At 41.1% G+C, this 72,089-nt stretch overlaps 2 protein-coding genes across 6 annotated transcripts; both read left to right on the top strand.

Annotated features, from left to right (window-relative positions):
- Nucleotides 1-28,528: 28,528 nt before the first annotated feature.
- LOC120544885 (leukemia inhibitory factor receptor-like) lies at nt 28,529-50,107 on the top strand. Of its 2 annotated transcripts, XM_039778737.1 has the most exons (18): nt 28,529-28,690; nt 28,806-29,009; nt 33,738-33,889; nt 34,000-34,150; nt 34,278-34,550; nt 34,655-34,778; nt 38,477-38,619; nt 38,731-38,876; nt 38,986-39,139; nt 39,236-39,297; nt 44,241-44,463; nt 45,473-45,652; nt 45,734-45,835; nt 46,156-46,320; nt 47,435-47,563; nt 47,714-47,807; nt 47,948-47,999; nt 49,459-50,107. In XM_039778737.1, exons 2-18 carry the CDS (start codon nt 28,916-28,918, stop codon nt 49,942-49,944), a joined length of 2,730 nt encoding a protein of 909 aa, XP_039634671.1. In that variant the 5' UTR covers nt 28,529-28,690; nt 28,806-28,915; the 3' UTR covers nt 49,945-50,107. The 2 variants fall into 2 exon arrangements, with proteins under 2 accessions (XP_039634671.1, XP_039634673.1); XM_039778739.1 differs by lacking the exon at nt 45,473-45,652.
- Nucleotides 50,108-58,589: 8,482 nt separating this feature from the next.
- june (JunE proto-oncogene, AP-1 transcription factor subunit) lies at nt 58,590-69,930 on the top strand. Of its 4 annotated transcripts, none has more exons than XM_039780844.1 (2): nt 58,590-58,650; nt 67,749-69,930. In XM_039780844.1, the coding sequence occupies exon 2, from the start codon at nt 67,881-67,883 to the stop codon at nt 68,922-68,924; it is 1,044 nt and encodes a 347-aa protein (XP_039636778.1). In that variant the 5' UTR covers nt 58,590-58,650; nt 67,749-67,880; the 3' UTR covers nt 68,925-69,930. The 4 variants fall into 4 exon arrangements, with proteins under 4 accessions (XP_039636778.1, XP_039636781.1, XP_039636779.1 ...); XM_039780847.1 differs by lacking the exon at nt 58,590-58,650 and adding an exon at nt 58,666-58,908; XM_039780845.1 differs by lacking the exon at nt 58,590-58,650 and adding an exon at nt 58,923-59,129.
- The last annotated feature ends 2,159 nt before the right edge of the window (nt 69,931-72,089 follow it).

Below are 72,089 nucleotides of genomic sequence, written 5' to 3'. Positions count from 1 at the left end.
AGGCGCAGATGATAATGCTGCGTTCATGCAACCACCACCGGGAATAACGGCACCGCTTCCACCTGCACGATCCGTTCTGCGCATGCGCAAGATGTTCACACGCTAGCCTCCAGCTAACGTTAGTTAGCTAATAGCTAATTCGGCGGACCGCTAGGTGATTATAGCGGTCTGCCGTTAGCCTCCACCGGGAAGCTAACGTTAGTTTAGCTAACGGTTAATTTGGCTAACCGCTAGCTGATTGCAGCGGTCTGCCGTTAGCCTCCACAGTTAAGCTAACGTTAGTTTAGCTAACAGCTAATTCGGCTAACCGCTAGCTGAGACAGCATGTAAACTTTAAAAGACCCTCAAATAAAACTTGAAAATAAACGTTAACATATATAACAGCTGTTACGTCAGTTCTACTTTACTTGTGCTCATTTAAAATACAATCAGTCAATACTTGTCTTTATTGTTATTACTGTAAAGTCTTAATTTAGCTGTAGCCTGCTTTTCCCATTATGTTTGACTTAACGTTATTTTAGACTGAATGGCATGAACGCAGCATTATCATCTGCGCCTACGTCATGGCATACGTGTCATCTTGCACATGCGCAGAACGGATTGTGCAGGTGGAACGGATCGGGTACTGACAACAACACAGCTGACAGGTTAGGCTCTCCCTGTCAATACACGTGCTAGAAAGAGGTTTGCTGATGTTTTAAAGACCACGCCGAAATATTCACACACACACACACACACACACACACACACACACACACACACACACACACACACACACACACACACACACACATACTGGTTTTTGGTAGTTAGGAGGACTATTTTTTCAAACCATTTTTTCCAACATTAAACAGTCACCCCTTTCCACTTGTGCTAGAAAGATGTAGTAAATCTTGAAAAATCCTATTTGAGCTATACAACACAAAACTCACTTCAAAATATGAATACACACATCAGAACTCAAAATACAAGAACCTGACACCATGGTGTATTAAGAGGACAAACGATAATGAGGTACTTAGCTCCGCCCATGACACAAATAGTAATTACCAGGGCCAACTTTATTTATCAGGACCATGGCCATACACATACACAAACATGTAAGCTCTGTGTATTAAAGGGTCAAATATGGATAAATGGGACCTTCAACAGACAAAAGTGGATTGTGTGATACAGTGCTAAAAGTGATGAATGGCAAAATGAAATTATGCATGTCGACACGTGTCTGGCTTTAAAATGTGCATTCATAAAGAACATGCATTAGTGGGACGCAATGGCTGCAGAATTGAGTATGTGGGTTGCATTGATGAAGATTAATTTCTGCCAATGCCAAAGAGACCTGTGTGTCTCAATACTACTTAATATCATTCTCATGAGTTCATACTTCTACAGTAAAGTCATTGGACAGTAACATTAACTGTGGTATGACTGCAAAGGAACTGCATTTGTCCATGTCAGCAGCCTGACACAGCATCTCTTTGGAAGTCTAAAATGAAGTGATGAACACTCAATGAGTTTGTTTCTAATGCACAAAACTAACAGACCTGCTAATGTCTGAACCTTACATGGTGAGGATTACACAGGACCTGTGTGTCTCAATACTACTTAATATCATTCTCATGAGTTCATAATTCTACAGTAAAGTCATTGGACTTCCAAAGAGATGCCGTGTCAGGCTGCTGACATGGACGAATGCAGTTCCTTTGCAGTCATACCAGAGGTAATTTTGATCTACAATGACTTTACTGTAGAAGTATGGACTCATTAGAATGATATTAAGTAATTATCGCAAATTCAGACATTAGCAGGTCTGTTAGATTTGTGCATTAGAAACAAACTCTCATTGAGTGTTCGTCCCTTCATTTTACATGTCTGAACCTTACATGGTGAGGATTACACAGGACCTCTGTGTCTCAATACTACTTAATATAATTCTCATGAGTTCATACTTCTACAGTAAAGTCATTGGACAGCAAAATTACCTCTGGTATGATGACTGCAAAGGACCTGCATTCGTCCACGTCAGCAGCCTGACACGGCATCTCTTTTGAAGTCTAAAATTAAGTGATGAACACTCAATGAGTTTGCGTCTAATGCACAAAACTAACAGACCTGCTAATGTCTGAACCTTACTTAGTGAGGATTACACAGGACCTGTGTGTCTCAATACTACTTAATATCATTATCATGAGTTCATATGTCCACAGTAAAGTCATTGGAGATCAAAATTACCTCTGGTATGATCACTGCAAAGGACCTGCATTCGTCCACATCAGCAGCCTGACACGGCATCTCTTTGGAAGTCTAAAATGAAGGGACTAACACTCAATGGGCCTCATTCACCAATATCTTCCTAAGTTTTCTCTTAAATATGTTCTTAAGAAAGTTTCTAAGAGAAGTCTACGTCGGATTCATGACGTGTTCTTAAACAGCAGAATTGTTCGCATCTGTGTTCTTACGATTAATGAATCCCACGTCTTCGTAACTGAAAGCGCGTGCCAGTTGTTCCTAATTAACATAAGAAAATGCCCCGAAAATTTCCATATAAGGACATGACACTTCCTGTGCACTTCCTGGGAAGCGGCAGACTGCGTTAGAGATTGTCAGAGCTGTGGTGGAGAAAGTACTGAATCTCAGTATTTAAATAAAAGTACAAATAACCAGAGACATATTTACTTGAGTAAAAGTAGAAGTTGTCCACTACCACAAACAAGGCCTGGCTTTTAACAGAAGTTTCTATCCTAACCAGCATAAAACGTAAATGTGTTGTTAGAATCGGAATGCGGTTGGTTTTATTCATGGATGTATTTTATTTTCTTTAACCGTGCAAGTAAGCAAATAAAGTGTGTGAAGCAGCGGGCATGGGGAGATGTGAAGAGGTCCAGCCAAATAAATAAGATATGAACGCGTCTTACGGAGCCTGGCGAGGAGTAAACGATGATGAGAGGCAACTATGATTTAAAAACGGGAATAATAAAAACAAACATTTTCATTTTCACTTTTACCGGAGGCTGTATTACCGAGGGTCAGCGGCGCTGCGCCCGGGCTCTGCAGCACCGGAGCCGGCTTGGATCAGCAGTGCCTCATATATACCAACCCGATCTCACTCAAAAGCGTACAAATAACACGGGTTTCTACCGTGCAATGTGTACGAGAAAGTGAAATTCTACGTGCATTACATACGCGGAGCGCTCCAATTGAAGTCATGGGGACCGGTGCATTTTATATGCACGCAGCTCGCGTTACCACGTTGTGTGTTATCGCGAGAACAGCATCACACACAAAAACATAGATATGGTTGGGTTTAGAGAAAGAATGCAGGGAAAGGCTTTAAACACAAGAAAATCACAAAAACACACTAATAAACGGTTGGGTTTAGGGGAAGAAACATTGGGAAAGGCTTAACAAAAAACACTACAAAGTCGCAAAAACCGCGCCACATAAACACGCTAATAAACGGCCTAAAATCGCCAAACCACGGAACGAACCCGGTCTCCTGGGTGAAAGTCCTGTGTTTTACCCATCCACCACCCAAACCAACCTCCTTACGCGGCCACACGTCCCTTCATACTATAAACGCAGTGGTTTCCATTACTGTAATTGGCCGCTCCGCGTATCTGCTGTACGCACAATTTCAATTTCGCGTACACATTGCACGTATTTCACAGGTGGAAAACCGTGGTATTTGTACGCTTTTCAGTGAGACTGGGCTGTATATACAGTATCTACGGCAACCAAACTTCACTGGTGAGACAAACGTGTGACGGTCAGGGAGACGTTTTGGCAGGGGGGAAACTGATCAGAAAATGTAACGGAACATTGTAGAAATGTAGTGGAGTAGAAAAAATAGATAATTGCTGCAAAATGTAACAAAGTAAAAGTCAAAAGTAGGCTATGCACTATTGAGTCTACTTAAGTAAAGTACAGATACGTGAAAAATATAATTAAGTACAGTTACGAAGAATTTGTACTTTGTTACTTTCTACCACTGCATTTTTGCCCTATAAATAGCGATCAATCACCAAATAATGCAGGATTTAATCAGTTTAATTGCTGATGTAAATTGCTTTTAGTGTTAGTGTGTTTTTGCATAATATGATTTGTTTTTCAACACATGATCAGAAATACATTACAGTGCAATACTATCATTGTAAATGACTGTAGAATTAAATAAAATGCAGTAACCAATCATTAGGAGCAAATTGTCATCACTCAAATGTGCGTAAGAGTGATTTTCAGTGTTCGTAGATTTTGTTCTTAGCTAAGAACCAATCCAAGTTAAGAAAACATTAGTGAATGCCTTCACAAAAAGTGCGTAAGAAGGGTTTAAGAACACATTTCTTCGTAAGAACAGTTGGTGAATGAGGCCCAATGAGTTTGTTTCTAATGCAGAAAACTAACAAACCTGCTAATGTCTGAACCTTACATGGTGAGGATTACACAGGACCTGTGTGTCTCAATACTACTTAATATCATTCTCATGAGTTCATAATTCTACAGTAAAGTCATTGGACTTCCAAAGAGATGCCGTGTCAGGCTGCTGACTTGGATGAATGCAGTTTCATGCTTAACCAGTTAATGTTGCTGTCCATTGGACAGCAACATTAACTGTGGTATGACTGCAAAGGAAGTGCGTTCGTCCATGTCAGCAGCCTGACACGTCATTGACCTTATGATCCAACTTAACGTCTAATATTCTGGGCAGCTGCTTTGGGATCAATAAGATGTTTTATAATAATGATCATAGAAATTGATCATGTTTCTAAAGTGCAGTTTAAAAAAAAAGAAACCTTTAAGCTTAAGCATCTTGTTTGGGATTTCTTTTAGCTCTCTGTGGCCTTGTTGCTGCCATCTCCTGCAAAGATCAGATGTTATTGACTTGAGGAACAGCACATTACTGTATACAATTTGATAGACAGATAAAACATGTATATTGGGGGAAAAAAATAATAAAAAAGATAAGGAATTTAACTGTAGTTATTCATATATCTATCTATGTATATTCTATTCTGGTAGTTATTTCATTAATGACTTAATGTTATTGTATGTGTACATGCTGTATGAATTAAGTCAACAGTATCACGTCTCTCACTTTCTATGTACAGCAGTGTTACGTTTAGGCAGTAACAGAGTAATATAACGTGTTACTAACTATATTTTGGTAATATTATTACAGTTACAGAGTCCGGTAATGCGTTACAATTCAGGCGGTCAGTGAAAGAATATCACACACTGATGATTTTTAAGCAGCACAAAAGTTTGGCATATTAAACAATTTCAATTTGGCATGGCCAATGATGGTGCCTTTAAACTTTGCTACACTGACGAGCATGCTTGCTAATAACAACGATACGGTGGCCCTGAAGTGCAAATCACGACAGCAAATAGGAAAACACGACAACAAATCACAAAACACAACGGCAAATATGAAAACACTTCAACAAATCACAAAACACAACGGCAAATAGGAAAACAAAACGGCAAATAGGAAAACAAAACGGCAAATATGAAAACACTTCAACAAATCATAAAGCACAACGGAAAATGTGAAAACACTTCAACAAATCATAAAGCACAATGGCAAATAGGAAAACAAAACGGCAAATAGGAAAACCCTTCAACAAATCATAAAGCACAACGGCAAATAGGAAAACAAAACGGCAAATATGAAAACACTTCAACAAATCATAAAGCACAATGGCAAATATGAAAACACTTCAACAAATCACAAAACACAACGGCAAATACGAAAACAAAACGGCAAATATGAAAACACTTCAACAAATCATAAAGCACAACGGCAAATAGGAAAACACTTCAACAAATCATAAAGCACAACGGCAAATAGGAAAACAAAACGGCAAATAGGAAAACACTTCAACAAATCATAAAGCACAACGGCAAATAGGAAAACAAAACGGCAAATAGGAAAACACTTCAACAAATCATAAAGCACAACGGCAAATAGGAAAACACTTAGCATAATAAGGGTCCCTACATGTTAACAGAAGCATTTGTAAGTGTACAGACAGTTTATTGAAGGAAGAGCTGCGGGAGCTCCATGAAAGGGCTACGAGAGAAAGAGTGAGCTACCAGTAGTAGCTAGTAGGTAAGTACAGCCCTGTTTATCAGAGGGGAAATCTTCAGACTGTACAAAACACTCTTGGGTGTTGCGACGCAACAGGTCCCACTCCATGCAACACAGACACTCCTGTCCATTGGCCATAGCTTCACAATGTCTGCAGGTACGCCACCAGTTCCCCAAAGTACGAGGCTGTGTTGCGGCATTGACTACTCTCGCTCTATCTTAGCCCTTTCACGGAGCTCCCGCAGCTCTTCGTTCAATAAACTGTCTGTACACTTACAAAAGTTCTCAATGCTTCTGTTAACATGTAGGGACCCTCATTATGCTACCGTTGAAGTTTGGTGATATTTTGAGCCTTTTTACTGGTACAAAATAGCGATTTATTTTTACTTTCCCTGTGCCCCGAATAACACTAGCCATCCTGCAGCTACAACTGATAAACACACCGATTTCTAAATCTCTGCTAACGTTACGCATATACAGTAACGGCTTATAAAAACAGATGAAAATGCCACCGGACATTAAACTTTACGAACACAAATGGCTTAAAGACAGCAACCCAGCTAGCTAACAGCCTAAATGTTAGCTAGTTGATAGGTTCAGTTAGCTCAGCGGTTCTCAAAGTGTGGGGCGCGCCCCACTGGTGGGGAATACAGACTTGACAGGTGGGGCGCGCCAAACGGGAGGGAATTTTCCTTTTTTTTTTTTTGCACAATGCATTTGTTCTAACTTCCGACTTTTAGAAGCTGGATATATCATTTGTTGCGTGTAAATATAAATGTGGATAACGTTAGTGATAGTGACATGCTCGCTACAGTCGCGTTTCTACAGATGAATCGGCGAAAACACGTTTTATTTCTCTGATTCACGGCTTTGTTCTAGCGCCGCTGGGCGCTCCCTCTCTTCAGTCTCTCTCTATGTCTCTCCACCATATAACGCTCTCTATCTTCAGTCTCTCTATCTCTCTCTCCACCATATAACGCTCTCTCTCTTCAGTCTCTCTCTATGTCTCTCCACCATATAACGCTTTCTCTCTCCAGTCTCTCTCTCTATCTCTCCACCATATAACGCTCTCTCTCTCCAGTCTCTCTCTATCTCTCTCCACCATATAAGGCTCTCTCTCTCCAGTCTCTCTCTATCTTTCTCCACCATATAACGCTCTCTCTCTCCAGTCTCTCTCTCTATCTCTCTCCACCATATAAGGCTCTCTCTCTCCAGTCTCTCTCTATCTCTCTCCACCATATAACGCTCTCTCTCTCCAGTCTCTCTCTATCTCTCTCCACCATATAACGCTTTCTCTCTTCAGTCTCTCTCTATCTCTCTCCACCATATAACGCTCTCTCTCTTCAGTCTCTCTCTATCTCTCTCCACCATATAACGCCACCATGCTTTCGGGCAGTTGTTGAGGCTCCTCCGATGAGGATTTTAAAATGAATGTCAGACGCGATGGAGGAATCTACACATCTCAGTTTTCCAGCGGCAGCCACCTGATGTAAACAAATTCAACCCAAGCGTTCTTTGGTGACGTGATTGATTCTGTTACTGTTGATCATCTGTCCGACAATCTGATTGGTCCTAACAGATCCTGTTCTCGAATTTTGTGGGCGGGGCTAAGTTCGGCTGGCATCCAGGCTACATAACTACTGAAAACTGTCAAAAAATCTAACCAGAAATGTGGTGATTGATCGTTGTTTTGGTACATTTATAAAGCCCATGAGAACCGTTGGGAGTCAACCCACAGTCGCTCCGCTGCCCTGCTGAAAATGTGAAGCAGAAACGCCTCAGATGTCAGATAACGTCCATAATAATTGGACTTTGGGTTCGATTTTCTGACAGTTTTCAGTGGTTATGAGGAGCAATATGAGAGAGAAATTTGGTAATCATTGATCATTGTTTACATACATTAAACCACGTTTTTCTTCATTAGTAAGCTACAGGATAGTGTCTTTCAAACATGACCTGCGCGAAAGAGAAAAAAATAATAATGAATGCGTCATTGTACCCAGCACTTCTAGAAATGTACTTCCAAATACGTCTCTGTCCAGCACATTTCAAACCAAACTGACGCCCATGGATTTACCCGTGACTCAATCTGGAAAATAATTCGATTTCGTATTTTTGACCCTCTGAATTTACCGTTGGATACGCCTAGGCATGATACAGGACAGCTTAGGACGCTCCAGGCTGCAGCTATACCCGCCTCCACTAGACTAGAGAGTGACTGCACGTGTGTGTATGTGTGACTATAAATGCTGCGCGTGTGAGAGCAAACCGTCCTTATAGCTGTAACGGGTTCCGTCGGGTTCGGTCTTAATTTCTATTATTTTTCACGGGCTCGGGCCGGGCTCGGGCTTGCGCTTCGGGCTGCATGGTATATGAGCGGTCAGCTGATGCGTTTCGATTAGCGTGAAAATGGATCCTGAGGAGGTGAAACGGAGGCTGGTCTCTGGAGGACTTAATTCATTTCTTTGTTCCAACTTCCAAGTGGCCTATAGCCTCCGTTATTCATGAATAAATGATGTTAAAACATGTATAAATGACTCATTTTTTACGAAAGACAAGCGGTGGCGCGTGCGCGGCGCAGTCTCTTTTTCTATCTCTCCCTTTTCCGCCGAGTGGTGCGTGTGCCCGCTCGCGGTGCGAAGCGCGTGTCCGACACTCTAATGATGCTGATAGACGGCCTTTTTTTTTTTTGGCTTTCAAAAAGCTGTCAATCAAAATGTACGGGTCGGGCTCGGGCGTTTTCGGGCCGTACTTTTAAGGCCCGATTACAGCTCTAGTTGCCGCTTATTAGACCGATCACCCCCGAAATTGTGCATGCAAAACAGGCTCATTGCAGCCACTAATGCAGGGATAAATAGACCTGTCTTGCCAAATGGATTTCTGTTCTTTTCTTTATTTAACAGATTGCAAAGTGGCACTTTTATTTCTTTTCTATTTTTGAACTTGATACAAATTTTGACACAGCTGCACTTTTATTTTCTTTATTTTTGAACTTGCTGTTATTTGATGTAGATAGTTAGTTGTATTTCGATACAACTGGTTACTTCAATAAATTGGAACATTTTAAGCTTGTTGCGTATTTCATTAACATTGTGTTGGGGCGATGGGGGCAGGTGGGGCTTGAAAATTCCCCCTTGTCCAAAGTGGGGAATGACCGAAAAAGTTTGAGAACCACTGAGTTAGCTTAACGTTAGCTCGGGGTGTATCTACCTAATTATAACAGCAATTTGTACCAGCATTAAAGCATTAAGCTTTACATTGATGTAACACATTTCCGGTAGAAGTTAATGTCGTTGTGTTTTGGGATTTGTTAAAGTGTTTTCCTATTTGCCGTTTTGTTTTCCTATTTACCGTTGTGCTTTATGATTTGTTGAAGTGTTTTCACATTTGCCGTTGTGCTTTATGATTTGTTGAAGTGTTTTCCTATTTGCCATTGTACTTTATGATTTGTTGAAGTGTTTTCATATTTGCCAATTTGTTTTCCTATTTGCCGTTGTGTTTTGTGATTTGTTGAAGTGTTTTCATATTTGCCATTGTGCTTTATGATTTGTTGAAGTGTTTTCATATTTGCCGTTTTGTTTTCCTATTTGCCGTTGTGCTTTATGATTTGTTGAAGTGTTTTCCTATTTGCCGTTTTGTTTTCCTATTTGCCGTTTTGTTTTCCTATTTTCCGTTTTGTTTTCCTATTTGCCGTTGTGTTTTGTGATTTGTTGTCGTGTTTTCCTATTTGCTGTCGTGATTTGCACTTCAGGGCCACCGTACAACGAGCTAAGCTGTCGCAAATTAGATGCTTCGGTGTATCCGAACGTCATCAAGTAGCCTATACCATTTTGCTTAATTACAGTACATGAATATATTTATATAAATGCTATGTGTAAGGGGTTTTGTATGAGTCTTACCGTATGCTCCACACGGGCAGCAGGATGAAGCGTGTTAAACTAACACACACACCTGAATTTACAGGACTGTGCCAAGTTGATGGAAGAGGAGGGTGTATGAGAAAAGGACAAGAATTCCTTATTTTTCTAAAGAGCAAATTGATTTATTCAAGAACAAGAAAAAAATGCATTTGAGGGATATTTTGTTACTGTCAACTACAGTGACAGTCCCCTGCATTTACAAATGGCGGGGCTCGCCGTGCGAAACAGCGGAAATAGGATCCTATCAGGTAATCCAATCACAGCGCTTCGCCTCGACATGTAGTTACAACGGCGTAAGTGAAGACTGACGCCTATGGCGTAGAGCAGTGGTTCCCAACCTGGGGTCCGGGCACCCATCAAGGGGGCGGCAAAGATCACAGGGGGGGCGCAAGTCTTTATCTGGTTTGAGGTTGAGGTAAAAAAAAATATTTGCACATCTTAAACAAATTATGATAATACACTAGAATATATAATGTATACAAAAGTCTGTATAAAAACTATATATTTTTGTTCTCGCTTAAAATTGTAGGCAGGCTACTTAGTAGGCCAAACCTGTGACCCTGGCTGTCATCAGGTCAGCTGCTAGCTGCTATCATCCTTGTCTTTCCTGCCGCCACGACATCACTATTTTATGAATGAAACACAGCGGAGAAACATAAAAGTGCTGATAACTGCTCTGTATCAAAAAAGAAAGTAAGGCTCTATCTTTCCTCAAACAGCTGGATGCACGCAAAGAACTCCTCTGACGGCCTCATCAGGTTGGCGGCCGGTGTATACTTTTTGGCCGCCAGGAAAGGGTGCTCTTTGCTCGCAGCGTAGCTGTGGTCCTGATGTGTTGGACCCAACAGCAGTACCTCACAGTGAGGACATGCCCTCACTGTTTCCTACTGCTGAAGGATCCGGACTACCCAACCAGCAGCATAAAAGAGTCCCTCCTCCTGGATGCAATCACCAACAGTCTACAAAGTAAGAGAAATAGAATGTTACATTGCGTATGATAATGTGTTATGTGACTTATGACTGTAGATGTGTCTTTTTGTCATTTGTGTAATGCAGATAACCTTCGTCTTCCACAATGTCTGACACCAGTTCTACATCCATTGGTTCTATTGCAGTTGTAGGTGGAGGCAGGGCCAATGAGGTGGTCAGAAGCGTCAGCGGACCTGTTGTTGCTGAGGTCGAGGTCGAGGGAGTCGCCCCATCAGATGAGGTAGTGTGACTCCATCATCCACCTCAGGTAGGATGTTTGAGCAGCAGTGAACTCCCCCGCACTGGATTTGTACTTGTGCCCACCTTTGCCCCGGACCAAGGAGAAGAGATTCTACCCTAAAAAAGGGGGAGAAAGTAAGCTGTCTATGATTTTTAATATGTTAGGGATTTCCAACGCAACAGTTCACAGGGAGTAGGGAAAGTCCCTCGGAGGGCTTCCAGGAAAAACTACTGTGCCAGTACATGTTTTTTTGTTTGTCTGTTATAGTCTGTTGCATTACCTCAATACAATCTTGATTAAATTTTGAGGTGCACAAACACTTGATACCAGCATCTGTGCACCTCTTGTGGAACAGCAATATGCTCTTAATGGAGAGGCACATTCCGTTCTGGCATGGTGGTGTACACCCAGATCTGGAGGGGGGTTATTAAGAAATGCTATTAACAAATGTCATGTTAGTGTCATGTTAGTCTGTGCTTCATCTGTTTGTGAAGTTAAGTTTTAGAATTACCTAGAGTTCAGGACATCAAAAAGGCAATTTATTTTGGCAATCAATTCTGCAGTGTCTTTTGCCTCTGTTGGCAGCCTCTTCAATGACACCATTGCTGAAATGCCTGGGTCAAAACAAATGTGATAACAAAATGACCGATTTACACATTTCCTGTACCATAAATATGGCATTTTTCATCAGATTGCCTCAAGACCTTATGATATCCTTCACAAAAGGCACTTGAACACATACTATTCATTGTGACTAAATCCCAAAGCAGTTTAGTGTAAATCATGGGAACCCACTTCTTTCCCGTGCTTATGTGCCCTTCCCCCCACGAGAAGAACATTCCAAATCAATATCTACTTCTTTCTCGTGTTATGTGCCCCTCTCTTCACGAGAACATCGTATCTACTGACAGACACTATATAAGCAGTTTTCATGTTGTTTTGCCCTCATTTTACTCTGCAAACAACATGAAGACACATAGGCTACACACATGTACACCCACTCTCTCTCACTCACACACACACACACACACACACACACACACACACACATGTACACACATAGTGCGTCTCACCACACACACACACACACACACACACACACACACACACACAGTCACACACACACACACACACACACACACACACACAGTTCATATTGTCAGTTAATGTTGTCATGTTGCCATTTGTGCATGTGAACCACCAATGTTTGCATACACATGCATGCACGCACACACAGAAACACACACACACACACACATTTTTGAAAATGCAGGCAAAGATATGTGTCTCTCAGTGAGCTTCGGAGCCATGTGAACAGTGTGGAGCTTGTCGAGCTCATAAAAATTCAAGATATGGCGCCAAAGAACATCTAAGGATGTAAATAAATATGAGCTGGTATGAGAATTATTGTGATAATGTTGTATCTTAATCATGCCTTTCATCTTCATGAATCCATTTCATAGACAAATCATTACAAATGTATTTGCTGTGTTTACTGTGCTTACCTTTAGGCCATACTTAGTAACATAAAGAAGTTGTTCCTGGTGGACTTCAGTAGGGACATCAAACACCACAGGAACCCTCTGAACACCCACCAGAATGCAGTGGCAATCCTCGCCACCCAGAGGGTCTAGAGTGGCCCCAAGTAGTCGTTGCCTGGTCACATATTACTGCCTGCACCTTGGAAATAACCCTATGAGTGACCGAGGTAGAGATGGAGTGACCCTGCCCGGAGGAAGCCCGGGGCCCCCGTCTGGAGCCAGGCCCAGATGGCGGGCTCATCAGCGAGCATCTGGTGGCCGGGTTTGCCACGGAGCCCGGCCGGGCACAGCCCGAAAAAGCTACGTGGCTCCCATCTCTCCAGCCCATGGGCCCACCACCTGTGGGAGGAACCACTGGGGTTGGGTGTTCTCGCCACATGGGTGGCAGTGAAGGTCAGGGGCCTCGACGGACCAGACCCGGGCAGCAGACGCTGGCTCTGGGGACGTGGAACGTCACCTCTCTGTGGGGGAAGGAGCCGGAACTGGTGCGGGAGGTGGAGCGCTACCGGTTAGATCTGGTGGGGCTTACTTCTACGCACAGTCTCGGTTCTGGAACCATACACCTGGATAGGGATTGGACTCTTTTCTTCTCCGGAGTTGCCCAGGGTGTGAGGCGCCGGGCGGGTGTGGGGATACTCACAAGCCCCTGGCTGAGTGCCGCTACGTTGGAGTTTACCCCGGTGGACGTGAGGGTCGCCTCCCTACGCCTGCGGGTTGTGGGGGGGAAAACTCTGACTGTTGTTTGTGCATATGCACCAAACAAGAGTTCGGAGTATTCGGCCTTCTTGGAGACCTTGACTGGAGTCCTGCATGGGGCTCCAGTGGGGGACTCCATTGTTCTGCTGGGGGACTTCAAAACGCACGTGGGCAATGATGGAGACACATGGAGAGGCGTGATTGGGAGGAACGGCCTCCCTGATCTAAACCAGAGTGGTTGTTTGTTGTTGGACTTCTGTGCTAGTCATGGATTGTCTATAACAAACACCATGTTCGAACATAGGGATGCTCATAAGTGTACTTGGTACCAGAGCACCCTAGGCCAAAGGTCAATGATCGATTTTATAATCGTTTCATCTGATCTGAGGCCGTATGTTTTGGACACTCGGGTGAAGAGAGGGGCGGAGCTGTCAACCGATCACCATCTGGTGGTGAGTTGGGTCAGGTGGTGGGGGAAGACTCTGGACAGACCTGGTATCCCAAACGGTTAGTGCGGGTAAATTGGGAATCTGGAGGAGGCCTCTGTCCGACAGACTTTCAACTCACACCTCCGGCGGAGCTTTTCGTGCATCCCTGTGGAGGCTGGGGGCATTGAACCCGAGTGGACAATGTTCAAAGTTTCCATTGCTGAAGCTGCGGCAAGGAGCTGTGGTCTTAGGGTATTAGGTGCCTCAAGGGGCGGTAACCCACGAACACCATGGTGGACACCGGTGGTCAGGGAAGCCGTCCGACTGAAGAAGGAGTCTTTCCGGGATATGTTATCCCAGAGGACTCCGGAGGCAGTTGCAGGGTACCGAAGGGCCCAAAGGCTGCAGCCTCTGCCATGAAAGAGGCAAAGCAGCGGGTGTGGGAGAAGTTTGGAGAAGACATGGGGAAGGACTTTCGGTCGGCACCAAGGTGCTTCTGGAAAACTGTTCGCCACCTCAGGAGGGGGAAGCGGGGAACCATCCAAGCTGTGTACAGTAAGGATGGGACACTGTTGACCTCAACTGAGGAGGTAATAGGGCGGTGGAAGGAGCACTTTGAGGAACTCCTGAATCCGACTATGTTAGAGGCATAGCTGGAGGATGATGGTGGATCGTTGTTAATTTCCCAGGCGGAAGTCACTGATGTAGTCAAACAACTCCATAGTGGCAAAGCCCCTGGGATTGATGAGATCCGTCCAGAAATGCTCAAGGCTCTGGGTGTGGAGGGGCTGTCCTGGTTGACACTGTGTGCCAATTACAGGGGTATCACACTTCTCAGCCTCCCTGGTAAAGTCTACTCCAAGGTGCTGGAATGGAGGGTTCGGACGATAGTCGAACCTCGGGTTGAAGACAAACAATGCGGATTCCGTCCTGGTCGTGGAACAACGGACCAGCTCTTCACTCTCGCAAGGATCCTGGAGGGAGCCTGGGAGTATGCCCAACCGGTCTACATGTGTTTTGTGGATCTGGAAAAGGCGTATGACCGGGTCCCCCGGGAGATACTGTGGGAGGTGCTGAGTATGGGGTGAGAGGGTCTCTTCTCAGGGCCATCCAATCTCTGTACGACCAAAGTGAGAGCTGTGTCCGGGTTCTCGGCACTAAGTCAGGCTCGTTTCAGGTGAGGGTTGGCCTCCGCCAGGGCTGCGCTTTGTCACCAATCCTGTTTGTAATATTTATGGACAGGATATCAAGGCGTAATCGGGGTGGGGAGGGGTTGCAGTTCGGTGGGATAAGGATCTCATCGCTGCTCTTTGCAGATGATGTGGTCCTGATGGCATCACCATCGGCCTGTGACCTTCAGCACTCACTGGATCGGTTCGCAGCCGAGTGTGAAGCGGCTGGGATGAGGATCAGCACCTCTCAGCAGGAAACCGATGGAGTGCCTACTCCAGGTAGGGAATGAGTCCTTACCCCAAGTGAAGAAGTTTAAGTACCTTGGGGTTTTGTTTGCGAGTGAGGGGACAATGGAGCGGGAGATTGGTCGGAGAATCGGCGCAGCGGGTGCGGTATTACATTCAATTTATCGCACCGTTGTGATGAAAAGAGAGCTGAGCCAGAAGGCAAAGCTCTCGATCTACTGGTCAGTTTTCGTTCCTACCCTCACCTATGGTCATGAAGGCTGGGTCATGACCGAAAGAATGAGATTCAGGGTACAATCGGCCAAAATGGGTTTCCTCAGGAGGGTGGCTGGCATCTCCCTTAGAGATAGGGTGAGAAGCTCAGTTATCCGTGAGGAGCTCGGAGTAGAGATGCTGCTCCTTCGCGTCGAAAGGAGCCAGTTGAAGTGGTTCGGACATCTGGTAAGGATGCCCCCTGGGCGCCTCCCTAGGGAGGTGTTCCAGGCACGTCCAGCTGGGAGGAGGCCTCGGGGAAGACCCAGGACTAGGTGGAGGGATTATATCTCCAACCTGGCCTGGGAACGCCTCCTGGTTAATGTGGCTCGGGAAAGGTAAGTTTGGGGTCCCCTACTGGAGCTGCTCCCCCCGCGACCCGTCACCGGATAAGCTGACGAAGATGGATGGATGGACCTTGGAAATAGGTTAATACATTGTGTCAATACATGGTTTGAGTGTAATTGTACATTGTTAACCCTTGTGTTTTCTTCCCGTCGACCATGCAACTCTGTGTTTTTCCGGGTCGAAATTTCAACATTTTGTTGTTCTTTTTCTACACTTTTCTCAATGTTTTTGTTGATTTTATTTAAAAAAAAATTGATCACATTTTTCCAATTTTTTTTTCACTTTTTTGGCATTTTTTTTATTATGTTTTTGTTAATAAAAAAAAATAAAACATCTTTGGCGATGTTTTTGATGTTTTTTTTGTCACTTTTCCTGTTTGAAAAAAAAATGTTTTAGTCGATTTTTTTTCCTGAATGTTTTTAGCTTTTTCCAACATTTGTCACTTTTTTCAGCGTTCTTTTGTCATAGTTCTGATATAGAACATTTTTGTAAACGGGTCAAATTTGATCCGAGGACAACAGGAGGGTTAAACTGATGGTTCGGAGTAATTTACCCTAGGGTCCTTTGCACCATGACCTCGAGCCAAACACCCCCCCAGAAGCTTTTTTCACCTGGGTCTAACACTGGGCGAGTTAGCGTAGAGTAGCGTTAGCCGCTGAGTAGCTTAGCGCGGGGCTAATGGACCCACGTTTGTATCTCTTAAATGACCCTACTAATAATGCCTGAAATGATACCAAAGGTCTACACTAGTATATATAGGTTATGCTCTCATAAAAAGATGGATTGGAAAGTTTGTAAGTACACCAGAAGTTTATGAACACTTGCCTGCTCTCTTTTGCTCTCTGTTGCTGTTGCTGCTGCTGCTGCTACCTGCAGTTAGACGAGTGCTTAGGGCCGTCTATAAATTACTACACCGAAAAGAGATACAAGAAAAATATGTATTAATTTAATGATTAAATAAGGTAATGTCTCCAAACTTACCTCAATTATTACTTGTCTCCTGCTAGTTATATTACAGCACTTACTTTAAAAAATAAGGTAAAGGTGCAATATGTAATATTGTGTGTAATACTGGCAGCTAGCGGTTAAAATAGTTACTGCACTACCAATTCAAAATACTGGAGAGTCGTCTCCCCCGCCCCCTCCTGCCCAGACTCGAAGTTCACGGGGGTTGCCAGGCTTAGACCGCAGCATTCACAACAATGTTGCTAGACGCTTTTCTCACATAGCCAGACATTACTCCACAGCACAGCGGAGTAGCTAACGGTAGATGCTGGCTATATTGATAGTCATAAAAGCCCGTGCTTACGCGGAGCTCTGTAACCAACTGACAGACACACCTTTTCGGCTTAAAATTACAGTATGAACCGCTAAAAACACAACAACCTCACTGTCCTTTCCACACGCGAGTCAGGCACACTTCCTCGGCTTAGAATTACAATACGAACCGCTAAAAATACCACTACCTTACCGACGGAACACACTTCATTGGCTTAGAATTACGGCAACTATCGCTAAACACACTGCAAACTCACAGTCCTCTCTTTCCGATTTACAGCCCCCCTCTCGTGGTTTAAAATAACTCACCGTTGTCGGCTCCAGCCGCTGAAGAGGCTACACGTTGTAAACAGCCATGGGCTGCTTGCCTGGTCCTAACGTTAACAGGTAGCAGGGTTAGCATGGCTGCGTTAGCCAGGACCAGTCGGGACTTTACTGGCTATGTCTCAATTGTTTTTGCGAGTAACCAACTCAGGTACTCTAGCTATATAATTCAATGTGAGTACACAAATGTTGAAATAACAAAAAATGCCCATCCCTAGTAGCTGTGATAAATTAGCCTGAAGCTATGCTTACCTGTTCAGGAGAAAATAAGCCAATTCTGCGTCCTTTTGGGATCTAAGCTGTCTCCATCTTCCAAATACATCTCCAATATTTACCAGGGAGTTGTTACGTCTCTGGTCACGCAACTGTTAGAAACATGCTGTTTTCTTTTTTTTAATGTCATGTAGATTCTATCTCCGTTGATCCTGTTCGTTTGTTTGCTGCTTTCATGGCTGTACTACCGTTACAGCTGTAGCGTGCTGGGTTTACGTTTTTACAGGTAGATCTGGCAACCCGGCCTGGCTGTCAAACTGGGCCGTTGATAACAACACAGAGATCAAAACATAAACAGAAATTCCGTCACGGAATGTAAATTTCAAAAAGAAAAAATACTGAAATTAGCATTGTTGTCAGAAAAGATAGCATTTCAGTTTAACATGTTTCCTTAATATCTGATGAGGCATTGGTGTCATTTTTGGATTTATTACAGTACAAATATTACATATTGGACCTTTAAATTAAAAAATATTTTTGTTGCATCTCTTTTCGGTGTTGTAATTTGTAGATGTCCCTAAGCACTCGTCTCACAGCAGCAACAACAACAGCAGAGAGCAGAAGCCAGCAGGCAAGTGTTATTTACATAAACTTATGGTGTACTTACAAACTTTCAAAACAATCGTTTTATGAGTGCATAAGCTATATATACTAGTGTAGACCTTTGGTATCATTTTGGGCATTATTAGTGGGGTCATTTAAGAGATACAAACGTGGGTCCATTAGCCCCGCGCTAAGCTATTCAGTGGCTAACGCTACTCTACGCTAACTCGCCCAATGTTAGACCCAGGTGAAAAAAGCTTCTGGGAGGGTGTTTGGCTCGAGGTCATGGTGCAAAGGACCCTAGGGTGAATTACTCCGAACCATCACTTTAATGTTGCTGTTTAAAAGTCTGTGCAGTACATACTGTCAGCCCTATATGTTCTAGGTTCCGAATGGCATCCCTAATGATGCTGGAAATTTCCACGGCTGGCATGGAACTGGGGGGAGAAGAAATAACACATGGCCTGTTGAAGGACAAAGTTTTTGGTAAATGTTTTTAAAGGTCCCATGGCATGAAAATTTCACTTTATGAGGTTTTTTAACAGATGTTCCCCCAGCCTGCCTATGATCCCCCAGTGGCTAGAAATGGTGATAGGTGTAAACCGAGCCCTGGGTATCCTGCTCTGCCTTTGAGAAAATGAAACCTCAGATGGGCCGATCTGGAATCTTCTCCTTATGAGGTCATAAGGAGCAAGGTTACCTCCCCTTTCTCTGCTTTGACCGCCCAGAGAATTTGGCCAACCCATGAGAGAGAGACATCATGACTTTCAAACAAGCAAAGTGGCAGTTGGTCAAGGCCACACCCCAACCCCAACCCTCTACCTTGCCCCCCTCTCTCCTCCTCAAGGGCAGCATGGTGCCCCAGTGGTTAGCACTGTGGCTTCACAGCAAGAAGGTTCTGGGTTCAAATCCACGTCGTTCAGGGGCCTTTCTGTGTGGAGTTTGCATGTTCTTCCCATGTTTGCGTGGTTTCCTCCCGATGCTCCGGTTTCCCCCACCATCAAAAACATGTACTAGGTTCTCCAGGCAGTGCCCTTGATCAAGGCACTGGCTCAGATCTGGAGTTGATCCCTGGGCGCTGTCATTGGCTGCCCACTGCTCCCTTGAGGGATGGGTTAAATACAGAGAATGAATTTCGCTACATGTACGTGTATGTGACAAATAAAGTACCTTTACCTTTTTAATAGCTACAGACACAGAAATGGCACATACTAAGGAAAGCTCATTGTGGGACTGGCTCTAGTGGCTGTAATTCTGCACCAAGGCTGAATTTCGGGAAAGAGACTTCAGATACAGTATTAGGGGACCACTAAGGCCTATATAAAAGAGACTTCAGATACAGTATTAGGGGACCACTAAGGCCTATATAAAAGAGACTTCAGATACAGTATTAGGGGACCACTAAGGTCTATATAAAAGAGACTTCAGATACAGTATTAGGGACCACTAAGGTCTATATAAAAGAGACTTCAGATACAGTATTAGGGGACCACTAAGGTCTATATAAAAGAGACTTCAGATACAGTATTAGGGGACCACTAAGGCCTATATAAAAGAGCCTTCAGATACAGTATTAGGGGACCACTAAGGTCTATATAAAAGCATCCAAAGAGCACCATGTCATGTGACCTTTAATATACAGTACGCAGCAAAAAATAAATAAATGTTGTTGGTCTTAAAAACAGCAAAAAAATGTTGTTGCTCTTGGCTTGCCTGTTTCCACTTCCCCAAAATGCCCCTAACCATGATGACCATTGCCTGTTTTGCAGCACGGCCTTAGGGAGATATGCCATAAATGGCATCGTTTCTCTTGTCGTAGTCAAATTGCCTCTTTATGGCCATCTCATCTAAAACTAGAGTGCACATTCTTTCAGCAGGGGTCAATGTAGAGGCGATCACTCCCATTTGGGAAATGAACAGTTTTATGTACATTTTGAAACTGTGAAACTGGGTAAGTAAAGTCTATATTAGTCTATATTAAATTGGTATTTAATATAGATTAATATTGGTATCTTGTCATTCTTACATTCACTTCTTTTACGCCTTTTTCGAGGAGGAGAGGCAAGAGGTGGGGGGTGATGCAATCAACCAATGTAGGGATGGCATCGCTGGTAAGTGCATTTTTTTCCATTATGCTGTTTAAAAACATGACACAAAGAAAATGTATCAGTAATTGTATTTATTTTATTTGTATCAGTAATTGTATGTTATTTTATTTATTTTATTATATTTAATTGGATTGTCATTTCCTTCCAACTACACAACTCACTTTTACAAGGAAGCATTCCTCGAAATGCAGTTCACACACCACATATCCTCCCTGCATTAACTCCCCGTGTGACATGGTTAGTCTGAGGCCCCCCCTCCTCATATTTATGAGCCATCTCCTTCTCCTTAAATTGAAACCTGAATTAGATTGGTATTTTTCCTTCGCTCACAAATTCCTATTATCCTATTCTCACTTCTTTGCTAGCTTCACTAGCTGTTTTCACATTTGGTCTTCACTAGCTGGTTGCTCCTTTTTGTTTTTGAACCACCTTTGTGTTATGGTTTGTTTTATGGTTGTATTCTGCATAAACTGTATGTACACCAGTCATCAGGGTCCTAGAGTTCTGTTGTATTTCTCCTAACACCTCTTCCTTTCTTTATCTCTACAGTTGTGCCTTGATGCTGTGATGTCCTTCATCCTCCTCCTCCAACCCCCTACAAACACACCACCCTCATTCTGTAGCTGTAGTTGGTAGTGTAGTGTAATGATGATGTAATTGTAGTATAGTGGTATAGTATATTGTAGAAAAGGTTCATATTGTAGTATTGAAATGTTGATGTAATGTTGATGTAAATGTAATATTGTAGTATAGAAAATACACTGAGACACTCCCTCCCACTATCCCAACACACACACACACACACACACAAACACACACAGACACACACACACGCCCTCACACACACACACACACACCACACACACACACACACACACACACACACACACACACACACACACCTTCATTCTTTAGGTTAGTTGTGGTTAGTTAAAGTTTAATGTTCATATTTTAATTTTTAGTTACATCCCCCACTTCGTTCCCACCACCCTTATCCTATTGTTGTTGAAAAGTTCTTAAAGGTTCACACAGAAAAAGGTTCTTTTCTTTTTATAGGCCCATTTCCACTACTGGACCTGGAACTTGGTTTTACGGGGCCGGGGACGTCTTATTTCTTTGGTGCCCCCATGTACATTGCAGCACACCAGTGTCTGCATTCATTAACTTTTTTGTTGATTTTTAGGGGGTCTGGTCAGCAACACAGGATTGTGTTCGTACTGTGTAGCACCTGTGAATGTTCTTTCCTGTGTCTCTTCCTCAGTCCTGTCTCCTCCACAATTCCCTCCCTTGTCCCTGCACCCCTAGATCTCTCATGCTTTTCATATGCTGTTCTATTTTGGTGAAGAAATGTCACTAAATCATCCCCCCATTGTAATGTTCAACATCTGATGAAGAGAAATTAATTTTGTTCAGGATTAAATGATATGGTGTAGACTTCCATCTATGCAAGGTCATTAGGTCACATTATAGGGTAACTCCTAAGAAACCCATTCAGTCTGTAGAGGGTGATTCAGTGAAGTAGTTAACGTAGTTAAAATATTAACAACACCATTTGTATGCAGTAATCGAGTAGGGGAAGAGTCCCCCCTCCCAACACGTATCATTGTGATCCACATAACTTGGCTGAGTTGGACATTAGCCAACTTGGCATTTAGACAACATTCCCTCCCATGTGAACCCTGTAAATTCAAATTTATTTTATTTATTCTTTGGCAATTAACACTGGAGCACATGCCTTACCTTTTTTCGTCCTTGGGAAATGAGAAATAGGACAACCCTTTCCCATTATTTGAACAATTGATCATTGCACATCTGCGAGGCATTTTCTTCTTTTTCTAATTTGTATTGATATTTATCACTATTGAGCGGGACATTGGCTGTTTTTAAGGTGGCAATACTGTACCATGTATCCTGTATTCCTGAACACAACAATAACACAACAAGTACTCCAATTCAATTCATTGCCCATGTAAATTTCACAGTACATATGAAATGATAGGCAAATAAAAGTGCCAGCAACCAAAAAAAAAGTTGCTGAGGACAAAAAAAGAACTCGGGCGAAACATTCTCAGAGAACGCCCGTAGACGGGCTCTGGCATTCTGGTTCCGCTTCGGATGCCATCAAGCGGGATCTCTGGTCGTAATCAGTCCTTCGCTGACCAATCAGCATTCATTGGCAGAATGCTAGCGTGTTATGGGCAACAACGACTCAACCTGTAAGAAATTAAAAGGACATAAGTACTCATTACTTCAACTTTCGACCGATAAGCCATGTTGAACTTGCAAAAACTACAATCAAATCTGAGATTTCTCAACGGCAATCAGGCGAAAGAAATAACTTTAGCCGTCTAGCTCCATAGACTCCCGATCATTTTGCACTTGCCCGCGATCACCCCCAGTGGAACTGCAACCAAATTCGGTACAATGGGGCTTAATAGGGAGTGAACAGGCTCTCCGTAGACGGGCTCTGGTATTCCTCAGAGTCAGCGCTTTGAACATTGGAGTTGTTCTACTCCACAACACTAGCCTCACAAGACTCTTACTGTGGTCTTTAGTGCCAGCTGTGAAATAGGCTCCTGGCTCTCTGCTGTAAGCTCTGGCTCTACCAACTCAGAACATACAGTACTTAGCCTGTTCTTGGACTGCTTTCTTAGCCTGTGCATGAGTTCATGTTCTATCTAGGTCTTGGACTTCACTCCACTACTGGTCTCAGTTCTGCCTCATCTGCAACAACCCTTTTACCAGCTACATCATTTCCCATCACCAGGCCAATGCTCCAGAAAGGGAGCTTCTTCCTTTTGTCAGGTATATCAACATTTCATGACAAGTTCATATATTTGGTGGATTTTGTAGATGTGCGTTTTCTTAGTCTCGCATTTCCAGACCTTCCTCCACAGCGCTGCAGAGTGAGGTCTGGCTAGTCCACACAACATTCCGAGATATGACAAAAACGTGCTCTGGTTTATTGGCCTCTTTAAACCAATCCCGATTCTTCTTGGGATGGCGCAACGGTGCCTCTGCAAAATAGCCTCAGTAAGGAACTTGTTTTGGTGGAACGTGTATGTTTCAAAGTTGTTTTAGTTGTGCAAGAGAAAACTCAGAGTCGACAGATATTCTAGCTAGCTGTTTGGATGGAAGCAGTTAACCATAGTCCTCATAAATCCACCGGAGATTAGAATGCCAACACAAAGGAAGCAGAAGGTGAGGGACATCAGACCGAAAATGAGGAACATCCAGTGGAACTTCCAGCGGCACAGGAACTACCCCGTAAATTAACCGTGGTCGATATAGACTAGGGTTTTAATAACTTCTACAGTACCTATTCCTCTCACAGCTGAAACCCGTCAAATAAAATTAGTATTATTATTATTATTAAAAGTATTATGTTACCTAATACAATCAAACATCGGTAGTTTGAACAATTTATTCAAGTACAGTTAATTAAAGTACTCAAACACCCATTCGCTACTTGAAACATGGTATCTCCCGGAACCTTTAAAATGGGGCTCAATACGCTGGGGACCAGTGTTGCCAAATCTGATTATTATAAGCAACTTTGGGCCTGTTTTTCTGTAAAGTCGCTTACAAATATTGGTAGTTGCAGGTTGCATTTTTTTTGGGCTAGTGTAGTTGCTTATTTGGGCTCAATGATAAGTTGTCAAGCAGATATTTTCTATATGTTATTTAAACGTAGGAGTTTGTCTTGCCTGTTTCTTCTGTCCTTCCCCTTTCCCCATACACACAGGAGACAGCAAAGTTTTTTCCCACCCGCATCCTGCTTCTAATTGGCTCTGACCCAGATGGCAACGAGTACTAGCCAATCAGAGGCAGAGTAGGGCAATCTGTTTTTTCTGTTTAGGAAAACGTCAGGGAGTGATGAGAAAGATTATGGTGGTGTTATTCTTCTTATATATGAGGCTAAAGTGTTAAGGTCTTAAGAAAAATGTTTTAGGCCAAGCCTCATCCTCACCTGTTCAAATGTTTTTTTAACCAGTTTAGTTTATTTAAGTCTTTTCTAACTCCCTCATTTGTTTATCAGAGCAGGAGTCACTTTATTGCTGCACACTAAGATTATCAATAATTTCTTCTGTTTCCTAAAAATAGGATCTTTTGCAGTTCCTGCAATAATAAATAACAAATTTGTGAATTCAGGATGATATTTATTTGTGTGTGCAAATTTTAATTATCCAAGGTTTACTGTGTATATTATGTACTTGGTACATCAGTCTATATTTGATATACCATCAGTTTTCTATTGTTAAATAATGTTAAAAGGTGGTTTAACTAACTCTTGTGATCATTGTCCTGAAGCTCAGAGGGGATTAAAATAAATAAAGTACCGTGTGTACAGTTTTGCAAAACTGCGCACAGTTTACCAATCTGTCCACATGGATGTAAATTGACAATCTGTACTCACAGTTTAAAATCCGTCCCCACGGATTGTAAAACCGTGCACACAGTTTATTTATTTTTCTCTTCCCGGAACCTAGGGGGGCTCTGTAGAAAAAGTCGCTTGTTTTGGGCTTGTTTTCACAGGCCTGGTTGCTTATTTGTCTCGCAAGATCTGGCAACACTGCTGGGGACTCTTTTAGCCCGAATACTCTGGAGAGGCGACACAACAGAGGTGAGCTACTTGAACACAAACTTTACTATTGTACAAGCAGCAATTAAATTAAATTAAAAACAGCATTCAATTAATCAGGCAAAGACTATACCATACTGCACATGTTTAGGTAACCAAACTAGCACACTGAGTACATGTGTTTCTCTTGACAGGGCTGGCCTCCAATCAACACCAGCTCCACAAAACAGATAATGTTAATGTGTTAATATTTTCCAATAAACATTCAAAACTTGTGCCCCCCCCCCCCTCACCCCTCACATCCTGCTCTACTCTTCCAAGGTATTACACAGGAATCCATGTGACTCTGATGACTGTCTGGCACCTAACCAAGGCGTCCACAACAAAAGGTTCTTGGCTTAGTGCAGAAACCATTTGTAGACTAAAACAATACGCCCACTTCTCTTAAATTCCAGAGGAAATGGGTGAATTCAAATGGATGGTAATCAACTCCAAAGTACACCTTGTTGTTATACTTTATGAAACACATAAACGCATAGTTGGGCCTTTAACTGGAGGGACTACTGTTTGAGTTTGTATTCTTTTTTAAAAGCATCAGCCATAGAGATGTATAGAGACCCAACATTTTCAAAATGACATATCAAATGAGATAAAATAAATCATATGAATAAATACAAAGTATGACATATAAGTAAATTGTGCAATAATCCAATACATTTTCAAAACTCAGATATTATATATTTCTTACAAGTTGTTTTGTATTTCATTTTTAAATGTTTTTGTCCAAAGTATGTTTTATTTCACAATGCCGTTCTTCCCAATGACCCTCATTTTTTTTTTTTTTAATCAAGTTCAAGCATAAAGGTTTTGTCTGTCACTCGTGACAAAAAGGGAAGAGCCAGTTATGTGATTGACTGTTGCTCTCATTTCAATAAGTGAAGAGCCAGTCACATAGATGTATCCATCCTGCTTGTCTTGCAGGGCAGACATACTTTGTGATGGTGGCATTATAAAATTAAAACAGTCACTTTGGAAATAGTCTGGATCAACAGAAGTACGATTCCAGGATAATTGCCTTACATCGTGGCGTGGCTCACAGGGCAGATGTCCATAACCTTCCACTCACTGTGTTGCTGTTCTCAAACTCTCAATAACAAACTTCGAGCTAGCAAGCTACTCGCTGAAAATGGCAAGATTTGAAGAAAATTTGGATTGTGCAACAAGGCAGGCCTGCTTGGTTTTTTTCGGGGAATGATTGTAAAGATCTACAAAGAATATGATTACGGCATTTGGGACGTTTTGGGACTGATTGGCGGGAGTGCTGTGGACACACAGTACATACACCAGTAAGAGCTAATAACGTTTAACCATGTATCAGCTACTTAAAATAGCTCATGTTACTGTATTGTGTCAACAGTTAACTTTGTTTATTGTATGTGGCGTGTTCTTTTGCGGGGTGCAAATGTTCCTCCAAAACAAGTTCCTTCCAGAGACTATTTTGCAGAGCCACCGTCGCTGCGTCTGGAGCTTAGCGCTGCCAAAGACGATTGTGATTGTGAAATGCAAACAACCTAGTGCCTTTTTTTTTTTTTTTCTATCCCAGAATGTATCTGTGTTGAATCCAGACCTTACTCCACAGAGCTGTGGAGATAGAGCTGGCAATGCGAGACTACTTTGGAAAACAGACTAAAAAGGACACTTTAAAATAAAAACTGCTGTAATAAACAAAGTTGATCTGAAATGTTAAGGACGCTAGGAAATAACATTTCATATTAACGACCGGAGTTTAAAAGAAATGGTTTGATTATGTTTTATTCATATGATTATTCATTTCATAATTATTTTTTTAATATTGACCAATTTGGGACCTCCATAGTGGATTGTTATGACTATGCAATATGCTTGATTACATTTTTGGTGCAATGTGTGTTATATTTTTGCTTACTTTTGCGTTTTTTTTAAAGCAACAGCAAAACTGCTGTAATAAACAAAGTTGACCTGAAATGTTAAGGAAGCTATGAAATAACATTTCATATTAACGACCTGAGTTTAAAAGAAATGGTTTGATTATCTTTTACTACACATTTTGTCCAACTTTTATTTATATTATTAATTTCTATATATATATATATATATATATATATATATATATATATATATATATTTATTTATTTTATTTTTTTAATATTGACTAATTTGGGCCTCCATAGAGGATTGTTATGACATATTTAGTGCAATGTGTGTTATATTTTTGCTTACTTTTTGCAATTTTTTAAAGCAAAGACAAATGTGATGAATGCACAAAATTATATTTTATTATTCATACTTTATACTTTACTGAGGAATTTATTTATCCCGAGAGGGAAAATTCACAATTTTCACTCTGTTAGTACAGTTGCACACACTTTGAATACAGGCCTGAATTACAAACATGCTCAGGAACTATACATGCTAAACACACTAATAGAGAGATGTCAAATGTCATTCAGTTGGGGGTTCGGTGCCTTGCTCAGGAGCACCTTGGTAGTGCCCAGGAGGTGAGCTGGCTCCAGCTACCAGTCCACACACCATACTTCGGTCCATACAGGTACAGGGACTTGAACCAGCAACCCTCCAGTTCCTAACCCAACTCCCTATGGACTGAGCTACTGCCTCCCCCAGGAGTTAATGTAAATTGTTCCTGATCTCTGATTCTATAGGTCATTATTTCTATTTAAATAAAGCTGTTTATATTTCCCTTCCAGTTGTTAAATGAAGGTTGTTTAGGTTTTAACTAGTTCCTCGTTATCTCTTTCATAGCTCTAGACAGATACCTAATCTGTCTATTTCTAATGTGAGTTCAGATGGTGATATACAGTAACTAGGATAATACATATTGGTTCAAGTGCCTGTTTGATTTTAAATTACAAAACTGTGGATTTTAATGAAGTTTGGTAGAGCCCGTTACGAAAGAAGAATAATGAATATACTGTCTATTGTGAAATGTGGTTCTACTAATTCTGATAACTTTTCCTTGAAATGTAAACATCCTGTTGCTCTGTTGTAACTCAGTGACCTCAGCTTCCTATTCTATTCTTACTTTCTTTCCTCTTGTACTGCTGACCAGAATGACTATATATTAAGGAACATGTTTAAGTGCACTTGACAGAAAAGGTTCTGACTTTGGTATTTTCAAAAAAGAGCTTCAGTTCTCAGTGTGGACATGTGTTTTGCTTAGTCTGGATCACAAAGTTGTACAGTTCCTGATTTTCTCTCCAGAGTACAGCTGAAACTGTGACGTATGAGAAAAAATCCTAACTAATAAACTTTTCTTACTTGTCTTGATAAAGGCCTGCCACACTGAGATACTGAAACAATTGTTTAGTAAAGTAATTTCTTAAGAATACAAACATGTAATGTGCATGTAAGGCATATCTGATCTGGCCACCGTGACTCACGGTTAACATAAGGCAGCCTCTCCACTTCCTGCATTGAAGTCCACATGGATTTCACAATAACTATGAGCTCCAACAGCAAATGGATTTCCAAGGCATTGTATCATTGGCTACTTTTAAAGGGAGTGTTTACTGCAGGGCGTAACTTGACACTGTAACTCTTTCAGTTTTATTCTTACCCCTTATTTCCTTCACATTAAATTCATTCCGTGTGCAAGATCCTTGACAACCAGTCAGACATCCTCATGTAAGTATTTTAAATTAATCCTTATAAAAACGCCTCAGGAGTCAAGAATATTCCCGTTCTTTATTATTTTGGCAGTGAATGATAATTCTTTTTACTAATTCTTTTTTTTAAACAGGTATCAAGTGTAATAAGTGGACGTTTCTGATGTCTTGTCTATGATGACAGCACTAAATCAATGAGGGCTTGCTGACAAGTTTACATTAAAGGAATAACAGCTGATCCCAAATGGTCCTTGTAAAGGGGATTATGATGATCCCATGGTTATTACTGGTCTCACTGTTCTGCAAGAGCACACAGGATGGAAATGGCCAAGAAAGTGGTGAGTGCGTCGTCCTTTAACTTCTAGGAATAACAGCATTAGATATGCTTTACAGCTGAGGCTATACTGTATGAATAGTATAAGAATGTTGCCATATTTCCATGCAAATCTAAAATGCAAAACAACGGTCTCTATACATTTACTGTAGATTATGAATGTATTATGCAGCCTATTTACTGTGATTATAATTAGAATTGTTTAAACCCAATTTTTTTAATAGTACTTTTTCAAAATGTTTTCATAACATGTACTGGCATGCTATTGGCAATATGAATAGTTAGCCTGCGGTATATTTAAGACTAGCATGCAGTTTTGGTTAAATTGGTGAAGTTGCGGTCATAAACCCCCTCAGTTTAAACGTGACATACAGTTGAGGACCAGGAATCCATTTCTGTGGGTCCAATGGAGGGTAGATGCTAGATTGGACTCGCTAGACGTGTCAACGTCACCACAGGCATACTGCGACACCAGTCAACAGATGTTAATGCAGTGTTTATGCTTTACATACACATTGGTTGCTGATGTTGTTCAACGCATTCTCATGAACAGGTCCGTATGATATCGTACGAAAATGTATGCACACCAAAACGTATGATATCCTACGAAATTAGGAGGCCAGCGGGTGGTCACGGGTTGCCGGCTGGCTATGAGCTCCATGACACAAAGCGGCAATGCTAGTTGTCTAAGCTGCTACAGAGCTTTGTGACACCGGCTACAAATCTCCGTTGTATCAGCTATAGTTGGTGGTTCAATTACCCCAAAAAATAGGTGACTTTAAGCCGTGTACAGAGCACCACGAGCTGTCGGTCATTTCGCCGGACATTATGGTTAAATTTAGTCCACAAAATTGAGTATTTTGCCACGACGAAAATTAAGATTAGGCACCAAAACGACTAGTTAAGATTCAGTGATGGGAGTAACGTGTTACAAAAGTACCGCAATTACAGTAATGTATTCCTTTTTGCAGTAACGCAGTAATATAACACATTACTAATAAAATGTCGGTAATATTATACCCATTACAATCTCAGTAATGCGAGTTACAATGCATTTTAACCCGAGATTTAGTGGTGAAAACATTTCAGCACAGAAAAGAAAGTCCACAAGTGTTATTTCCTGTTGCTGGATTCGGTGGTTGAAATGACTGCAGAGACAGATACATTTGCGACATGGACATTATTTTCTGGAGTTTTTTACGCTGCATTGAAGTGAGCTGTCCCGTCACTGTTCCCGTGGTCAGAGCCAGAACCAGAGACGGTAGCCTAGGGACATCTGTGTCCTGTCAGTGCCGACAGCAGTGTGACCGAGCTGCTGACAGATAACATGTTGGGAGTTAATGTTGAGGCTTGCTACACGTAATGTCATTACATTTTATCAGTGGTGGAAAGTAACTATACTGTAGGCTACTTCAATTCAATTGTAAGGTGATTTAGTCATTTTCTCCTACTTATGAGGCTACTTCTTGTCCACCACAATTCAGAGTCAAGTAGGCTATTGTACAATTTACTTAACTATTTATTTTATAGCTTTAGTTACTTTACAGATCCAGATTAATAATACAAAATAATATGAATAAATTATGATGTATATAGTGGATTAAAAATGATACTTTATTGATCCGGTGGTGAAATTCACAAGCTGCCTGCCAAGTCATACTTCCGCTTTTATTTTGGTGAAAGTACCTCAAAAGTAATGCAATAGTGTAAAGCATTACAATTCAGTCAAATAATTAACTTTTTGTAGATTTTTGAATGAATGGTTCATGAGAACAGGCTGTGTTGTTAATAATTTCTCCCCAACTTCGTATCACATTCTATATGTCTTCGGCTGCAATGACGGCCGGTGTTATATTGAACTCCGTTTCCCGTTGAGATCTGTTCCCCTCTACCTAAACCCGAACCTAACCTTTAATAAAGGTGCATGTGTTTTTCCTCCAGAATATAAGGTAGATAATAGTAGATTTGTCCTCATCTCAATGTTAGCATGCTAACATTTGCCAATTAATGTTCAGGTTTATCAGTGAAGTGTATGGAAGTAAACTGCAGACTGTTGTCAATGCTAACAGTTAGAGGCAGTTGGACATCTGTTGTCTGAAAGGGATATAATGGAAATATAATTAGTTTTGCAAATCACACATCCATGCCTGTTTTTGTTATCTCACCAACAGAAGCTACTGGGACCTTGAATTTCCCCTTGGGGATCAATAAAGTATCTATCTATCTATCTATCTATCTATATACAGTATATATCTATATATCTAGAATTAGCTATGGCTTCTTCTGTTTCAACAAAGACAGAAAGTCTCCTGATCACACACTGGCCCTTATCTCACGTTTCCCCCATTCAGTATGGCTAAGGCAGACAGACAGCTTCTACTCTTTAGAGCAATGTCATTGTTTGTTTCATTGATTCTTAAGTGCTTCACCAGCACTTTCCTGTCAGCTAGCACCTTAAAATAGAGCAGTACTTTCCATTGTTACAGTGCCTTGCGAAAGTATTCGGCCCCCTTGAACTTTTCGACCTTTTGCCACATTTCAGGCCTCAAACATAAAGATATAAAACTGTAATTTTTTGTGAAGAATCAACAACAAGTGGGACACAATCATGAAGTGGAACGAAATTTATTGGATATTTCAAACCTTTTAAACAAATAAAAAACTGAAATATTGGGCGGCAAAATTATTCAGCCCCTTAAGTTAATACTTTGTAGCGCCACCTTTTGCCGCGATTACAGCTGTAAGTCGCTTGGGGTATGTCTCTATCAGTTTTGCACATCGAGAGACTGAAATTTTTGCCCATTCCTCCTTGCAAAACAGCTCGAGCTCAGTGAGGTTGGATGGAGAGCGTTTGTGAACAGCAGTTTTCAGTTCTTTCCACAGATTCTCGATTGGATTCAGGTCTGGACTTTGACTTGGCCATTCTAACACCTGGATATGTTTATTTGTGAACCATTCCATTGTAGATTTTGCTTTATGTTTTGGTTCATTGTCTTGTTGGAAGACAAATCTCCGTCCCAGTCTCAGGTCTTTTGCAGACTCCATCAGGTTTTCTTCCAGAATGGTCCTGTATTTGGCTCCATCCATCTTCCCATCAATTTTAACCATCTTCCCTGTCCCTGCTGAAGAAAAGCAGGCCCAAACCATGATGCTGCCACCACCATGTTTGACAGTGGGGATGGTGTGTTCAGGGTGATGAGCTGTGTTGCTTTTACGCCAAACATAACGTTTTGCATTGTTGCCAAAAAGTTCGATTTTGGTTTCATCTGACCACAGCACCTTCTTCCACATGTTTGGTGTGTCTCCCAGGTGGCTTTTGGCAAACTTTAAACGACACTTTTTATGGATATCTTTAAGAAATGGCTTTCTTCTTGCCACTCTTCCATAAAGGCCAGATTTGTGCAGTATACGCCGATTGTTGTCCTATGGACAGAGTCTCCCACCTCAGCTGTAGATCTCTGCAGTTCATCCAGAGTGATCATGGGCCTCTTGGCTGCATCTCTGATCAGTCTTCTCATTGTATGAGCTGAAAGTTTAGAGGGACGGCCGGGGTCTTCTAGATTTGTAGTGGTCTGATACTCCTTCCATTTCAATATTATCGCTTGCACAGTGCTCCTTGGGATGTTTAAAGCTTGGGAAATCTTTTTGTATCCAACCGGCTTTAAACTTCTCCACAACAGTATCTCGGACCTGCCTGGTGTGTTCCTTGTTCTTCATGATGCTCTCTGCGCGTTTACACGGACCTCTGAGACTATCACAGAGCAGGTGCATTTATACGGAGACTTGATTACACACAGCTGGATTCTATTTATCATCATTAGTCATTTAGGTCAACATTGGATCATTCAGAGATCCTCACTGAACTTCTGGAGAGAGTTTGCTGCACTGAAAGTAAAGGGGCTGAATAATTTTGCACCCCACTTTTTCAGTTTTTCATTTGTTAAAAAGTTTGAAATAGCCAATGAATTTCGTTCCCCACTTCATAATTGGGACCCACTTGTTGTTGATTCTTCACAAAAAATTACAGTTTTATATCTTTATGTTTGAGGCCTGAAATGTGGCAAAAGGTCGAAACGTTCAAGGGGGCCGAATACTTTCGCAAGGCACTGTATGGGCTGCATCTACAAGCTCAAGTTGTCTTGGATTCTCAGATCTCAAGTAATTTCTAAGTGTCCACAAACAGATGGTTTGTGGTATATATATATATTATATATATATATATATATATATATATATATACCACAGGAGGTCTGAGTACGGTTCACTTCAGAGGGGTCTGAGTCCCTTTTTAGTGTTCACATATATGCAAAAAATGCTGACTAATAGTACCCTTTAAGTTTACTTAACAAAAAGTTACCTTCATGCGGCAATGACCGTTAAGTTTAGGTACCAAAACGACTAGCTAAGATTAGAAAAAAGATCGTGGTTTGGGTTAAAACAACTGTCTCCAGTTGTACTCCCGCAACACAAACACCCTTGTTCCCCCGTTTGGTGGGTGAAAGTCATGTGTTTTCGTGAGGACATGAACTCCACTCCATCGCTTGAAAGCACTGCGTTTTATCACCCAGACGTCCATCCTAACCTAAATGGTGATACGTGGAATACATACAAATTACAGTGCATTACTTTTTGTAGCGATATGTAAAAATGCTTCATGACAACAACCTGCTTGCCTCTCTGCAGTTTATGATAAGGACGGTGCTGTAAAATGCACTATGATTATTTTCCTCAGGTGTCCTGCATTGTGGAGCTCAGAATCTGAAACTAACCAACTCCAGTCAGATGATCCTGTTAACATGGGAAGACACGCCTTCATGCTCTACAGTACAGGATGTGCTGATCTATGAGCTGGAGGTTCTCATAGCGGACAAGAAAGAACATTATGTAAGTGTTCATTTGCATTACACCAATGTTGCTGACTTCCGTGACAATAACCTCAGCTTCTGGAGTAGCCAAACAAACGCACCACTAATTTGGTTATGGAAATGTTTTAGGATGAAGTTGCTGTGACACCTGACCAGATAGGATCTACTCACTCCTGGAACTGGAAGTCATATTTGGCATTGGAGTGTGCTTCCCATTCAGTGAGGCTCAGGTCCCGATACAAAAACCACACAAGCCAATGGAATCAAGAGACTCTTCCTGGTTAATATTCATTTAACTTCCCTCCATGTTTTGATAATCAAAAACATTCGAGCTGTCATTATTACACGTTTGAAAGTCATGGCACTGCTTCAGATGCTTATAATGTCCTGTTATTATGCTTTTGCAGGGCTTGAAACATCAAAAGCTGAGGTTTATCCAAAGGGCAAACACTTCCAGGTTGGCAGTACAGCCACCTTCTGCTGCGTTCTGCCTGCGGGGGACGTTTTTGACAAAATGTCTCTGCCTGAGTATAGTAGTGCTGATATGAACACTACCAGGATCAGCAATCAGACCTATGCCTTGACCGTCCACCTGAACCAGGCATCAAAATACAGTTGCACTGATGTAAAATGTGAACTGAATCCTGATGTTGTATATGGGGCTTGTGCTTATATTGGCTGTAAGTATGACTTAGTATTGTGCTCAATTTTGGAGTCTTAAATTGGCCTACGTCTTGTTAATAATTGCTGGCTGTTCTTTTTTTTAATACCTGCCATCACTCAGACCCACCTAATGTCACGGACCTTCAATGTGAAACCCGAGATCTGCAATCAGTCGATTGCCACTGGACGGATAAAGACTCAAGCCTACCCTTTAAGAGTGTAACAGAGTATCATCTACTTGAAAGGTATAATAAAACTAAACAGGATGTAGTCACAGGTTGGAGAACGGAAGCAAACAAGGCTGTAAGGGATTTGAATCTTATTAACTATTATACCATGGTCTGGGTGAATACTCAATTCTGATTGGCTGCAGGGTGTCCATAAAAAAGTGTTAAATGACACCTACTAAAGGAGTTCCAGTCATAAATTAATGCACTACATTAAAACAAATAGAAACTGTGAATCTGTTATTTCCAACACTGTGCTGCTTCAGTGCCTCATCCTCTTAACACCACTGGATGGCGCTAACACACAAGCTACAGCGAATAACGTAATCTCACATCCTAGGTGGCTGCATTTATGAAAAAAAATACCTGGCCCTAATAAAATTCAAACAAAAGGTTTTCAGCTTTTTGTAGTACTAGGTGTCCTTAATAACACACTAAAAGTTTACCAAAGTTTGACCCTTAAAAGGTGTAATTTTCAAGATGGCAGGAAGCCCTTAAAATGTCCTAACTCCTTCATTACTTGACCTAGCCAAGTAATCTTGGTGTCAACCCCATGCTTTCTGGGTCTATGAATCCATTGGACTTGTCTAAATTGCACTGACATGATTACATACTTATGGAATACATGATTTTGTGAGATTACTGTAAGGTGTTATCTTTGTTTGAGGTGAACCAGAGATGTATACGATTTAGTAACTCCTATTCAGTACGTGGTTTTGGACACATACCCTTTTTTTTGCTAAAACACAGACTTGACATTCAATGTAAAAGTTATTGCACCCAAAAGTAACTTCAATTGTAGTTGTATAACTTTGATCATAAACAACTCTGAATTAGCCCGAACAGAGGCCTGTGTGTGAACCCTCTAAAATCATTTCAATTTGAATAAGGTAATACATATGTAATGCATCCTCTATAGATGTGGTGGCATTATACTAAACCCAACAAAACTACATTCACAATTTTCAGCAATTCAGAAGATGGTGGAAGAGAATACTGACATTTAATATTGCTTACCTCATTGAAATGTTGGCAGCACAATGTATACCATTTTGCTCAAACTAAATTCCTCCTTGACTACTTAAACGACTGCCTGCCAAACACAACGGTGCAGTTGCAGGGCATATGGACCACCATGCATGCCTGCTTGTGGACCGTGTCAAGTTGGGAATTGTGAGAATCAACCTCTATGGGAGTGTGACGACTAATGGTACATCTAGTGAAGGTCACAGTGCAAAAAAGTATAAAAAATAAACCAGAATAAGAGGAAACAACTGAATAAAATAGAAAAAGATATGTATAAATAAGAAAAGTATTAAAAAAAAAGAAGAAAAAACTGTCTGATTCTTTATTGGAATCAAAAGAATGGTTATGAACCACAGAAAAGTTTCTGTGAGACCGTCCTGATCTCGCGAGCTCACAGATCAGTCTGGCATTCTGAGATAGAGAAAATTAGGAGCCGTTCTCCAAACGACTGACCAATCAGCGTTGGTTTTGAGGCGGGTTTAGGTGTGACGCAACGAGAAGCGACTGTTAGTCTAAACAACATGGCAGCTTCCACAGATGAGATGAGTGTAGCTATAGCGCAAGTTTTATCCGAATTAGAAAGTATTCCTTCATTGAAAGAAGAGCAAAAAACGGAGTTTGATCTGATTGGTTGATTTGGCCCGTCTATCACCAACATAGTGGTGATAGACAGATGGTTTATCCAATCAGCTAACCAGTATTTTCGACCCTTCCCAAAAGTTCTCCAACGGAAAGTTCCCAGATGGATATGCCGAGCAAATGCGAAGCAATCCATCTGGTGGAGTCAGGTTAACAGAAACCACCAACACTAGGCAAAACGATATGAGAAAGGAGAAATATGCAATTACTTAAGGGAAATTGTTTTATTAAATTGTACGTAATTGTATTCACCCTTATTTTTCGCATGAATATGCTTGTAACCAGTTGCTTTAATACATAATTGTACTTGTAATCACTTATCTATCATGCAAATATGCTAATTAGCATATTACATGGTCGAAACATGTATCAGGCACCAGTATGCCTGGTCTAGGAGGAATACAAAGGAGTAAGGGTCATTTTAAGGACCTGACGGCCTTTCTTGGAGTCAAACTTTGGTAAACTTTTAGTATGTTTTTAAGTACATCTGATACTACTGTAAACTGGTGATGGTCAAATGAAGCTTCAAGAACCACTGTCTTTATTTTTTGAGCTCACTAGATGGCGCTCTCTGTTCAACAAACATATTTAACAAACATAATTAACATACTGTCATCGTTTTTTTTACTGATTGCCAACTGTACACAATGTTATTGACTTTGAATCTTGCTAGCATAGCGTTAGCTTTCTGGCTCGTAGCTGAGCTGAAGGGTTCTACAAGCTGAGCGGACTATATAAATATCTCCCGTTGCAAGTCGTATCTAAGGTCCTAAGAACCTTATGGGATGAGAATGATTTTTCCAGGTATTAGTCAGACCCTCAGGCACAACCAGGGAAACAGACTTATTGTTTGGAAAAACTTTAGATTTTGATTGTAAAACGTATTAATATGAATGAATGTTTAAGAAAATATATATTTGGCAAGTGACCATGGTATAAGCAGGTTAAGGGTTCGAGGTGTCCATTGTCAGTTATTAATGGACGACGGTGAGGTGTGAACCGTCCAACGCCTCCGCCGAAATTCATTAATAGCTGACAGTGGACACCTCGTCGGGCATTAACCTTTACTTATATTCTTCAAAGAGTACTACTCCGATTTATTGTTGGACTTTGAAAACATTGTCAGACTCATAATGGACAGTTTAATTGGAGATTCAGGTGTTATTGCTGTTGCTACTAATGTTATACTGTCCAATCACAATTTTCAGTTTGTCAGTCACATGATCCAAGAAAGAGAAGTTCTGATGAGAAAAACCTTGGAAACTCAGATTTTAGTTAGTAAGCTACAAAGAATAATTATAAATTGTACAACTTGAATTTACCCTCTGTAATGTTGCCCAATGTCATCAGGGTCTAATCTAGTCTCTAGCCACAACCTTCCACTTCCGGGAATTTCCCGTTGCCGCCGGAAATTATGCCGTATGTCCTTTTTTTTGACCAGATTTCCGTTACCTAACACGTCCTTCAAAATTCCAGTGGATTTGTGAGGACTATGGTTAACTGCTCCTCAGATCTCTGCAGGGTAAATCCAGATAGCTAGCTAGACTATCTGTCCAATTTGAGTATTCTGTTGCAAAACTATAACAACCCTTGAAGATACACACGTGCAAATGTTTCACCTAAACCAAGTTATTTGCAAGAATATTTTGCATATATATATATATATATATATATATATATATGGATAAAAATATTCTCTGCCACTGGAACTTAAGGTAGCCAAAGACGATTGTGATTGGTTTAAAAAATGCAATCAACCTAGAGCGTTTTTTTCTCCTATCCTAGAATTTATTTGTGGTATAGCCAGACAACAGGGCTGTGGAGTAAGGTCTACTGTCATGTCAAATGTCGGCGCTAGTTGTAGGAAGAACAACAGATTTTACAGCTACAAACTGCAGCTTTCTCCATCAATATAGAAATGTATTGTTTTAATCAACTACATTTATCATCATAACTGATTGGACATCCACATAAAAGGTGGCAAATGTTTTTTTGAGCATTTTATTATGTATCAAACAAAAAGTTAGACTCTCTTGACATTTGTATTTCAGTCCGACAATCTGTGCAAAGTGGCCTGAGACGACATGCTCTCAAGAAGTGCGAGTCGACGCTCGCGAGAGAAACTGGACATTAACAGCAAGTAATCCTTTGGGCGAGGTGAAGCTTTCCGACACTGCAGACCTGACTAAAAGAGGTATACCTTTTTAAAATATTAGCATTTCTGTGTGGCAAAATGCTTATTTGGTGATTGACATCACTTTTTAATCATTGAAATCAGCTGATTGTTGTTTGTCTTTTGTTTCAGTGCACATGTTCCCTCCTGAGGGAGTGACAGCTTTGAGTGTGAATGCCAGAAATGTCAGCCTGGAGTGGAAGTGGACGGTGCAACAGTACTATAATCTCAGTTTAATATGCCAAGTGAACATTAATAACCACGGTGAAAACACCATAGTGAGTTGACAAAAAAAAAACTCAGGAGGGAGATTATTAGCAAGACTTTTAAAGTTGGATCCTTTTCTGAACTATACTAACATCATCATTCTTGTACTTGTGTTCCCAGAGTGAATACTTTGGAGTTGGTCTTAAGTTTGCAGTTTTGAATGATCTGATACCAAATTGGACATATAATGTGGCAATACGATGCAGAACAGCACAACATTTCTGGAAATGGAGCAGCTGGAGCACAAATGTCAACTTCCATACAAAGGGTGATGGTAAGAAACAAAAATATAAACTTTTAGTCAGTAATGGCAATTGAACAGATACTGTTTCCATTTTTTCTGGGCACTGATTGTCTCTTTGTCCTATAGTTCCAGATGCTCTTGATGTGTGGATGCAGGTGATGGACAACCAAATTATAACCATCTGGAAGGTATGTCAGATGAATGGGCACCACTTTCTAATAAACTTCTTCATAAAGGCTTTATCAGTTGTAATTAATTGCTTTACTTGGTTGGTTGGTTGGTTGGTTGGTAGTAAAACATTGACTAATCCGTTAATGAGAAAACATTTTGGGTTGCCAGGATGTGAAAACTCTCTGGTTCTCTGCTTACCCTCCTCCAGCAGGACGCTTTTCTTTTTAGCTCCTCAGGTCATCAGGAGGACCACGCTAATTTGACCTCTGATGATATGACCTCTAAAACTCCAACTCTCTAGAAATAAGGCTATTAACGTTGCTGCTTGTTACAGACCCCCCCTTAGCCCCAAGCAGTGCCCTGGACACCATTTGCGAGCTAATCGCCCCCCATTTAACTGCAGAATTTTTACTGTTAGGAGATTTAAACCTGGATATGCTTAACACCCCAGCCACTCTACTTGCTAAGCTTGATGCCCTCAACCTTACACAAATTATAAATGAACCTACAAGATACAATCTCAAATCCGTAAACAGAGGCACCCTGATAGATATTATCCTGACCAACCTGCCCTCTAAATACTAGGGGTGGGGGAAAAAATCGATACAGCATAGTATCGCAATATCTTCCGTGGCAATACTGTATCGATACACAGACACCAAGTATTGATCTTTTATGATATATGTGTTGGTCAGTTTGTCTGCTTGACAATCCCATTTTGCAGCAATAAAAGTAAAGTGAGATAAACAAACAGAGAAATGTATCTTTTTAGATAAAACAGAGGTTGACAAAGTTTTCTTTTGGGGACATAATTTGAAATTGGGAAAAATTTGAAGTTGGAAAAAAGGTAATAAATTGCAATATATCGCAATAATATTGTATCGTGACATAAGTATTGTGATGATATCGTATCGTGAGGCCTCTGGTGATTCCCACCCATACTAAATACGCCCCAGCTGTGTTTAACCAGGATCTCAGTGATCACTGCCCGATCGCATGCATCTGTAATGGTTCCGCGGTCAAACGTCCACAACTCATTTCAGTCAGATGCTGTCTAAAACACTGACTAGAGGTTGAGGTAGTAACAAGTCTTTAATGAAAAGCTCAACTGAACACAAATCTTGCAACTATAGTAGGTGGTGATCCAAATGGGAGGAGGAGTGGAGGAAGAGGAGGCGGGCACGGAACACAGGGCTGGTGGAGTGGCAGGTAGCGTAGGTGACGTCGACTTCCAACGACCGCGCACGGAGAAACAACACAGTGTTAACACAAGGAAAACTTTGATAACAAAAGGTTCACTAAAGTACTCAAGAGTTTGGCCGAGAATAGTTACCACGTGAGTGACTGAAACAAACTGGCGCCGGCTGCCTGGATCTCAAGAGTACCTGGGCTGGAGCTTCAGTAGAAGATCACATGCAGCTGTGTTGGAGAGCCAGGTGCCCTGGAGAAAGCCACCCCTGCCCACACACTACCACACACACACACACACATACACACAGAACACCAAAAAAGGAAACACTACTACCTGAGTAGTAGTGTTTCCTATAGGCCGTGACACAAGCCTTTCTGACTGACCTGAACCTTGTAGCTTGGGAGAACATTAACCTCATTCCAACAGTGGAGGATGTCTGGATGTCATTCAAAACTGATTTCCTATCTGTCCTAAATAAGCATGCCCCATTTAAAAAGTTTAGAACCAAGAGTAGATACAGTCCCTGGTTCACTCCAGAGCTGACCAACATAAAAACATCCTGTGGCAAACTGCATTAGCCTCGAGCCACCCCCATAACATGCAAGTCTTTAAAGAAGCCAGGAACTGGTACACTCAGGCAGTCTGAGTAGCTAAGGCTCGCTACTTCAAACTGAAATTTGCTTCTTGCAGTGCCAATTCAAAAAAATTCTGGGACAATTTAAAAACGATGGAGAACAAGAACTCCTCCTCCCAGCTGCCCACAGCACTGAAATTAGGTAATAATAATAACAGCTTTATGATAATAGAGAACTTCAACAAGCATTTCGCTGAAGCTGGTCATGCTTTCCATCTGGCGGCCGGCCCTCCAGCAAACTGCTCTACAGCCTCCGCAGCTACATGTCCTCACCTGCCACCACGCTTCTCCTTTAGCCCTATCCTGACAGCTGATGTGCTGAGAGAGTTGCAAAATCTGGACCCATAGAAATCAGCTGGGCTAGACAACCTGGACCCCAATTTCCTAAATGTATCTGCAAATATCACTGCTTCCCCCATTACCAACCTGTTTAACCTGTCTCTCGCATCTTCAGAAATTCCCGGAGATTGGAAATCCGCCGCAGTCATATCTCTATTCAAATGGGGAGACACATATCTATCTTACCCTGTCTTTCGAAAGTCCTCGAAAGCTTGGTCAATAAACAGATTACCAACCATCTAGAATCCCACCGTATCCTTTCCACTATGCAATCTGACTTCCGTGACAGTCATGGGTGTACCACAGCCACCCTCAAGGTCATAAACGACATCACAGTCAGCATTGACAAAAGGCATTACTGTGCAGCAGTCTACATTGATCGGTCCAAGGCCTTTGACTCTGTTAACCATCGTATTCTTATCAACCGACTCAACAACCTTGGGTTCTCTCATGACTGCCTCGCATGGTTCAATAACAATTTTTCTAATAGGGTCCAGTGCATAAAATCTGAGGGCCTGCTGTCTGAACCTATGGATGGGTCTGGTTAGACAGTTCCCTCTCCTTCCAGCAAAACATAAACCATCTTCAATCTAAAGTTAAGTCTAGGATTGGTTTCCTATTCCACAACAGGGCCTCTTTCACTCATGCTGCCAAACTCACCTTGGTGAAAATGACAATTTTACCAATTCGCGATTTTAGTGATGTCATTTACAGAACTGCCTCAACTGTTATCCCTCCCACCTTTGTCGTCACACAATTTTTGTACACCACAATCTGCACTAACTGTACATTGACTCTTTACTACATTTCAGAATTTATATAGTCTGTCTATTCCGGTTTACTGTGTTATTACTGATCTACATCACCATCTAGACCACACTTTGCACCAACTGTACATTGACCCTTCACTACATTCAGCATTTATATAGATTGTCTATTCCGGTTAACTGTGTTATTACTGACCTACATCACTAACCAGACCACAATTTGCACTAACTGTATATTGACTCTTCACTACATTTCAGCATTCATATAGACTGTCTATTCATATATATATTGCGTTATAACTGATCAACATCACTTATAGATCATAATTTGCACTAACTGTTCTTTTGTTTAGTTTTTTGTTTGACTCTTCACAACATCTCAGCAGTGTTATAGACTGTCTACTCATGTATATTATTTTATTACCGTATTACTTTCGCATATCCATCGTCTTACTTACACCTCACTTTGCACCAGCTTTGTTTGTTGGGGTTTTGGAATTTATAGAGTGTAGTCTAGACCTACTCTATCTGTAAAGTGTCTTGAGATAACTCTTGTTATGATTTGATACTATAAATAAAATTGAATTGAATTGTAATGCTTACTTAATCTGCACTTTATGTAGCCTATTGTATTCTGTATTCTTTTATTATATTGAATGTGAAACTGTATGTTGTCCTGCACGCTTATGCTTTTCTTGGCCAGGTCGCCGTTGCAAATGAGAACCGGTTCTCAACGGCCTACCTGGTTAAATAAAGGTTAAATAAAAATAAAAAATCACTACTGCAGCGTAGTGGTACAAAAATCTATTTATTAACAACGTATTGATATTTACAGTTAAAGACTGAATGGATTGTTGTAAAAATGTCACTATTAACTCATTCACATTTTTTATTTTCAGAAGACTTACTGATTTTTGCTGTTGCTTATCAGAAAGTGATTATTAATGACTTACTAATACCTGCAGACGTGATGGCTTGTTAGAAAGTGAGACACATTACCCTTAATTAATGACTTCATTAATGACTCACTAACCCTTTCACACCATGGCAGCAAAAGTTATTCCAATGAACGGCTTATAACTAATCTTTAGAGCAGGGGTCTTCAACGTTTTTTAAGCCAAGGATTGCTTAACTGAGAGAGACAGATCAGGGACCCCCTACTACATATGTTGTATAAAATCAAGTTGCATATTAAACTGGGCCTACAATAACGTGCGGGCGGCCAAAAGCCTTTAAACATACCTTTTTAGTGCATAGAACACTAAGCTATTAATATAAAACTTGTTGGCATGATTTTATTAATCATGTTTTAATGTTAAACATACACAGTGAATCTTTGGACTGTATTTGTGGATGGCTACCTTAGTGACTACTTTCACAAATAGGCGGATTTATATTTGCTTATAATATGTTCGATTCATGTTAAGACATTTCAGATTTTGAAAAAAAAAAACTTGGAGGCACCCCTGCAGTAACTCTGAGGACCCCCTACGGGTCCTGGACCCTCTGTTGAAGATCTTTGCTGTAAAGCATTAGTCAATGATTTATTATAAAGATTATAAAGCTATTAGTTACTTAAGCAATAGCTCGCGACAGGCCTTGGTATGGTGTGATTACATCACAGCTAAGGGGCGTTGTTTCAGCCCGAAAAGTGGAGGTAAAGTGGTAAAAATATTCCAAATATAGCATCCACTTAAAGGGATACTTGGCTGATTTGAAACCAGCTGTGTGTCATGGCAGTGTGTGCAGATAAACAGCTTCCCTCCGTGGCACCAGCTTGTCACTCAGTTTGTTAGTTCAACGTTTTTTTTCTGCCGAGTGATACTTATCGTGTAAAAGAATTTGAATTATAGCTATTGTATGTGGTTATTATATAACGGCTATGAACCAATCAGATTGCTTGATCTGAGCTACTTGTATTATAAACTTTATAAAGGGTGCCTTCTTAGAAGTGGTGTTGATGAGGGCCTGATCTACATGCGTGTGCTTTGGCAGTGAAGCTAAAGTCCTGATGTTACTTCTCTGCAGATGCCACTGGCCAACCAGAGTCATGGACACATCGAAGACTATGAAGTGACCTGGACCAAGACCACGGAGAGAGAGCGACAAAATAGGACCAAAGTGGCTCCCAACAATTTCAGTCTTGCCCTCAGTCTGGACACCACTGTCGGGCATATCGTCACAGTTACAGCTAGGAATATAAACGGCAGTTCAGCCCCATCAACCATCACCATCCCCAGCTCCAATCCAGGTATGAAGCTAACTAGCTTCTTTTTTTTTTCGGATTCTGAAAATGGCGATATATTATTGAACAGTCTTTTAAAAACTCTGCAGACACAGAGCATTATAAGCATAATATGTGTCTGACTACCCAGCAAATGTAAATGTAATATTTAATCTCCTTTCTGCTCTGATTTGCTCTGTATCTGGCTCTTTAGCTGCTGATGCTCCGTTGTGTTCACCACCTAGTCTCTAACTGTGTCTGTGTCCTGTTAGACAGGTAGTGTACAGTGGGTTTAGGAGAGATTTTTGATGAGATAGAGCTCATCCATAGAGCTAATAATCCCAGCATATGTGTTTTAGAGGCATGAGACGTCCTTTCCTCTGATGAATTCGCACATGAATTAGTCAGCAGTTTGCAACCCTTTGAGCTGCACGGCTTCCGGGAAGGCTGCTCTCGTGTGACCTGGCTTATGGCTCCTCGTGATCCCTCCTCGGTGAGCCCTCCTCGGGCCTGAAATAAGAGCTTTGAGACGGCCTTCACGAAGGAGGGACAGAACAACTTCCGGTTCAGCCGAGGAGAGAGGAGATATCAAATAAGAGACATGAGATGCAGACGGGAAGAAATGGTTTTATGGCGTGAGGTTTTGGTCCTGAAGGTCCGCAGCCTCCTGCCAGAAGGGGAGGGGTTCAAAAAAGTTTGTGTCCGGGGTGAGAGGGATCAGCCACGATCTTTTCTGCCCGCCTCATGGTCCTGGAAGCGTACAGGTCCTGGAGGGACGGAAAATTGACAGCCAATCACTTTCTCAGCAGATAGACAACCATTCACGCTCCCATTCATTTGAGCAATTTAGAGTCACAATTGGATAATTTGGACTGTGGGACAAAACTCACACTAACATGCAAAGAGGGGGGACAAGCCAGCCAGTGGGTTCAAACTCTATTCCCTTATGCTGTGAAGCTACAGTGCTAACCACTGCACTACCTTAATTGCAGCTATATGTTTATTTAAATCCAACTTCCAAAGTCTTTATTTTCAGACGGAACCAGAGTGAACACTTCTTTGATCATTGGCAGCAGCGGTAGCTTCAACCTGTCCTGGTCTGCCAGTCCAACAGCCAGCTGTGGCTACATAGTGGACTGGTGTTCTACCTTAGGAAATTGCACTGTGGAGTGGCTGAAAGTGTCTCCCAATCAGACTAATGCCAGTATATTTTCAAGTAAGTATTATCATTAGCCCAGAAAACAGTTACATTAAATGTATTTGTCTTACAATACATCCTTTTATTTCTCCACTCTAGAAAACTTCAAAGATGGACTGAGATACACTTTGTCAGTATATGCCTGCACCCAGGGAGCTCCTGTGCTACTACAAAGAAGAGAGGGCTATGTTGGAGAGAAAAGTAAGATTGAAATGTTATATTTATATAAATCTGTCCGTGCAATAAAAAAGCACTTTGTCCAATAGTGTTTCACCTATGTTATGCTTTTTTTAGATTAGATGAGATTAGATTCAACTTTATTGTCATTGCACACGTCACAAGTACAGAGCAACAAAATGTAGTTAGTGTCTAACCAGAAGTGCTTAAACTGTGATTAAATAACAAATTAAATAACGTGCTACAGTATGAATAACTAACATATGCTACAGTATATACAGAGTGCAAGGTATGAATTATATATAAGTATAAAGATATTGACTTTCTTGAATTTCTATTGACAGAAATACAAGACGGCCTGTTTAAATCAGTCAAGGGGCAACAGCAGGATTGGGATTACGAGGTATCCTGGGAGCCTATATCTCGAAGAGAGCAGACTGCTTTTATCCAAGGCTATGTCCTGTATTGTTTGGACAACAACAACAACAAAGTCATCAACTTCAGCACAGGTATTATGACACCCTGTTATTTTCTGATGAAAGTCCACAGAGAACCAGGGTTACATACTATTATGCATTCTCAATCTGTACACATTTACAAATATAAGAACACATTTGCATGTCATGATACACCTTTACAAACCTTCATATCAATTACCTTAGTATTGCGGCAACACAAAACTTTATTTCACCCTATTTAGCATTTACAAGCAGTATATAAACATGTAATAGATGGTTTCTAATAACACACTGTAATATAGTTGTGAGCAGATGTAAGTGTTTATTTATGTCTATAACTATAACTCCTCAGCACCCAAATGGAGGCTGTTGTAAAAACAGATAATGAATGACAATAAAGTAAAACACAGTTATTAGAAGTTGACAAATCTGTACATTATTAAATACTTAAAATGTCCTTGTAGCTCACAGACTGGATGGAAGCAGCATCGGTGACGTCACCCATTGGTTTGTGGACTGTCGTTTTTACTGCACCAGTTTACATTTTGGCCGTTCACATCTTATTAGTATTTTTTTAGAGCCGGAGTTTAAGTTTAAGAAGAAAACATGGACAACACCCAAAAACAAGTTGAGGTCTATTTTAATGTCCACAGTGTTAGCATGATTAGCATTGCTAAGCCTCTGTCCTGATTGACAGGTCCTAAAGCATCCCCTGCTTTATCGTCTATTTTTAAATAAATGGGACCATAATTTACTAAATGAACATCATGCTGTATCGAAGAAGACTTGTAAAGAGACTGTAAACTGGTTCGTAAAGGTTTATTGAGGTATTAAATCAAGGCGGAAGTGGGTTTTTTTTCTCCATAGACTTCTATAGAAAAAGATTTCTTTTTGAAGCCAGTGGAGTCCCCCCTTGCTGGAAATGAGATAGAATGCAGGTTAAAGGCACTCCTGCATTGGCTTCACTTTTCAGGCGCGGAAGTTGCCGGTTGTTATAGCTGCTTATGTAGTAAATGTTAAATAGGGGGACCTGAAGCGTTACCTTTATATGTAATGCAGACCTTCTGACTTTACTAATTGGAAAGCACTCTATAGTGTTAAAGTGTGACCTTGATGGTTCTTCAGGATGTTTATTACTAATGACAATCTCTTTTGTTTGGTTTAGACAATCCTGAAGCCAATAGCCTGACAGCAAGAAACCTTAAAAATGGTTCCTACATATTCACAGTAAAGGCACGGACAGCAGTTGGAGAATGTGGCGCTACATCCATCACTGCCACCTTGAATTTACTGAGTATATTTCTTTTTTTTCCATTTCAGATCACTATTTTTACTACTTTTTTTTACTACTAAATTAATTGTCTTATGGAAACACAATCAAATCTTGAATTTATTACTTTATCTGATCAACTTCTGTTTCTCATCTGGGCTTTTAACTCTACAGCTGATAACTTGATAGGGACAGTCTTCATTTCCCTGGCTGCTGTTTTTGGTCTCCTTTCCCTCATCACTATTGTTTGCTACAGACACTGGACATGGTAAGCAAGTCAACACATTCATTTTCTGTGCAATTAGCTCAAGTGTTGTCTCTAATGGTACTCTGATGGTTGTATTTGAATGACTGCATGGTGTTGCCATACCTGTGTGACTTATTTCCATGCATTCTTACATCCAACAGTATCAAAGATACGGTCTATCCTCCTATCCCAAAGCCAGTGTTGACATCAACGGTAGGTCCTCACAACCATTAAAAGGGGCACTCCACTAATTTCACACATTAATATATCAGTTTACTTGTCATGAGGAGTATTACTCAAACTCAGAAAACTGTTGTCTTCTTGTCTCTTGTCAAGCCTGTTGATGTCATAGTGATGTCATCAGCATTAGCTCTAATCGGGCATAAGACTTCCACTTTTTTGACCAAGCCTGTATAACAAACTAAAGATGTGAAGTTTGGAAGATGTGGACATTTAAAAGGCAGTTTAATGACAGTTGCCATTGAGTGGCATTGTGAGTGGGATCCAGCGATTTTGGATATTAGAGACTTAAAGTCAGGATATCTCTCTTTCTGATTCCTTTATTTTAAACATTCTCTTTAGCCATGCTAGCGGTGTGGCTTTATGGATGGAAATGCCAGACTGTTGGTCAGCCACTTTGGCCCAGACTGAAATATCTCAACAAGTGTTGAATTGACAACTGTTGAATGGATTGTCTTGAGATTTTGTACAGCCATTCATGGTCCCCAGATGATGGATCCTAATGACTTTGGTGATCCTGATTTTACCTCTAGCACCATCATGAGGCAGTGTTAATTTCATTAATAATTTTGACGAAATATATCCATAGACTTTTTTTTCCATGACTAAGATGAGACAATGACGAGATGCTACCATCATTAAAACTGTGACGATATATACATGTAATATCAAAAAAAAAAAAAGACGTCTAAAATTTTGTTTGAAATTTTTTTCTTAATTTCCTCAACACACCTCCGGCTCAGTCTGGACAATTGTGCTACTATAATTGTAACCATTTTGGTGATCACTTAAAGTGCTCATATTATGCTTTTTGGCTTTTCCCTTTTCCTTTATTGTGTTAAAAGGTTTACAAAGTGAAAAAGCCCAAAGTCCACCCCAAAGGGACTTACCATCTCCAACAGAAAACACTGTTCACCAACTGCTCCAAACAGCTCTGTTGTAGTCCAGCCTTTACTTCAGAGACAAACGTGGTCACTTTGGAACACACGGTATAATGCTCGCCTAGCTGCTAGCGTGGCACGCCCTCATACTCTTCTGACAAGCTAGCAGTACTTACTGCGCATGTGCGACTCCCAACAAAGATGGTAAAGACGTAAGATGATGTCTCACTCTGTAGCTAAAACAGAGAGCTCAACACACAGGGTGAAAAGAGGAGCTGCAGCAATGTGCAGTATAACAAATATATGGTATTTTCTGAAAATTAAACCACATAAACCTATTCTGGTACAACCTCTAAATACAATTATGAACCTGAAAATGAGCATAACATGAGCACTTTAACCTTTCCTATAGTGCCGTCATCATGTCAAATTTTTACTTTGGTTTATGATCATGCCAAACTATTGTTGGTTCAGAGGTTATTTGCATTTTTGCACACCCAGCTACCACCCATCTTTAAATTAATGTGAGGTTATTTTGTTTGTTTTTCCAGGGTGAACATGGATGTCGTAATTTTCAGGTGGATCAGTGTCACTATAGTGAAGCCGATATCATGGATGTTCCGGAACTGTATTGTAGAGCAGGAACACCAATAAATGGTTTTGTCAGCCAGGAGAACATGCCATTTGTTTTTTCACAAACTCCAAAGGGTTACTACAACCAGCCCCTGAAAAAGTTCACCCCACCACCCCTCACTTTACCATCTACAGCCATCCCATCTCAGCCAGGGTTACCATCTTCTCCATTTAGAAGGGAATTTCCTAATGCGTCATACAACCTGATAATGCAGCCTGGGAATCAGCAGTCCAACTTCTGTCCTGAGCTTCAGGAGGGAATGTCTTTAGAGAGAAGCTCCGATGGATACCAGCCTCATGGTCACCCGGAAACCTTCACTACAAACCAGACAGAAGAAGATCCAGACACTCCTATGTCCTGTGTCTCCACTTACATATTGTTACCACAGTCATCTTCCAGATAGCTTCTGCATGCAATGCCGGTATGGTATGTTATAGGTAGGGTAGCCAGAAAACTGAAATTTAACATGGATTTAGTGAAACACTTATGCCTTAACGACCGTTATCTACCGGACCAAATAGCAACGCGGATTTCGGTGCCTTATTTAGGTGCCACTTAGATGCCTGCGCTACTTCCTGATGCTCCGAAAACAGATGTTAAAGGGAACTGAAACATTGCCGCACAGGAGGCCAGTCAACACTACACTTAGCAGCAGGTAACGTTAGCCTACCGTTAGCTAGCAGCTGGATTAAACCCGGTTAAAATGTTTACAGCTAAACGGTGTAAAGAGTGTCTGTATTTCACTGGAGAGGACTCCTAACACCGGACAGTAGCTACCGTCTGAAAAACACAGTCAGTCGCCAGCCTCGTGGTGCATTCACTGTAATTGTAAAATACCCTTTTCCCATCCAGTGGTTGTTTTCACCATTTTGTGCTCCTTTTTTTTTTAGATCAACTTTTTATTGTTTTATATTTTTGAACAACAAATACAATTGAACAAGGTGCTCCTTTTTTAAATATATATATCTTTCGGTTCAGGCACCGTTTTAAAAGTATCTTATCATGTTGATAAGAGCATTAAAATGAGAAAAAATAATGGGAGAAAGGTGATCTAAGCAACTTTGTCTCAAATAACCACTTGTTACAACCGAGGTATGCAGCAAAGCATTTGTGAAGCCACAACACGCACAACCTTGAGCAATTGGGCCCCACCGGGTACCACTCATCTCCTCTAAAAATAGGAAAATGAGGCTACAATTTGCACGAGCTCACCAAAATTGGACAGTTGAAGACTGTAAAAATGTTGCCTGGTCTGATGAGTCTCGATTTCTGTTGAGACATTCAGATGGTAGAGTCAGAATTTGGTGTAAACCGAATGAGAACATGGATCCGTCATGCCTTGTTACCACTGGGCAGGCTGCTGGTGGTGGTGGGGGTGTAATGGTGTGGGGAATCCCTTTCGCCTTCAGAACTGCCTTCATTTTTTGTGTCATTGATTCAACGAGGTGCTGGAAGCATTCTTTAGAAATGTTGGCCCATATTAATATGATAGGGTCAAACACGGTATTAGTATGGTGTTCCTAATAATCCTTTAGGTGAGTGTATATACACGGGTACATGTAAACAAACACTTTTCGGAAAACTGACAGCTGTGCGCGTTGTTATTTTTGAAAACGGAGAGGTTGAAATGTCCATTTATGAAAATAGCCGGCCACGTGTAAACGTAGCATAAAGCAAGTTCAGTTGCCCCTTGACTTAACTCTTCTGGGTAAAGCATGACCTTGATGGCTGAGAATCTTGTAACGTCTTGTTGTTAGTCTTGTTGTTTCATGTATGATCACTGATGAAGAAGTATACACTGTGAATTATATTGTATAATATAACTTGATTGTAATTTTTCCAATGCCGTTGGCAGTATATGTGTAAATTATATGTATAAATAAATTAGAAGAATGCATTTAACTTGTGAACTACTGTATGTACCTCAAAATATCTGTTTAAACTTTGGCATTCGGTCTTTTTTAATGTTGTAAAACAATAAAACATAAAAGCTGTCATGGAGGGTGAATACTTTTAATAGGCAAATCATTTTAGATGATATTGGGGTTTAAATTTAGGTTTAAAATAAGACATACCTTTCAATCATTCATTTGCTTTAGTAAAATCTCTGCCTTATTAAATCCTCCCAGTTTCCTCAGAGAGTCTTCACTGGATCATCAGTCTGTTGAAGCTTTCGCTGAGCTTCTTCAAGAAATGTTGTTACTGAACCAGTTTCACTTTATTCTGAGAGAAACAGAGAAAAGGGTACATTTTAACTGATATTTATTTCAATTATAATGATGAATATGTGGCAAACTGTGTTGTTAACAATTTTGTTAGGGAGCACAAGAGGGAGCTATAGCACTGCATTACTTATGAGAGGATTGTGTGGACCTAGACTGAACTGGTACACAGTATAGGTCAGTACATTTACTCAAGTACTGTACTTAAGGACAATTATGAGCAAGTATGGATAATTGAGCAGGCAATGACTCTTCAAACACACACATGGGTGTGTGAGTATTAAGATAGACTTGAAAAAAGCACAGCCTATCCTATACTGCAGGTTTATGTGATGTGTCTCCTTGTCAGACGTGTATAAAGTACTAGAGACCCAGACTTGAGTATAAGTACAAGTGCTCTATCAGTGAGTAGACGTAGAAGTTAAAGTGCTCTTTAAGCACCACACTTAAGTGGAAGTACTAAAGTATTCAACATTTTTTGTACTTAAGTATTGTAAGTAGTTTATTTTAAAATGTACTACTCAAGTACTGAAAGTAAAAGTACAAGTATTGTGTTATGTAAGTATTAAGGAAAGCAGTCCAAATTTTGAATATCATATTGTTTATATTATTTCAAATGTTTAGCCTAAAGGACACTCCCAATTCCTTTGGCTGTAGCAGCAGTGCAAGGACAGGAATGTACAACACCGCAGCATGCCATGAACCACGGCTAGTTAGCTAGTTAGCTAGTTAGCTAGTTAGCGAGCGCTTACTGATAGCTCAAGCTGGTGTGCAATGTGTGTATTATATTTGTATCTTACCTTGATATGTTTCTTCAAATTTGATGGTGAATTTTTGAAGGCCATTATTTCGCAAGTAGTAGAAGTAGGCACTTCATATGAATTGTCTTTCACTCCGACAAATGAAAACATGGACTCTAAGTAGGGCCAGGGGTGGTCTCCTTCCCTCACCGCCACGATCACTCCAAGTTGAAGGTGGTTGTTTCTTGTTCTTCCATCTCGAAACAAACTAACAAAGCTCCAGTGTTCTCAATGCAGGCAGGCAGCAGAGCGAAAGGCAGAACAGGAGCACAGCGGTCTTCTTATTTTTTTATTTATTTGATTAGGACAACATCAATCAACATTTCTGTAAATGCACCAGTCGGCTAATTTTCAACAGTAGTCCTAGTTGCATGCATGGGAAGAAAGCAGAGCACACGGAGGAAACCCACGCAAGCACGGGGACGGGCCTGGGACGACCTGGCCTCAAACCCAGAACCTTCTTCCTGTGAGGAATCAGACAGTTTGATCGCTTGATTTGCTCAGTGATGAGCCAGCTTCATCAAACCTGGTGACAATGTGGGTTTGGAATGATTCGTAACATTTTTATCATTTTAACGAGTAACGATGCAGCTCATACAAAATGTATCGGAGTAAAAGTATTACACTCATAGAAAATATGTACTGAAGTAGAGTGGATGTAGGAGAAAAAAATAATACTCCAGTAGAGTACTGATTCAGCCTTTTAGTACTTAAGTACAGTAGTGAAGTAGTTCTACTTCGTTGCTATACATCTCTGCTCCTTGTTCAGTCATTACTTCATTGTAGTCATAAAGCCTGAACAGTGTTCCTGTTATTATGTTGTTATGATTTTCTTATTTGGAACACATGTAGATTAAAATAACTTTCCGTTTGGATGTTTCAGATTTAAATATGAAGATTTAACTCTCTTTTTCTCTCTCTCTCTCTCTCTCTCTCTCTCTCTCTCTCTCTCTCTCTCTTTCTCTTGCACAGTATGATGTCATCACGCCTGTTTGTTCACATGATGTCATGGCAGCTGATAACTTTCAGATGTGAGAGAGAGATTTTTTCCATTACGCTCAGTGGACTCTCGCCCTGAACAGCCAAATAACCTCAGAGTGAAGTCAGCTTCAGTCTGGATACAAACAGCATTGGATATGTGAGACAGGCTGACGTTGTCCTGTGTTTTCATTTAATATTTAATTACATTTTTAATTGTACTATACAGATAGAGTAGGTCTAGACCACACTCTATAATTTACAATTCCATTCAAAAGCAAACTTTTGGTACGTCAGTGGTGAGGATAAACTTCCTTTTAACAGGCAAATACCTGGCTCTTAGTGTGCAGCCATCTGACCAGTTGGGGGACAGGGAGGAGAGAAAGATACAAATATGACTCATAATCATATCAGTTGGTATAATGGATTATACAACAAGTAGTCTATATCAACGACTAGGTGCTGCTGGAAATTCCGCAGGATGTCCCTGATATTCGGCCGGATGTCCATCACCTTCTGCTTTCTTTGTGTTGGCATTCTAAACTCCGGTGGATTTACGAGGACTATGGTTAACTGCTCCTCAGATCTCTGCAGGGTAAATCCAGACAGCTAGCTAGACTATCTGTCTAATCTGAGTTTTCTGTTGCACGACTAAAAAGAACCTTTGAACGTACACACTCCACCAAAACAAGTTCCTTTCCGAGGCTATTTTGCAGAGGCACCGTTGCTCCGTCCGGCACTGCACAAGAGCGATTGTGATTGGTTTGAAGAAATGCCAATAAACCAGAGCACGTTTTTCTCCCATCCCAGAATGCTGTGTGGACTAGTCAGACCTTCCTCCGGAGAGAAGAGAAAAAAATTAAACGAAAGATCTGACACACCTGAAGTACACTGACATCAACCATCTGTACAACATCAGTCTGAATAAAAAAAAAAAAAAAAAAAAAAAAAAAAACCTCTAAAAAAAAAAAAAGCAACATGCAATTGTGTCTTCAAATCAGGATAGCTAAACCACAGATATAATTTATTTTTTTTCAGCAGATATCCTAGTTACAACTAGATTGAGCTAGCAAAGCAGTTTTGTGTTTCTATGTGCGGTAGTTATTCAGTTTGGAAAATCCCATGATCTTTACAAAGCTAACGTTAGCTCCAGTTGACCGGCTGACTCACGTCAGAATCATCTCTGTTGTTTGAAGTTCACAGTCTATCTAGTGAGTATCTAAATCTATCCATGAAAAAAAAAATCAGCAGATATATTAGTTATAACAGGATTGAGCTAGCAAAGTATATATTTGCTATAATTATTCAGTTTGGGAAATCCCAAGATCTCTACAAAGCTAATGTTAGCTTAAGTTAGCTGGCTGACTAAACAGGGAGGGACTAGAAATCGTCTCTGTTGCAGTTTTTTATTTATTTTGAGAGTGAATTGCAGTGCAGGGCTTAGCAGGGCGTCGAGCAGGGCCACGAGTAAAGGGGGCGGTGTGGCTGTGTTCTTCTGGAAATCCACAACCATCTTCACTGTCTTCAGAGCGTTTAGCTCCAGGTTGTTCTGAGTGCACCAGACGGTTAATCTATCACTTTTAGGTGGACCATAGACATAAAATGAGTAGATGTAGTATCTGTGACGTTACCCATTGGTTTGTGGACTGCCGTTTTAAAGCCTTGAGTTTGGCGATCTTGGGTTTTTGCAACCGGATGTGACAATTTTTTGTTTTGACGAAAGGTTAGAGCTTGGGAGAATGATGCGATCAAGCCTGTGTATTTTATGGTTGCAATGGCTAAGCTAAACGCTAACAAGGGAAAGTTGCTAATTTTTAACTTCTGAAGCAAGTCAGAGAACCAGGGAGAAAAGCAGAGTGGAAAGGACGCAGCCTTAAAGGGAAACAGGTGCTCATGATCTGTTTATCAGATCAATCCCAGTTTGTTCATGTTAACGATGAATCCTCCATGCAGGCAAGTTAGTCATGGTGTTCCCCAAGGATTTGGTCTTGGACCAATTCAATTTACTTGATATATGCTTCCTCTAGGCAATATTATTCACTCAAGCCAAATGAAACCAATCAGTTAGTTAAACTTCAAGCATGCATTAAGGACATAAAATCCTGGAAGACCTACAATTTCCTGTTATTAAACAACAAAGTTATTGTACTTGGCCCCAAACACCTCCAAATCTCATTATCTGGCCCATCCAGTGGCATTGGCCATCCAGAGTAGCTATATTGGCATCCCGCACCACTGTCAGAAATATTAGTTAGTTTTGATTAGGATATCCTTTAATGCCCAAATAAAAAACATTTCAATAACTGTCTTTTTTCACCTGCGTAACATTGCCCAAATTAGGCACATTCTGTGTGAAAATGATGCTGAAAAAAGAATCCATGCATTTGTTACTTCGAGGCCGGACTATTGTAATTCCTGATTGTCAGGTTCCTCAAATAAGTCCCTTAAGACTCTCCAGTTGATCTAGAATGCTTCAGTGTGTGTACTGACAAGAACTAAGAAAATAGATCATATTTCTCCTGTATTAGCTCCTCTGCATTGGCTTCCTGTAAAATACAGGATTGAATTTAAAATCCTTCTACTGCGGTCAGGCACCATCATATCTTAAAGAGCTCATAGTACCCTATTGCCCCACTAGAGCACTGGCTTTCAGAATGCAGTTAGCAGGTTGTTCCCAGAGTCTCCAAAAGTATGTCAGTCCAGGTTTGCCTTGGACCAGCTCTTAGTTATGCTGCTATAGGTTTAGACTGCAGGGTGACTTCATTGGACAAATGGAACTCCTCTCTCCTCCTTTCTCTCTACATCTGTGTGCATTCATGTGCCATTAATCTAAATCGAGAGTGCCTGAGAAACATGTTGAAGAAGGGCGTCTTGCCCGAAACATCCGTGTGGCAATAAAAAATATTAATTTGAGTGCTGTTCAGATTACATATTTTGTTCCCAGACAACTCAATTTATTTTCCTCTGAAAATACAGTGAACACATCTGCTGTATTTGTGTGAGTGTGTGTTTGCCACACCTACTCTAAGAACTGTAATTACTTCGCCCAGCCAAAGTAAACACTGATTTGTGAGCTCTCTCTCTCTCTCTCTCTCTCACACACACACACACACACACACACACACACACACACACACACACACACACACACACACACACACACACACACACACACACGCAGGGGTTATTTGTTGGTTGGTCCTCAGGCTTTTAATATTTGGACTCTCATCAGGTCAGGTCTCTCAGCCAAATGACAGAAACAGATTTAAATCAGGATCTGATGTGATGAATTATCAATAATAATTATCCTAAACACGGACCCCCATTTGATAAGACTTTGTCCCAGGGTCCCCCATCTGATCGGATTCTTGCTTATAGATGTTTTATTACAGAAAGTGAATGAAACCCATTACCAAAATAGCCTTACAATGTCACTGTGTTACCTGGATGGAGTTTTAGTGAAAATTAATTATTTAGTTTTTTGCTGAGGACCCCCTGGAATCCCCTTAAATGTCCCATACCATGCTCATTTTTAGGTTCATAATTGTAAGTTGGGTTTCTACTAGAACATATTTGTCTAAAACACAATCTTCACTCTCACAGTCTCTGCACCGTCATTGCAGCCGAAGAATGACTGTAACGGCACTGTAGTGGCATTTTCTACCTATATAGTCAAACACAACTGCTTTATAACAGGGATGCACTGAATCCAGGATTCGGCTTCGGATTTGACTGAATATTGAGTTTTTTGATGGGGTTCGGTTTCTGCCGAACCTTAGAATGTTTTTCCACCGAACTGAACCCTACGCGCGCTACGCTGGTCGACGTAATGCCGTTGTTTACTGGAAGGTGTTTACGTAGGTGGAGCGCTTTCGTGAACAGAAAAAGTGTTGTTTGGCAGTACTTTCAGTCAAAAGAAGGCCATTCAAGTCCAGCTACATGTTCAATTTGCAATGTAGATTTGTCTCGTGGTGGCGAGGACCCTAAATAATACACATCATGGCCGCTGTTTTTTTGCATTTGCGTATGAAACACCCGAAAAAATACGACTTGTGCATGAAGGAATCTACAGACAGCAGCCAAAACGCAGAAACTTCAGGTAAATAAAATGAAAAATACACTGCTGTGGACGTTGTTTACTTCATTAATGTGTTAACTGTGTTAATGGACTGAGGATGGGAGGAGGATTCAAGATTTGGTTTTGGATTCGGCAGAATCTTAACCAGTGGATTCGGTATTCGGCCGAAAACCAAAAATCTGGATTCGGTGCATCCCTACTTTATAATAAAAAAAGACAAGGCAAATTTTACTTTTTACAATATGGGAGCTTTTAAGGACCCCTGGTGGTCCCCGGACCACACTTTGAAAACCACTGGACTATAGTATTATCTACCACTGAGGTTGTAGAGGTCATGCTCTCTGTACTGTTAATGTGAATTTAAGGATTTTCACTCTCAACAATTACACATATTACATTACATGGGTGTTTCATAATTAGGGCTGTGTCAAGGTTGAGTCAATACCTTTGAATGTGGCTGTTTTAAGGCAAAACTATGAACTAAATGACTTAATATTCCTAGCAATGTGGAGAATTCTTTAAAATTTCGTGTTTTTAAAGAAACTGTTTTTAGTGATCGGCCCTTATTTCAAACAATAAAGGAATTAAGACCTTTTTTCCTGGATTTTGTATCAGCATAGTCTGTATTTATAAATAGGACTAATTAGTATTATAAATGTCCACCAATTATATTATATTTACTAATAATAAATATAAATTCAGGAAATGGGATTCAAATGGAAAACATTTTTTTGGCAGAGGACCCCCAGAGCCCCTGCTTTGTCACTTCTCAAACCAAAGTTACACCCTTGCCCATGTGTGTGTTTAAAGAGTTATTGGCGGATCAATTATCCATGCTTGCTGTTTAATTCAAAAAAAGAAAAGTTGTTTGCTACAACAGTGCTGGTGCAATCCATCCCTAGTGCTATCAGTAAACGTCAGAGGTATGATGGAGAGGGAGAGAGAGAGAGAGAGAGAGAGAGAGAGAGAGAGAGAGAGTCTGACTCACTCTGTCTGTTCTCGGATCGTTCAGCAGCTCTCTGCTTCTCTCTGTGAGTATTAACCTTCGTCATACATTATTATTGTTCGTATGAACATCCAGCCGCGGTGTTATGTTTTATTACCCCAGTTGGAACAGATGAAACCATGGGAAAATGGGGTTTTGGATCGTTAGATGTATCTTGTGTGGATTTCCACCAGCCTCGCGGTGTGAAGTTAACGGCTGTACCGGGAACTTTAACGTGTTGGAAGCGCACTGACAGATCAGAGAGGAGAGGGCGATCACACTGTAACCGCTTCACTACTAGGAGGTTATCACACAGCATTTTAACGTTTTCGCTGTCTGACTAACTGAGCCTATGCAGGGACGCTATCACTAATTATTAAAATGTGTTTCAATCAGCAATAACAAGGACGTGACATAACCGATTAAACATTTTTTATTAATAATGAGCCCTGGCCTGATGTTAATAATATTTCACTGGCACTTTGTCATAAATTATTGGCTCATTATTATCGGATGGATCAACATGTAAGCAATATTTTGTAGTATGTTGTAGCTGGCTGATTTGAACTATGAACACACTCAATTCATAACAATTCATCATATTTTGATTTAGTAATCATTTATTTTTGTGTCAAATATTTATTTGCAAAGTGAAATGTATGTGAAATAAAAAGTATATATATTTTTTAGTGTAGTGAAGTAGAAGTAAAGCAGAAGAAAATGGAAATATTATAAGTAATAAGTAAGTAAAGTAGGCCCTACCTCAGATTTAGGTTATTATTGGATGTTTGATATTAACTATTGCACAAGGCTGTTTCAGAACTGTATGTGTTGGCTGATAGGTAAGAAATGTTGCTATGTTGGAGGTAATTTAGAAACTGTGCTGCCATTGCATCGTTTGCCCACCAGAGTGCACTGATTGGTGGGCAATATGGTTGTATATACACAGTGATGCTGATACTGCAATATGTTTTACAATTAGAATATGTATGCCAATGAGAGAAAATCTTAGTCCATTTGTTTTTCAGCTGGTGTGTTCAGGTGTATGCAGCCTGCTCCTGTATTGTGTCTGTGTTACATGGTGGACTCAGAGTAAGGAGAAGAGAGTGTCAGAGTTGTGGCTGTTCTTTCAAAGAATGTTCAAAGAAGGTAAAGTCCGCACAGCAGCTTAACGCTCAGGACAAATATTGTAATAGTGCAAATAAGGCCCACAACAATTCGGCCCACAATTTGGCCTTCCGAGGAAGGATCATTCACTTCCTTGTCATGCACCAGCAACTACATGGATGTGCACAACATAGTCTTTTCTGATCTTCTTTCAAAGAACCCACTGATCATTGATAGAAACAGACATAGGCTGTAGGGACATAGGGTCTTGCTGTAGCTACCCTTAGGATAGCCATAGCACCCTGCTAGCACAGACATTTCTGTGGTTTATGTATCATTTTTATAATTTTATAATTTGAAAAATTAATAAATACATTAATTAAACAAACACAATGTTTAGACCAGTGTTAGGCAAGTTACTCAGGAAGCAGTCTTGCATTGCTAGACCTTCCTCCACAGCTCTGCGGAGGACGGTCTGGCTGGTCCACACAGCATTCCAGGACGGGAGAAAAACGTGCTCTGGCTTATTGGCATCACTTTAAACCAATCACAATCGTCTTGGCCGGTGCTAAGTGCCGGACGGAGCAACAGCGCCTCTGCAAAATAGCCTCAGGAAGGAACTTGTTTTGGTGGAGCGTGTATGTTCAAAGGTTGTTTTAGTCGTGCAACAGAAAACTCAGATTGGACAGATAGTCTAGCTAGCTGTCTGGATTTACCCTGCAGAGATCTGAGGAGCAGTTAACCATAGTCCTCACAAATCCACCGGAGTTTAGAACGCCAACACAAAGAAAGTGGAAGGAAATGTACATATGGCAGAATTTCCAGTGGCACCGGAGCAATCCTGGAAGTGGAACGTCGTGGATATAGACAACCTCACAGTGACCGGTACCCGGCTCACATTATCCTTTTCTCGGCTAAATTTAACTGTAAAGACTGCTAAACTTAACTGTTGTGTGACCGGTCGTGACGTGACCGGCCGGCAGTCGTCTAATTTCGTAGGATATTATACGAATTGTTGTACTAAAGTAAGATATCATACGAACCATTCATGAGATAACCAGAGTTTAGAATGCCAACACAAAGAAAGTGGAAGGTGACAGACATCCAGCCGAACCTCCGACTGCACTAGAACAATCCCGGAAATGAGACAACGTGAATATAGACTACTAATAGTAATAGTAATACGTTACTTTTTAAAAAGTAACGTAAAAAAAAAGTTAGAATATTACTTAATTTATAACTGGCAATTATCAAAAGTAATTAGTAAAGTTACTCAATATATTACTATGTTACGCTTATAATGAGAATTCTTCCATCTGTTGAAATTATTTCTCTCTCCGTCATCCTTCATTTAGCTTTTTGGCTATTAGCCGACATGAACTGCCCTGACCTGCGCTAAATTACGATAAGCGTATACGTCATAATATAAGACAGCCTTCCTAGGACAAAAAACGAATCACATTCTGGTAATGCAGTAATGCAGCGTTACTTGGATTAGCTACTGTAATATCATTAATCAAAGCAAAATTGTAATCCCTGACACAGGCTCTGACACACCAACCCAACGGCCGACCATTGGCACAAAGGCAGTCGGACTGATCAGTCGGCTCCCGTCTCTCAAAAAATTGCCTCGGAACAAACCGAAGCGACGCCGACTTGAGCGTACATCCTTCGCGTGCGCGAGAATTAATACGTCACCATAACAGCAGGGGCCGCTAATCTGTATTGTCGCCCAAAAAAATAGACCTAGTAAACAGACGCTGTCGTCAGTCATTGTTTTCATCAGAGAGTGTTGATAGTAGTCAAGAAGGATCGTTGTTGTCATTACTCGCTGAACGGAAGAAAATACGATGGCTAGTAATACCAAGATACTGGTGTTGTCAGCTCTCAGGCTTCTTCTTGTGGAAGAAACACTGATTTGCTTGTCAAGGGCTAGCACTCCACCAATCAGATTGGTTATTGAGATTCAAGAAGTCGAATCGTCCAAAATGGATGCAGACGGCTTGGCACGGAACAAACCGAACAGACTCGAGTCACCGACCTCACCAGACTGTTCCGACGGCCGATAATCGAGTTGGTGTGTCAGAGCCTTTAGACCAATAGTTTTCTGTGAAAAGTAATAATAGTACAGTGCTATATATATATATATATATATATAAATATATATATATATATATATAGTAATGCGTTACTGCCCAACACTGTTTAAGACAAAAAAAAAACATAACACAGGTGATCTAATTTGGCAATGGGTGCAGCATACATTGAAGTTTTGAACTTACTCCCACTTCCTGTTAGCCAGACCACAATTTGGAAACTTACCATTAACCAAGCATGTGGAAACCATAGGTGGAGACTCATGTGTGTGTACACTTCGGGGGTGTTGCAGTAGAAATTAAAATGCTTCAACCAGCACATTAATGGGAAACCCACAATTTCATAGCACCCTCACTGAAAAGTCAAGCAAACCCCATAGCACCGGAAAAAGAAAATCTCAGCCGCCACCATCAGACTGACTTCAACATGGTGTTTGACTTAAAAGTAAAATATTTCTGATACATTCTCTTCTAAATATAAGAAATTAGCTATTTGTCTCTATTGGTCTATTAAAGCACAGAGGAGTTCCCTTTCTTCTCAGGAAACAAATATGCGAGGTGCCGATCGACCTGAGCAGAATCAGATCCTCATGTATCTCTTGGTCACTTTTGTTAGGCTACTAGATGCTGGACTGGCCTATGTTGTGTGCAACACTTTCTCATGAAGGGGTCCACATATGATTTGGTACGAAAATGTATGTACACCAAAACATATGATCCTACGGAATTAGGAGTCCACCGACTGGTCACGTGACGCCGGGTGATTACTTTGACGCCGACTGGCTACAAGCTCCATGACACCGAGCGGCAGTTGCTAGTTGTTTAAGCCGCTAAAGGGCTTTGTGAAGTCGGCTACAGACCTCCGTTGTATCAGCTATGGTTGGTGGTTCAGTTACCCAAAAATAGGTGACCTTGAGCCTGGTACAAAGCACCGAGAGCTGCCGGGCGTTTCGGCGGACATTACGGTTAAATTTAGTCCACCAAATTTGAGCGTTTTGCCTCGAAGAAAGTTAAGATTAGGCACCAAAACGACGAATTAAGATTAGGAAAAAGATTGTGGTTTGGATTAAAACACTCCTAAGGGACACACTTTTCCTGGGTGAAAGTCTTTAGTTTTCCCCAGGAAGCGAACTCCGCTGTCTGGGTTGAAAGTCCTGAATGCTTACGAATTACAGTGCTTAACTTTTTGTAGCTTTTTGAACGACTCATTCATGAGAACAGGCTGGTTGTGTGATGTATCTCTGCTTTTTTTTCTGGTCTGATCAAGTTTGTTTTAAAACAATACTGACATTCCCACATGTAATGAAACAGTTTTCGGTCACTAATTGGTAGGGATAGATTATCTGCCCTGGCCGATTATTGGGTCGTTTTTTGGCAGTTTGCAGTATGGCTGGGTGATATGGACCAATATTCATATCTTGGTATTTTTTGGCTCAATGCCGATACACAATATATATCTCGGTATTTTCTATAACGTGGGCTAAATGTGCAGATGTAAGTCAAAGCCACATGTGAGGTGTCGCAAGCACTTTTATTAAAACAGGCTGTGATTAAAATAACATACATGACATAATAACAAATGAAAAATTATATAAAATAGCTATATAAAACAAAAAAAGACCTATCTCTGAGAATGCTTCTTCAGTTGCTATCAACATCAACAACAATAATCAAAAGACTGATTAAAAGAGAGACAGAAAGAGAGCTCATAGACGTGAGGGGGGTAGCATGAGATGGACTGAAGTTACTAATACAAAAACTTTACTTGACCTTAAAGCTGATTGTTACTGTACAGTTCTCTGGTTTGTCAGTGAGATGTCTGAACTACACTGCAGAGTGGATTCTCTATTCACAGAGAGACGGCTGATTCATTATAAACGTGTCCAGCGCGGGTTAAAAATGGAACTACGATAATCTGGTCATGGGTCACATCTCTCGCCCGCATCTAGGCCCAGTAATCCAGTAAACTTACATCCAGTAACTACTGTTCTTTGGTGTTTTCCACCATTGCGGCCACCACAACTGAAAGTTACCAGTGGAAACACTGGTACAAATACAGATTTTCCTCTCATGCTCAACAAAATTAACAGCTGTGCAAATAACAATGAAACCATAGGCAAATAGAGAGAAAAAAGTGCCTCCCCTTCTGGTGGACCTCATGGGACCTTATTTTGAAAAAAATAGACCAAGGAGAGAGTATTTTTTGATTCCGTTTGAATTGAGCCATGAATTACACATATGATGTTCGTCAATTTAAAAGATATGTTGCAAGTTAAGAAAATAACAATTTGTCGTAGGTTTGTAGTAGTACCACTTAGTTTTGTATGAAACCGCTTAGTAAACTACATCTCTCATCTCCCATAATTTACAGCACCTTGCTTGATGGTCGGCTTACACAACACATGTCACGTTATCTTACCTGATTTGTAAAGTTTGTTTCAGCCGAGAAGCAAAAGAATGAGCAAGACCTGTTACTCATGTGAGTAACTTTACATCCTGATATGAAACAGAAACAGTGTAGCTTCAGCGAGACGTCACCCATACCACTTTGAAGTGTGTAGTCTTTCTAATTACATATTTATATAGGTGGAGTTTGATACAGGGGCAGGTGATGATCTTATAGTTATACGAACAAACTTTTCTGACTGACTGAAATGATCTTTTAAAATTGATGAACATCATATGTGTAATCCATGGCTCAAGTCAAATGGGGTCAAAAAGTAATTCGTCTCCGTTCACCACCATTCGTATTTTTTCCGAAATAAGGTCCCATGGTGATCCACCGGAAGGGGAGGGACTTCGCCTCTCTATGTGGCAATGTATCTCCCTCCATATATATATATATATATATATTATATATATTGATATAAACGGTATTGTCTAATCCCATATCATTGTCTTGAAAAAATTTTTTTTTTTTTTTCCCCCAACTCCAGGGAATAAGCTAAGTTAGTAACATGCTAATGCAATAGGGACATTATGCACACAGATGGAGAGAGAGAGGAGGAGAGAGGAGCTCAGTGTGTCATAGGAAGTCCCCCGGCAGTCTAAACCTATAGCAGAATACTGGGCTGGTCCAAGGCAAACCTGAGTCAGCTTTAACTATAAGCTTTATCAAAGAGGAGAGTTTTGAGCTTACTCTTAAATGTGGAGATGGTATATGCCTCCCAAACCAAAACTGGGAGCTGGTTCCATAGTAGAAGAGCCTGATAGCTGAAGGCTCTGGCTCCCATTTTACTTTTTGAGACTCTAGGAACCACAAGTAACTTTTTTTTCTAGTGGGGCAATAGGGTACTATGAGCTCTTTAAGATATGATGGTGCCTAACCATTAAGAGCTTTGTAGGTAAGAAGAAGGATTTTAAATTAAATTCTGGATTTTACAGATGGTAGAAATGGTATATTTTTTCCTAGTTCTTGAATGTACATGTGCTGCAGCATTTTGGATCAACTGAAGAGTCTTAAGGGACTTGTTTGAGCAACCTGACAATAAGGAATTACAATAGTCAGCTCGAAGTAACAAATGCATGGACTACTTTTTCTTCATCTTATTGAGACAGGATGTGCTCATTTTTGCAATGTTACGCAGGTGAAAAAAGGCGGTTCTTGAAATTTGTCTTATGTAGGCATTAAAGGATATAGCCTGTTCAAAGATAACTCTAAGATTCCTCACAGTGGTGCTGGAGGCTAGTGCAACGCCATCCAGAGTAGCTATATCCTTAGATCAGGGGCGTAGGACTGGGGGGTAAAGGGGACTGAGTACCCAGGGCCCTCATGTGAGGAGGGCCCAAAAAGATGCTAGAATGAATAGCTGTGAACGCGGGTAGGTACCCATAGAGAGTGCCTTTCTACAGCGCACAGAATTTTTGCTACGCCCCTGCTTTAGATAATACGCTTTGGAGGTTTTGGGGGCCAAATACAATAACTTTAACATCAGGAAATTGAAGATCATCCAGGTTTTTATGTCCCTAAGGCATTCTTGAAGATTAACTAACATTGGTTTCATCTGGTTGATCGATTCATATAATTGGGTATCATCTGCATAACAGTGGCCACTCTGGCCTCAGGGATATACATGACTATGGCCGCTGGTGCCACTAACTTCACTTTTCATAGAATGGAGCTGCCAATTACCGAAGCTGGCTCCTCAGCGTGTGTGCCGCTAAGTGAACAGAAATTGTTGAATTGTGAAGGGGTTGGTGGTTAACCGTGGGCATCGGCCTAGAGCTTTGCTTCCTTGGGACACCCACTCTCCCGCCTGCTCAGAAGGTGCTGCGGGACCACTAGCAGAAGCTACTATATTTATTGACCGGGTGCTACCGGATATAATAGTAGGCATAGATCTGACAAGAAACGAGGATGTCCATCAGATATGGCACTGGGTTACATCCACATACAGTATATCACTACTAGTGCATTTGGAGATCTATAGTCAGGATAGTCTCGCAGTGCCAGACCTATCTCCACAGCACTGCGGAGTAAGGTCTGGCTTCTCCACAAATACATTGCAGGATAGGAGTAAAAACGCTCTGAGTTGTTTGTATTTCCTCAAACCAATCACAATCATCTTGTGCGGCAATAAGCTCCAGACGCAGCGTCTGTGGTTTTGTAAAATGGTCTTGGGAAGGAACTTGTTTTGGTGGAATATTTGCACCCCAATAAAAGAAAACGTCATATACAATATTAAATTAAGTAAACTGTTCACACAATACAGTAACGTGAGCTATTTAAATTAGTTGGATACATGGTTTAACGTAATTTGCTCTTTCCAGGGTATCGCCCTGTGTAACGTTACTTCGTCCACAGCAATCTTGCCACAATCGGTCCCAAAACGTCTGAGTTGGATAGTAAATACCATAACGTTGTAAATCTTTGCAATTATTCCCCAAAAGAACCAAGCAGGCCTGCCTTGTTGCACGATCCAAATTTTCTTCAAAACTTGCCATTTTTGTTTCCCCAAAACGAACAGAGTTTTGCAAGGCAAGGGACATCCGGCCGGATCTTCCGGCGATTATCCAGTAAATGAACTGTTGTCGATCCAGACTATAGTCAGGAAGACAGCCTCTGATTGGTCAACACACTCACTCCACTGCATTCTGGGAGTCAAAATGGTGAAGCAAAACAAATTGATATGTTTTCATGCCGAAAAGATAACCATAGTTTTTTATGTATCATTTTGAATTAATTGTACAAAGTTTTGAAAACTCTTTGGAATGGAGAAGCTATCAGTTTTAAGGCAAAAAAAGAGAGTATGACTCTACCATGAAGCGATGTAGGTATCTAATTTCGGGTAATATAATGAATGATTTCATCATTGTGGATTTATTGTACAAATGCTCAAAAAAGACATATCTTCTGGAAGGCCTTCAATTGCAAGAGCAATCTTGTAGAAATGCCGCAGATCTTAGTTCCCGGATGCTAAAAATGTAAGTCTCTACACTGCATCAATCTGGGGATATTGAATACAACATAAAAAGTATAATTTGATGTCTTGTCAACATCGTCGTCCCAGTAGGTTAATGCATAAAGATTCTTGAGCGTGAAAGTTCCTTCCTGACCTTGTGAATAGTAGTATTCAAGGTGCACCTAATGACTTTTTCCTAAATATCAAACACATCTGACAGTTTTCATCCCCTTCAGTTAACGTAATTCTCCCATCTCATCATCAGCTGATTGAACAGTGGAACTAACAGTATTATACAGTTGGGCTTTTTTTGTCCAATCAGAGCTGGATATATGTCTTCAATCTCATCTCTGTAAATAACATGCACACACACACACACACACACACACACACACACACACACACACACACACACACACACACACACACACACACACACACACACACACATCAGTAGCATCAATAGTCAGCACCACTGTTTATCTTCTATCTTCGTTCTCCTCTTCTTCTTACAGAAGTGTCTGTTTCTTTTCCTGCAGGCACTCGCCTTCTCTTCTTCTCTTCGTCCTGCCTTCATCCTCCAGCCGCCGACGTCAGGGGAACATTTCAATCCCCTCTTATATTCAGGATAATCTGATTATGAAGATTTCCTCTGAGACGCCTTTTTGTCAATGACAGCTAAGATGGAGACACCTTTCTACCACGATGACTCCCGCTTGGCTGAAGTCGTCCCCGGCTTCACCCAGATCGCGGAATACGAGCGTTATCCGGGAAGCAAGATGCTGATGAATAAGAAGGTCATGTCAATGGTGGGCAGTCATCACTTCCCAGGCGGTGGTGCAGCAGGAGGCAGGGGCGGAAACCACCACAACCTGGGACTCGCCGGCAACAGCTCCTTGATGACATCAGCGGCGCCATCGACGGACATGAATCTGCTGAAGCTGGCGTCCCCTGACCTGGAGCACCTGATCATCCAGTCCAACCAAGGACTGGTCACCACCTGTCCCGTGTCGAACTCCAACAATCCCTTCATGTACCGCAACCAGGCCACCAACGAGCAAGAAGGATTTGCTGATGGCTTTGTCAAAGCGCTCGCCGACCTTCACAAGCAGAACCAGCTGGTGGGAGGCGGCTCCATGTCCCCGTCCTCATCCTCCACCGTCTCCCTGCAGACATCCTACCAGAGGAACCTGATGTCCAGCGCAGACATGCCTGTCTACACCAATCTCAGCAGCTACAACCCAGGCCAGGTGACGTACCCTGTGGGGCAGATGGCGTACGGTAGCGCCTCAGGCCATGGTGGTGGTGGAGTCCCTCAACACCACACCCGAGGCATGGACGCCCCTCAGACTGTCCCTGAGGTGCCTCAACCGCCGGGCGACCCCACATCCCCGCCCTCCCTCTCCCCGATAGACCTGGAGACACAGGAACGGATCAAAGCAGAACGCAAGAAGCTCCGCAACCGTATCGCCGCGTCCAAGTGCCGCAAGCGGAAGCTGGAGCGGATCTCGCGGCTGGAGGAGAAGGTGAAGGCTCTTAAGAACCAGAACTTGGACCTGGCCTCCACCGCCGCCATGCTGCGGGAGCAGGTTGCGCAGCTAAAACAGAAGGTCATGAGTCACGTCACCAACGGCTGCCAAATCGCTGTTGGCTCAGCCACTGCAAAGTCTGGAGGAGGAGGGGGAGGCACCGGCAGCGAGGACTCCAGCTGCTGAGGAGGCGGGACACCAGGAGAATGTGCATGGGAAAATAAGCCGATAGGTCGAGAGGCCGAGGGTTTACTTTGACCATTTTGTCGTTTTGCTCGAACTCTCGGTCGGAGCGAGGCAGAGAGCAAGACGTCAACGACGCCTCAACAGGACAGATGGACGTTTAACGGGATTTATGTAGCCCCATAAACCGCTGTCAATCACCCAGCCAGAGGGGGGCGGGGCTTAGAGGAGAGCGAAGTTCTGACGTTGAATTTTTTAAGAGGAGATGGGGGCTAATTTAATTTGAAGAGACTGTGTATGTGAACAGGCACATTTATTTGACAGGTGAACTACATTTACTGACAGATTTCCAATTTTTATTTTCAGATGTCATCTCAGTAAATAAACTGTACTGGAAAGAATGGAAACAATTTTCCACCACTGATTTTATTCTAAGTTACAGTAAAAACATTGTTTGAATAACTCAATTTTTTACAGTGTGAAGTTGATCTTTTATTATTTAATACAGAGTTGAGGAGATCAAAATACTCAAAGCTAAATTATTGTGGAAATAATCAGATTACTTTTAGTTACAGTGAGAACTGTAATTTTCTTGTCATAATTTACAATAATCGGAGTTAGGAGAGTGTCAAAGAGACAATTTCAACATAACTTTTCCAAATCCCGGAAAACTGCTCAAAATGGCCGATACTGCAGTTTTGTTTTGTAATCTGATTACTGTAATCTCTTTGCTTTTACTACAATCCCACTGTGTGTTCACGCAGCGGAAGAACCATCACTTTACAAAACAGACTTGGACAACCCTGTTTTTACAGTAATTTATTATGGTTGTGATAGATATTATGCAATCTGAGTACTGCACTCTCTTTACTTGTCTGTAACTAAAGCTCAGCTGTGGTTGGTAATAATCCAGTGACTGTTTAAAATGTTGAACTGTGTTTCTGTGTTTTCTTCGTCTGTTGTTGCTGGATGTTAAAAACCTTTAAATTTATGTCTTCATGAGGAAATAGTTTCAAGTGTCTTCGCTGTTTTTCCAGCTGCTTGTTTTTTTGGTTGTTGGCTGGTTGAAACTTTTCTCACTTTCTTTGGATCTTTTAGAAATCGAGACTGAAGGAAATGTTCAATTCAAGATCTGCCAGCGAAGACGTCTGTACATGGTTTCAATCTCAATTTAAAAATCTGATTTTTTTTGTTTTACTTTTCAACTAATGGAACTAAATCCTGATGTGGGGAGACAATTTCACTTTCAACTCAATAGCAGGTTTAACAAAAAAAAATTATTTGACGGATTGTTGACACTTATATTTTCTACAGCAACAAATATTACTGAACATAAAATAAGATGAAAAATGCCAGATGAAACATTACACAACTCCTTTATTCTCATTTAATAACAATATTGTGCATATAGGATATGACTATTGAATCATATTTATCATTTTGATAATTTGCAGCTTTTTTTATTGAAGCCCATTTCTGCCAGGGATAGAGAAAAAATGTTATGATGCACTTAAATAAGTATTTTGTCAAATGTCATTTTGACCTCTCAAACAGCTGATTTTGACTTTGTATCATAATTTAACCCCCCGGTAGTAATGGGCTTCCACAGGTTACAATAAATTAAATGTGCTGCTGGTTCTGGGGTACAGAACATTTTTTTAGGAAGTTGATTTTGTTTAAGATAAAATTGTCTCAGTGGAACATAAAATGTGTTCCACTTGCTCTTGTAAAAAAAAAAGACCCTTAATACTCAATGTCGGGGTAATTAAGGCTACTTGATTAATTAATTATTTAATTAATTAATTTTTTTTTTACAGTGTAAAGTAACAAAACCAAATAAAACAGCCAACCTGAAAATCCTAAACAAAATGTATATGAGGTATAATCCCCTCCTAGCTGTGCTGTTATGAAGCTTAATGCACTCATGCTTGTGTACCTACAGTATATTAAAATAGTGCTCACTGTGGAAATGAGGTCTACTGTTGCCATGGTACTTGCAGTTTAGTGTACATTAAGCTAGGGCTGCACAATTAATCGAATATGAATAGAGATCCTGATTTATGAAAATGATCGTTTAAAATGCATTGCTGCCTACAGCAAATCAAGCGCTTCCTAAACAGCATGAAGGACTCAGCCAGTAGCGTGCTAGCAGCGGCATTACGCACTAGCCTGGCTCCGCCCTCCTACGTACTTCCGCTCAATTTTCATTTTCCTTCAGTACTCCGTCTGGGTTTGCGGTATATTTTGGGGTTTTCTCTGGCCAATCTTTACCTGTCCAATCAGCGAACAGAGAGAGTGGCTGAGAACGATGACGTTGAGGTTGTGTGCTAGTTTGAGTTGTTGTTCCGTAATGGCGGCGGAGAAAGATGCGAGCGAAGCCATTCGGTCCGTTGTGGCAACGCTGCCAAAAATCCAGAAGTTAAAGCCCGAGCAAGAACAATCTTTGCTGAGTTGTGTTGGGGGCCATGATGTTGTGGCCCTCCTCCCCACGGGGTTCAGGAAAGGTTTGATTTTCCAGCTCGCTCCGTTAGTGGTGAGGGAGTTGGCTAAGGCTAACGCTAGCGAAGCTAAGCCGACGTCACGACCAAACGTTAGCGATTAGTTATGGCAGATCCAGAGTGGCTCTGGGCAGATCCAATAGTTTTAAACTTCAACAGAGTACCCGCCTTCAAGGAAGTTAACACTTGTCAATGGAGAGAGGCCAGACTCTCTTGACAAATGAAATGGACCAGAGTCTGGTAGGACCAGGCTAATTATGCAGGGCCGTTCTGTTAAATCTCCTAAAAATGACACCAGGCTGCGACAGTATAACAACACAGACTTTTGCACACATCAGACTGCTCGGTTATAACTTGCCTCAGCCAGACATTTATCAGTTATCGGCTGAAATGACGGCATAGAACTGTGTTACACTATAAATTAGCCTAGCGGCTAGCAGACGTTTAGCTAGTGGCTTAATCAAGACATAACACCACGGTGTATGACACCCTGCATGTACATTATTCTCAGTTTAAAATAGTTGAAATAAAGCAGCTAATGTTGGTAGTAATGTAATGTAATTGAGACAGGGACAGTGTACAATTAAACATTAACCTTGTATAAAAACAAGGAGAGATGCATTGTACCAGATTTTAGCACAATTGCTATATCCCGTAGTCCCTGGGCAGG

Source organism: Perca fluviatilis, chromosome 17 (genome assembly GCF_010015445.1).
Source record: "Perca fluviatilis chromosome 17, GENO_Pfluv_1.0, whole genome shotgun sequence".
NCBI classification, from domain to species: domain Eukaryota; kingdom Metazoa; phylum Chordata; class Actinopteri; order Perciformes; family Percidae; genus Perca; species Perca fluviatilis.
The sequence above is the reverse complement of the archived record's forward strand: the minus strand, read 5'-3'. Positions and strand labels throughout refer to the sequence as shown.

What these genes read in the sequence shown, in the direction of transcription:
- LOC120544885 (XM_039778737.1), top strand. Translation starts at nt 28,916, where the DNA reads ATGGTCCTTGTAAAGGGGATTATGATGATCCCATGGTTATTACTGGTC. An exon ending in GAGTATCATCTACTTGAAAG is followed by an intron (nt 34,779 to 38,476) that starts GTATAATAAAAC and finishes TTTGTATTTCAG; the next exon opens with TCCGACAATCTGTGCAAAGT. An exon ending in CTTCCATACAAAGGGTGATG is followed by an intron (nt 39,140 to 39,235) that starts GTAAGAAACAAA and finishes TTTGTCCTATAG; the next exon opens with TTCCAGATGCTCTTGATGTG.
- june (XM_039780844.1), top strand. Translation starts at nt 67,881, where the DNA reads ATGACAGCTAAGATGGAGACACCTTTCTACCACGATGACTCCCGCTTG.